The 71,446-nt window shown below is 37.9% G+C and overlaps 4 protein-coding genes and 2 long non-coding RNA genes across 12 annotated transcripts; 3 read left to right on the forward strand and 3 right to left on the reverse strand.

The window, feature by feature from the left end:
- The first annotated feature begins 2,424 nt into the window (after positions 1–2,424).
- Positions 2,425–12,984, forward strand: LOC131323195 (uncharacterized). 2 transcript variants are annotated; one of them, XM_058354886.1, is made up of 8 exons: positions 2,425–2,564; positions 2,654–2,961; positions 3,675–3,744; positions 10,521–10,576; positions 10,727–10,802; positions 11,444–11,480; positions 12,127–12,241; positions 12,394–12,984. In XM_058354886.1, the coding sequence occupies exons 2-8, from the start codon at positions 2,669–2,671 to the stop codon at positions 12,632–12,634; spliced, it is 888 nt and encodes a 295-aa protein (XP_058210869.1). In that variant the 5' UTR covers positions 2,425–2,564; positions 2,654–2,668; the 3' UTR covers positions 12,635–12,984. The 2 variants fall into 2 exon arrangements, with proteins under 2 accessions (XP_058210869.1, XP_058210877.1); XM_058354894.1 differs by having other exon boundaries at positions 2,426–2,564; positions 2,657–2,961.
- Positions 12,985–16,640: 3,656 nt separating this feature from the next.
- On the forward strand, positions 16,641–20,627 carry LOC131323210 (uncharacterized). 4 transcript variants are annotated; one of them, XR_009199116.1, is made up of 7 exons: positions 16,641–16,968; positions 17,182–17,276; positions 17,874–17,933; positions 18,494–18,608; positions 18,694–18,902; positions 19,626–19,770; positions 19,894–20,627. It is a non-coding gene; the product is annotated as an uncharacterized LOC131323210 (long non-coding RNA). The 4 variants fall into 4 exon arrangements; XR_009199114.1 differs by having other exon boundaries at positions 18,508–18,608; XR_009199120.1 differs by lacking the exon at positions 17,874–17,933.
- On the reverse strand, positions 17,184–17,445 carry LOC131323226 (uncharacterized). Its single transcript, XR_009199124.1, has 2 exons — positions 17,407–17,445; positions 17,184–17,365 (listed from the first exon to the last, which is right to left on the reverse strand). It is a non-coding gene; the product is annotated as an uncharacterized LOC131323226 (long non-coding RNA).
- Positions 20,628–31,402: 10,775 nt separating the features above from the next.
- Positions 31,403–40,129, forward strand: LOC131323231 (phospholipase D gamma 1-like). 2 transcript variants are annotated; one of them, XM_058354925.1, is made up of 10 exons: positions 31,403–33,497; positions 34,244–34,360; positions 35,214–35,408; positions 35,675–35,923; positions 36,513–36,581; positions 36,661–36,808; positions 37,570–37,718; positions 38,223–38,396; positions 39,015–39,212; positions 39,576–40,129. In XM_058354925.1, the coding sequence occupies exons 1-10, from the start codon at positions 31,845–31,847 to the stop codon at positions 39,867–39,869; spliced, it is 3,246 nt and encodes a 1,081-aa protein (XP_058210908.1). In that variant the 5' UTR covers positions 31,403–31,844; the 3' UTR covers positions 39,870–40,129. The 2 variants fall into 2 exon arrangements, with proteins under 2 accessions (XP_058210908.1, XP_058210912.1); XM_058354929.1 differs by lacking the exons at positions 39,015–39,212; positions 39,576–40,129 and having other exon boundaries at positions 37,570–37,686.
- Positions 40,130–45,596: 5,467 nt separating this feature from the next.
- On the reverse strand, positions 45,597–54,799 carry LOC131323247 (ATPase GET3A). 2 transcript variants are annotated; one of them, XM_058354949.1, is made up of 8 exons: positions 54,592–54,772; positions 54,216–54,506; positions 52,295–52,419; positions 51,375–51,525; positions 50,745–50,855; positions 47,473–47,611; positions 47,269–47,384; positions 45,597–46,257 (listed from the first exon to the last, which is right to left on the reverse strand). In XM_058354949.1, exons 2-8 carry the CDS (start codon positions 54,474–54,476, stop codon positions 46,081–46,083), a joined length of 1,080 nt encoding a protein of 359 aa, XP_058210932.1. In that variant the 5' UTR covers positions 54,477–54,506; positions 54,592–54,772; the 3' UTR covers positions 45,597–46,080. The 2 variants fall into 2 exon arrangements, with proteins under 2 accessions (XP_058210932.1, XP_058210921.1); XM_058354938.1 differs by having other exon boundaries at positions 54,216–54,799.
- Positions 54,800–56,784: 1,985 nt separating this feature from the next.
- LOC131329672 (secreted RxLR effector protein 161-like) lies at positions 56,785–57,273 on the reverse strand. The gene has a single exon (XM_058362966.1). It carries the CDS (start codon positions 57,271–57,273, stop codon positions 56,785–56,787), a length of 489 nt encoding a protein of 162 aa, XP_058218949.1.
- Positions 57,274–71,446: the final 14,173 nt, after the last annotated feature.

Raw genomic sequence — 71,446 nt, forward strand, 5'->3', positions numbered from 1 at the left:
AAGAAAATGGCAACCCTCTCCTCAAGACATACGTACCATGAATCCCCTAATCCAACACCTCAGACTAAAAAAACAACCTCAAGAATGTATGTCTGTTCACCCTCAACTGATCGTGGCAATCAACTTCATTACCCCTCATAAGCCTATTGATCCTATCTACTTGAGTCTGGTAAAAGATCGGATTCGGAGACAAGTGTGGACAAGGACATCGTATTGTGGAGGTGAAGAAGAAGGAGATGCAAAACACAGTCAATGCAGAAGTAACAAAGGCGTATAATGCCACGACTGCCTCTTTATTTCTTCTTCTCCTTATTTGGGTTTTGTTTAATCTTGCCATCCTATCAACCCTACAAAAATTAAATTTCAAGTCTTCAATTGCTACTTTGTTAGAAAATTACTCAGCATTCAAATATGTTAATACTATGTTATAAATTTACTCTACATTCAACTACATTATCAATTTTTTTCCATTTCTAACAACCCATCGAATCAATATTGTAATCAAAATAATTTCTTGAGGACAATTTCACCGTTTCTTTTACAAATACAGTCCATAAGCATAATATTGAAACCCTAACCATATATCGGGAAATCCTAACAAAAAAAATGGCATTAATCTTCTGTTTTCTAGTTTGCATGTTATTTTCTGGGTTACAGTTGCTCTTTTCTGGGTTTGACAGAAGTTTACCAAAAAATTGAACTCAAATCAACTAAAACAAAACCATAATCCAATCCATAAGATAGAAATCAAACTCAAAATGAAACCCTAACCACAAATCGTAATCGAAATCAAAACCCTAACTAGAAATCACAAATAACATATCGCACTAGATGCTAGTGTAAATCGAAATCAAGACTATGTGTAAATCATACTAGAATTGCACAAGGATTCGTGCAACATATCGCACAAAAAATGCACCAGAACTGCACCACAAAACCCAGGGTTTTTTGCCTTTTTGTAAAGTGAAGAGGAGATAAAGTGAAGAGGAGATGAAAAGGGGGGGATTAGGGAGGGCAGAAAAGGTCAAAATCGCACATGTATTATATCGGATTAGCTATTGCTCGCTCCAAAGGTAGCAATCGTTTAACACATCTTCCACCATTTGGCCTGTATACGCAAAGAAGGGGATAATCTAATACAGGTGGATATAGGGATGCCAAACCCAGCAAAACCAGTCCCATCAACCCCTCATCCAGGTGTATTGTGGAATACACCCAATGAAAAACACCATCCAAACGCTGGTGATTAACTTCTACAGTGATCTAAAGATATAAAAAGTAACACTCCAATAAATCGACTTTTCAAATATTGAAGTTTGGTACCAAAGGGCTTGTAATCCAATAGTAGTTCCTGGTACTTCCCTGAGAGGTCAGGGTTCGAGTCCCGTCAGGACGTTTGTGGTTTAGGGTTATGGACAGTTTTTGAACCCCCTTGTAGACTAACTTACTAACTAACCCGACTGAGGTATACTGCTAAAAAAAAACAAAAAATAAATAACTTCAAGATGTTGAAGATTGGTAGCAAGAGATATACTGTACTTATTTACGGAACAGTGTTAAACAAGTGTTTTGGACGATCCGTAATTTTTCCCAAAATAGTTTTATTAACATCTAGACCATCCAAAACACTTTTGAACGGGAAGATTGAGTGTTGTAAATAAATCTTTCTGGAACAGCCATAAATAAAGGGCTTGTTCTGTTGAGAATTTTGGATTTGGGAGGAGAGAGATAGAAAGAGAAATGAGAGTAATAATTAGATAGAAAAGTTTTTGGAGACCGTGTGCGGAAAGAAGGTTTGGGTCTAGAGAACCAAACTGAACATGCCCAAAGTTATTCTCTTGGTAGCAAATCTCCTGGCCGAACCCCCAAAATTTTATTTCCCCCTCCATTTCTCATGGGTAAAGCTAAGGACACCGATCAAAGAGTGTGCAGATTTTGCACCGACCACTGTGTGGTCCATATTGGGTTCTCTATGGATGATCCGAGCCATTTGATAATTTTAAAACAAAAAAACGAGTGGGTTTGTGAAAAATCAGCTCAATCTAATATGTGTAGGCGCTCGATCCAATCTTCCTATTTTTCATCCAATTTTCTCATTTTTTTGATTTTTATAAAAAAATGAGAAGATCAAAAAAATGAGAAGATTGGATCGAGTATCTACACATATCGAATTGACCTGAATTTTACTTACAAAACATTTTGATATTTTTTATAAAATTATTAAACGACTCGGATCATCCGTACGAGATCTAATGTGGGCCCACGGCCGTCGGTGCAAAATCTGGACACCCTTGGTTGGTGTCCCTAGGAAGGTCCATTTATTTTTGCATTTCTCATTTACCCCTGCATTTTCTCTCTCCCGAACAAATAGAAACGCATAATACAGGGTCCCCTGATCCAAGTCCCTTCGCTGTTAGAAAAAAAAACACCCCCATAGTGTATACTACTTGAGTCCCATCCAATTGGATCTCGTCCGAATCGAATCCACAGTCCAACATCAGGAGGGTTTCTCTGGAGCTTTCCCATCTTCCACTATCAGATTACTGTACATTACAGCCTTTACAGTAAGCAATTTGATCAAACTGGTGCGGATGATTTTTACTACTTACTAGAACCTACCTCTAAACTGGTGCCGTGGTTTTGGTGTAAACAGTAGATTCGTTGTGAAATGGAGGACAAGGTTGTGGAGGCAGTCGACAAGGCAAAGAAGGAGTGGGACGAAGCGTACAAACGAACCAAACACACCATCGACTCAATCCAACGATACGGTGTTAAAAAATCTACCGGCGCAGATCAGGTTAACAATTCGTTGCCCCGATTGAACGGAATTGCGCAAGACGGCTTGGCTCTGCTCTCGTCGTTGCAGTTCAATCTCGACCTCCTTGCCCCTCAACTACCCATGGATGATGATGTTCTGGCCGCCCAGTCGTTGCTCGATTCATGGAAACAACAAATCCAAAGGCACTCTCTCTCTCTCTCTCTCTCTCTCTCTCTCTCTCTCTCATGTATACCAATGTTAGGAACGCAACTTTATAATACAACTCCCGACAAAACTGCATTTGGAGAGTTGTTCGATGTTCCGGACACACAGCTGTGTTGAGAGTCGTGTTCCTTGAGTTTTTTGTATCCGTATATATGTGAGTGTGTGGAGGGGGACGTAGATATTAAAATTTAAGATTTTTGGCATATTTATGTAGGTGTCCTACTATATTGTGGCGTACAAACTTATATCTCTTGAAGATGAGCTCTGATTATGCTTCAACTTTCGTTGTATGGTTGATTTATGATTATTGTTGTTATAAACGATTTGTCTATTAGAGATGCTGTAGGAATTTATATAAGATTTTACACTCAATAAGTTTTCACGGTTGTGATTAATAAGGTGCCCCCACTGGGTTAAATTCCAGTGTCCAACACTGTTTGTGTGTGATTTTTTCATGTATTGGTCGTTCAGAAAATGTTGAAAGAGGAACTCATGAGATTTTGGGGACTGCAACTTTGCCAGACCTAATGGAGTGGACTTTGATGGTTCTCTTGATTACGATTTATCAAGTCATAACTAACTCAATTGTGTATCTAGATTAAGTACATGATACAGCTTTTGGCTCAATTCTCGTGTCTGCATTTTGTCCATAACACTGCTTTTTCTTCGTTATTATTTCGCTTTTGTTCAGTTTACGGTCAAGTTTGAGAAGTGCTAATTTGCAAGCGAAGGCTAACATGAGAAAAGCAGCTCAAGAAGAGGTAATCGTTTATGTTTGAATATTTGCTAGTTTAGATGCTTAAGTCGGTTGTTCTGAAGTTCATTGCACCCAAGTTGATGTTCTGAAGTTGTATTCTGACAGTTATCTTCTGTTGTAAACAGGTTGTGTTTATTTAAAGCAATAAGCATGTGATATATTATAATTTATATTTATTTGTTTAGATCTCGAGACTTTTACGTTTGTTTTGGTAAGTTAAAAATTGACCAAACCAGAGACACATGACCACTGGGGCATACCTCTGAGAACAAGATACAAGCAAACACCTAATCTAACCTACCACCATACACTGGCAAAAACTCAACACAACAGACAACCTAGCATGTGTATGCTCTTGGAGAAATGTCCCAGGAACTGCAGAAAATGTGGCTTTGGGAAGGGTTTGGGGTATTCCTTTGAGTGTTTTTCGGCCTTCCTCATATTTGTAAAGTCATGCTGTTGCTTGTTTCTTTCTGGTTTCTGTTGTTGTTCTACAGTTTTTTGTATCTTGTTTTGGTCTGGTAGGCTGTGCACTGTTGGTTTTGTTCTGGTTTGATTGTATTTCAGGGCCATCCCCTTGAGTGTTTGTTTTGTCAAAAATATAATTTGTTCCAAAAAAAAAAAAAAAAAAACTAGCAACGCAAACAAAGGCAAAAAACATGGCCTCCCTCAAAAACAGCAGAGACCAAATAAGAGAGAATATTAGAAGATATGTTCCAGGCCAGACATATACTGATATACTCAGATTGGCGGGAGATCTCTTCACCTTCTTCCAAGCACTAATGCACCATCTTAGATCAGAGATGATGTTCTGCCCAACCCCTTCTGAATCTACCTACTTATTCTGGAAAAACTCTGCGATTTCGTTCCCTCCACACGACACATTGGCAGCAAGAGACTTGTACAGAGAGTGTTGCAGACCATCACCCCCTTATTCCGGGCAATCCATTCCACCTCCCGAAGTAGACAACCAGGAACTCTACACTCATTATTCCTACTCATCAACCGCTTTCCCACATTGAGAGAGAAAGGACAGGCAAAAAAGATATGGTCATGGCTCTCGAAGCCACCTTCACAAAGCACACATCAGTTATCTGCAACAACCCCCCAAGCTAGCTATCTATCTATCTTTGGTGGACAGTCTTCCCCACACTGCTATCAACTGAATTATGGCCTACCTGGGCACCTGATGTTCGAAACACATTGACTTCCACCACAGGACTTCAGAATGAGGATGCCTGGCTGACTTGCAGAAAAAACACCATGAGAAGTCAAGGTCCAAATAAAAGAATCTCTTTGAGCAACATTAGTAATGAGTGAACTAGGTATACTATTAATAATCTCATTAACCATCACATTCCTCCTTTGAGCCCAATACTAAGAACCATCCCATATAATAGAAGCAACCTTAGACTGAAAACTCCTTACCAAATTATCATCCAATCTTCCCTCAAACCTGTCCTTAAGAGGACCCAAGGGATGCCAGTTGTCAAGCCACAAAAAAGTGTCTTGACCATCCCCAATAATAGATCTAATTCAAGGATGAACCTGCTTCCTCAAACTGAAAACCTTACTGATTGTCCAAGAACCAGAGGTAGGAACAGAAATGGGCCACATGCATTGCTCTTTGATAACTCAAATATGAATCCACCTGATCCATAAGGTATTCGCCTTTTTTAGCAATGGCCCGTAAAAGCCTAGCCATTGCAGCCTTTTATTCCAGTCTTTAAGACCCCTGAAGCCAAGACCTCCTTCCTTTTTAGGCATGCCCTCAGAACTCCATTTTACCTTAGCACCGAACTTCTTCAACTCAGGCCCTGCCCAAAAAAAGGATCTCAACATAGCCTCAATGCTTTCTGAGGGAGAATAAAAAGGAACTCCAGTATACTTGAGTACCAAACAGAATAGAATTTATCAATTGAGGCCTACCCCATAGGAAAGTGACCTGTTCGTCCAAGACTGGATTCTCCAAAACTTGGGAAATTTTAAAAATACCCCCCAAACTTTGAGCTCAATGTCTAATAGACACCTAAACTTTGTTAAACTTCAATTGAACACCTAAACTATTGAGCTGTTAATCAATTTGGCCCCTCCATCTAAATCTGCCAAATTGGTGACGGACTTGGACTAACAGCGCTGCTAAATCAAACTTATGGTCCTGTTCTCCTCCTCCTTGTTATTTTGTTTGTAGCAACCACCACACACCTCCACCAAGCCCCTCCACTCCCACGACCCCTCTTTCAAGTCCAGTCTCTCTCTCTCTCTCTCACACGCGCGCACACACACACACACACACATACGGACACTTTAATCCATTGCCTTCATAGTCAAAAGCTCCTCTCTTCTCCCACCACACTCCCCAAACCCACAAGGCCACAATTAGTTCACTTTGGTGCTAATTTTTTCACACAATTTTATTCATGTTGAACCATGCCCACAAGAATCAAACACAAATCAAGTCCGAACCCACAAAACGTCAGACACAACTTACATCCTATTTTTCTGGTTTCCAAAACACTGATTTGTATGTACTCCCTCTGTCCCTTTTTATGCGTCCACCTTTGAAAGTCAAACTTTTAACAATGTTTTGAAACCCGGACCAGACCGGCCGGTTTAGCCGGGAACCTATCAAGGCAACGGTCCGGCCAACCCCTAAAACCGTTCTATTTTCAAAATCGCTCTAAAAACAAAAAACGGGATCAACCCAGCGGTTCAACCTTCGAACCGTTCACGGGGCACTTGAACTGGCCGGTTATTTCAACTTTGCTCCAAGCAACTCCATCGTGTCTGGTAGGAGAGAGCACTTCAACTTTTGATTCAATCTCAAGTCCTGGCGGTAGTTTTAACGTTGACGTTCGATCAACAGAAGTAGAAGGTCGATCTACTGATTAATCTCCTCGCGATTGACGATTCAACTTCAGTGCGTGTAAATATGCTTAAATTGAAGTATTTGAGGTTCTGGTGTTGAGGGTTTGAGATTATGTTTACTGTGTGTGTGTGTGTGTGAGAGAGAGAGAGAGAGAGAGAGAGAGAGAGGCACTGCAATGTTCTAAAAGTCGCTAGGCGCTAGTCGGGTGGTCGGCCACCTTCGAGCTATTAATTGGATTAATCGGGCAATTAATCGGTGCATATTCATTAGTAATCGGCGATTAATGGTTAGTCAGACCTAATCGGATGGGCCCCGCCCGCGATTAATCGCCAACTAATCGCCGATTAATTCCTTATTTTAGAACACTGTCAATTGGAGGAATTTAGATGTTAGGGGCGTAATTGATTAACGGCTTAATATTTTAGATGTTCGACATTGAGGTAAAAGTTTGGAGAGGGTGTTTTGAAAATCCCGCCCCCCCCCCCCGAATTTTATTAGTGTTTTGAAAATCCTCCCCCCCCCCCCCCCCCCCCCCCCCCCCCCGGGCCCGAATTTTATTAGTGAGCAGTTTACAATGATGCAGTAGGATTTAGGGGTAGGTATTGTTGTCATTTTAGTGTCTTTAGTGTGTGTAGGGTTTTGAGTCTATAAATAGGTGTCTTGTGCCCTCATTAGTGAGTTTTTTTTGATGTATTGATAAAAGAATATAGTGAGCTTTTGCTCCTTGTATCCCATTTTGGGATTTATCGCTTTTATGAATCTATCCCTTGATTTGGTTTGCATCATTTGGTATTAGAGCTTCTAAGCTCGATCCTAGCCCTCCATCTCGTCAGAAACTTCACCGGAAACCTAAAACGGCGCCGGTCCAACCTCGAAACCCTTCAGATCTGACCTGTTGGAACCTAAATCAACCATTTCGGCTCTGTTCAAGCTCCGATAAGAGCTGTTTTCCCCATTTCAAGCCATTTGGAAGCAGTTCACACGACCTCTCACCCTTTTCGGACCTGTTTGAGCACTCAAGCACTCATTTTGGTATTTCGAGCAAGACCCAGGCATTTTCGACTTGATTCAGAGCATTTCGAGCACCATACTGCACTCGTTTTGTGTTTTTGAGCTTGACCCGTCCATTTTTTCTGCTCGAAACAGTGATTCGGACCCAGATCTACCATTTTCGGCACTTGAAACAGTGATTTCAGGCTCATTTTCACTGTTTTGAGTCTTTTGACACTCAACAGTTGATTAAGGCTTGAGCAGCCTTCGTTTGGGCTCGAATCAGCTGATTAGCTCTCTTTCAGCCTTCGAAACAGTGGTAAGAGTCTTCAATCTGCTCTTTGGCACTCGAATCTGTGTTTTTAGGGTCGATTTCAGCTTGGTTTGTCTTGTTTGTTGCTATTTGCTTCAATTTCTTGCGGTTTGTTGTTGGGTTGTCACTATTTGTGTCGATTGATTGTGATTTGAGGCTGTTCGTGTACTGATTTGGCTGAGTTTTCATTATTTGGGGTGGATTTACTTGTTTGGAGTTGAATTTGGGTATTGTAATGGCTTATCAGGCTAGAGGTAGAAGAGGTACAGGCTTGGTGGTGAATAATGGTGATGGAATTGATAACTTTGGCAACCAAAATCGTTATAGGAATGAGATTGAAGAGTTGAGTACACAAATTGCTACTGTAAACGATAAGGTGCAATTGTTCATGTTGAAAAGACAAGTTGCTACCTTGATTACGAAGGTGCATCGTTTACTACCTCATGGAGGTATGGATAATTCTCATAGTCAATTTAAGTCTAGTTTTAACTACAAGGAGGAGAGCAACATTGATGTTGGCCTTGTTGAATCTTATGGAAAGTTTAATCCAAACAAGATTGAGGAGGATGTGAGCCTCAATTCGGATGAGTTTGAAGGGGGGATGGAACTCGGTTATTTCGATGATTTTCCTATCTTTGATCAATATCCTAGTGAGGACCTTGAAGGTGTTCTTCAAGATGATTGCGCCTTTGAGATTGAAGATTTCTCCATCTTTGATGAGCCTCCAAATGAAGATGTTGGAGGTGAATTTGAAAGAGTTCTCATGTTTGACGAGTCTTCAAAGGGGGGATATTGATGTGGAAGACGTTCCCATCTATGATGAGTATCCAAGTGAGGATATTGATGGTTATGAAGATGGACTTGAGAACGTTGGAAGCTCCAATGAAGAACAAGAAATGCCCATTCTTATTAGCGATGAACCTCTCTTCTTGCAATGGGACGATAGCAAATCAGTTCAAGAAGAAGGGCATGGAGCGAATGTTGCATTGTGTGTGCTACCCAAGACAAATGAGATTGCTTTCGAAGTCCCAGCGGATCTAGAGGACTTCATAGAGCCAAAATTTGATGATTGTTCTCCAAACATGTCTCTCGGATTGTCTTTTGTCCTAGATGTGCAAGTTTGTGGTGATGTGGTGACCGGACAACTTCTAAAGTGGCTGAGAGAGAGAAGAAACGACTTGGGACATCTTGAAGATCCTTTGGGAATGGTGTTCACTCGAGAAAGTCTTGGGTATGATCTTGGACATGTGGTGAAGTTGAATTTTCTCTATGCGAAGGTTGATGATTCTTTTGATGTTTTGGAACCAAGTGTAGTCACCTATGTTGAGGAACTGTTGAGCCTTAAGAGGTATGGCAAATGGGTGATTTCTTGGCACATAAGCAAGGACGCGGTGTAAGTACACAAACAAAAGCTCGTATTGAAAATGGGTTATTGCATGAGGGTGACGTGAATTAAGGAAATGCAGTCACATGCTACTTCTGAGCTGCATAATAAATAGTTCTGTAGTTCTATGTTTTCTTTATTTAGTTGTCTTGTGTCCAACTTGAGGACAAGTTGTTTTCTTTAGAGGGGGTGTATGATGCAGTAGGATTTAGGGGTATTGTGTTGTCATTTTAGTGTGCGTAGGGTTTGAGTCTATAAATAGGTGTCTTGTGCCCTCATCAGTGAGTTTTTTTGATGTATTGATAAAAGAATATAGAGTGCTTTTGCTCCTTTTATCTCATTTTGGGATTTATCACTTTTATGAATCTATCCCTTGATTTGGTTTGCATCATGCAATCAGCAGATTGTAATCTAGTAGTGATCAAGGGAACGCCTAGACACCTTACTGGCAAAACTAACTCCATCTGGAATGGCCAAAATATCATGAACTCACATGAAGATAGACTTATCTTACCACCCCAACAAAAAAGATAGTACTCTTCTCTAGGTTAGGCCTAAGCCTTGGAATATAGGAAAAAATCATCTAACAAACTATTAACCAAAGACTGCCTGTCAGCCCCACAAAGAATAAACAAATCGTCTGCAAAAATCAGATGTGACATCTAGAGGTCAGCACACTTAGGGGTGGAGAGTCAAGTTTCCCCTGTTAATTCTATGCTGAAGCAGAGCTGAAAACCCCTCCATTATAATAAGAAAAAAGGTAAGGAGAGAGAGGGTCTCCTTGCCTAAGCCCCCATTCACCTGAGAAGTAACCTTTCAACTCAACATTGGTAACTACTGAGTGTTTTGTAGAAGTCACACATTGCTTAACCCAATAAATGAAAGTCACAGGGAAGTTCATCACACCCATTGCATCAAACAAAAATTGCCAAGCCACCGAATCGAACGTGCTTTCATGAGATCTAGTTTCATGGCACACCTAGGCGACCCGTGATCCTTATGGTAATCCTTCACGAAGTCTTGCATTAGTAAGAAGTTGTCCACAATGGATTTTCCTTTTATAAAAGCAGACTGCCCTGGACTGATTAGAGAAGGAAGAATGGGGTGAAGTTTTACTCCATATGACACTTGTTAAAGTTTCTCTACTGTATATGATATCCTTATCACTACATGATGCATCTTCTAATGATGTTTTGCATTTTTATATGGTTGTATTAATTGTAGAGAGAACTTCTTTTGGGAGGAGGAGAAGAGTCCACAATTCGCAGGCGCAATTTACAGTATGTATTACTTGGTTGTCTTAAGCAATATACCATGGATACTTCTTGTTTTTATTGTGGCATATGATAGTGGTGCTACAATGGAATATCGATGGGGTTAATCAACATTTATGTGTTAAGAGAAATGTATGATTTCTAATGGACTGCTAGGACAAAAGCCGGAATGACATCTGCTGCAGAAAGCATCACAGAGAGCCTTCGGCGAACTCGTCAGCTGATGGTTCAGGTTATTACTTGCATGTGCGTGTTTGGTTGTTTTGGTAAATGGAAAAGAAGGGCAGTAATGGAATGCCACTTGTATACCTAAACTGACCTCGAGTGTCAAAAAACTCTACAAACTCGAGAAATTTATACTTAAGAGGGAGAACCATCTTTAGAATTCCAGCATACAAAATAATACCAAATGCACTTTTGAGCCCATAGAATGAGCTCTCTCTCTTTGATGTTGAGGTGCCGCTGATTTCTTTCCTTCAATATAGCCCCATCAAGCTGAAGTTCCTCCTTTTGCTATCTGTATCCCTTCCCAACCGCAAAGAAGCTCCCTCACCCCTGCAGGTTGCTATCAACTGATACCGAACCAAGAGAGGATAGAGCTCTAGAACTCCCACCCCAACAGAACAATGTAATAACAAGTGTGCTTTTTAAACAAAACAAGTTAGCTATATACAACATGAGTATATCTTTTTCCATCCAAATAAAATTATCAATAGCAAGGATCTCTTCATGTTATGAAACTCCATCAAAGCAACCTCCTTCCTCCACATGTTAAGAAGGGGTGGGATGAGTTTATATGACTTGTGCAAATCTTATTACTATTTATTGATGTTATGGTTGGAATTCTTACTGTTGGTTCGGTATCTCTTGTAGGAGGTTGAAAGAAGTTCAAGCACACTTATGGCTTTTGGTACGTTCTTTCATTGCTCTAGTGCTTATTACTTGTTATAATGGGACTTTGCTGCATTTTTTAATGGTTTCTCTTTCACTTTTAGTGGGAACCATTTAGGATTCTTCTGCAATTTGTTGTGATGAATTGATTTGATGCTATATGTTTTAATTTTTGGGTGAGTAAAGGTACTTTAGAACAACATGAGAAGCCTGAAACCTGCCTTCTTGTGATCATTGACTCAAATAAACCACTTTGGTTCAGTTCTTTACAAACTCGATTGCTCCTTGATCAACTATTGTCCAAATTTGGCTAGAGGGACTATTGTAGAGCAAACTAAAGAGCACAAATTGTTTTTCTGATCAAGTTATTTTCTGATCAAGTTAATGATGACATAACCATCCATGTTCGCTTCGCGGGTTTCTTTTTGTCCATTGTGTGTCTGTTTTCATATGTGTTGGTTACGATATTTTTTTAAGCGTGTTATACCCCACATGTTTCTGAGGAATCCTAAAGCCTCGGTTGTAATAAATGATTGTGATTACCGCGCCATCATGATTGTGATTACCCCGCCACCATGATTGTGAGCGTGTCCGTACTATGCTGCATAATGTGTGGTTGTTAAGTGAATTGCTCAAGACAACAATGTATGCTTGAAATTTTGCAGAGGAATCCACAGGAGTTTTAAGGAAAGCTGAAGGTGAATACAAAGGCCACCGCTCATTGCTAAGCCGAACCCGAAACCTACTTTCAACAATGCAGCGTCAAGATGTACTGGACAGGTATATATTTAGATACAGTACACCGATCCATAGGCTTCATTAGTTTCCATGTCTTTCCAGCTTTATTAGTATATGGAGTTTACATGGCCAAGCAATTTTACCTTCGAAAAGTCAATAAGCAAGTTTCAAAAGGCTGAGTTTTATCTGGACAGGGTGATACTTGTCGTCGGATTTCTGTTATTCTCCTGTGCTGTTCTTTACGTTGTTTCAAAGCGTATGGGGATACTCAAGTTGCAGAGGACAGTTACTGCTGCCATAAAAGCAGGTATGGCTGGAAAAAAGGATATTGGACTCAGGACTGCCGGAGATGTAATAAACCTTGCTCGGGGCCATGGAAATGCAGTTCCTAGGATGGAAATTCCATTAGAACAGCCCATGCACGATGAACTTTGAAGTTTCTGATGATCTCCTTCGTTCAGTCTGTAAATTGCAGCGGCAAGGAACAAAGTTTCCATTTGATTCCATAGAAACGGCCAAGTTCTTTCCGTTTCCAAAGGGACTGAATTGAAACACTAGCGGGATAACGAAATTTGAGTGTTTCCACGAAAGACGGCATGATATAGCAGAACACATCAAAGTTGTCACCATGGATTTGAAAGTTATTTGGTAGTACATGTCAATTTTCGTTCTGTAACAGCCTTTACTTTTTGATTTTATACTTTGTTACTTTTAACGAATTAGTAAACCAATCTGTAAATCTAAATATGTTATTAATCATAGTAGGCTCTTATAGTTAAGTTTTATGTGACCTCCTGAACATTTCTTGTATTTTTTATTTCAGCTTTTTCTCCTTTGAAATCTTTCGGAAACGTTTATCCTTGTGTAGTGGTCTTAATTACTTAGTTCATCATGTTCAGCTACTACCAACGTCATGGCAAAAATAGGTAAAAATATGTTGCACACTATGTACCTTCTCTCCTTTGACTCTCAAGTGGCAGTAGTAATGTTTCCTTCTGATGAATGGCTTGGAATTTTCTGGTGATATTTTCTCCCAGAAAGTTCACTTGAAAGATTTACAACTCTCTAGTGTTGATATTATGGAGCACTTAAAAATCACCAAATTGAAAGCAGCGATTCCAACTCTCTGTAGCTGCCACTACAGAGAATTGCATTATTTTCAGAGGGAATGTCAGAAATCGTCTGCAATAGTGAAAAATATGAAACTGTGATGAAGCTCAAGTAATTTTGAGGAGCAAATGACTGAATCCAAGTGCTTTCTATTTCTTTTGCCCTTTTGTATTGGGAAAAGCCTGTTGAGAACAAATGCATTGTGGCCTTGTTCTGCACTCCAATGGTTGGGTTATTGTTCTAAATTAAAACACTTTCTATTGTATCTGGAGAAAGGTATATATTTTTTGTTGAATCGGCGGCATCTGGCGAAAGGTTAAAGATCCCACGCCAGATGAAAGGTTAAAGACAGAAAGTAGACAAAAATCAAGTGAATTCGCTGACTCGTTTTTTGATTTTTTTTTTTTTTAACTTAGGGTGTCCGGGCAAGTTTACGAGCACTAACTAATCTTTGGAGGACTAATCCCAAAGTCCACTAGGAGGGGGAAGATGCATAGCATAAATTCAATGAGTGTTTCGTTGATATATGTGCAATGATGTTTTTGTGTGTGTGTGTGTGTGGATCAATATGTGAGGTGAGTGCATGATCCATTTTCCTCTGGATTGCAGGACGAGTAGTGCTTGGGATGGTTCCACTATTGCAGGATGAGTAGTGCTTGTGGATGGTTCCCCTTTTGTTTCCTTAAAATGGTTTCCCTTTCTCTAAACAAGGAAAAAAATAAAAGCAAGGATTATCCTAACCCTCTATAATAAGAACCAGTTGGGGAATTGGAATCACTAGCCAAGTTTGGCTGATTTGGACGATTTTACCCTAGGATTGCTGGGCTTGTGTATTGTCTCTGCTGTCCAGAATTGTAATTTGACTCTTACCCACGTGGCGCGAACAGGTGCCTCACTCACATGTACATCATCTCCCCACCACGCATAACACACCCATCGATCCTCTCTCTAAATCTCTCAAAACACACCCATTCTCTCTCTCTCTCTCTCCACGGCCAAATGCCCCTGTTGCTTGCCACACTGTAGAGACCCGAGAATATATATATATTTTTTTAATTTTTGAAATGTATATTAAATGCCTATTGGGAGAATATTGTTTATTAAGTGATTGTTTGAATTAAGGATTGAAGTGAAAGAATAGAAACTAGAGGGAGTGTGAGTGTGATATAAAGATATAGGGGTATAAAAGGGATGTGTATGTGGTGTAGGAGATCATTTTATCTCCTTGTATCTCTCTCTCTATCGTCCCCCTCTCTCTCTCTAGCCGAAAATCTCTCTCTCTTGCTCTCTCACAAAACTTCACTCCATCTCACAAAATCCTCAAGAATCAACCTCCATTCGACCTTCCATTCGCGCTTTTGAACTTGGGTTTCGCCGGGTGAAGCTTGGAACGAAGCTTTGGAGTTCAAGGAGGCTAGGGCTTGCTCAAATCTCATAAATCTTGGTTTTTGTCGCGAGGTAGAGACTTCTTTACTTCTTTCATGTGTTTGTATATTGATTTGGTGTGGAAATCGAACCTTGATCATCCTTCTTCACTCTCTTTGAAGTGTGTCGAAAATTGCAGAAATCACCCAGGGATCGATTCCCAAGCATGAGGGATCGATCCCTCACTTCAAAACTAGATTTTTCCCTATGGGGATCGATCCCCATGAGAGGAGGGATCGATCTCTCCCCTCTCTGGAAATTCTGCCTCCGTCTTTTTGGGTTTCAGTTTAACTTCAAACGGCCATAACTTCTTCGTCCAATATTTAATTCATGCAAACTTTATATCAATTCGAAGGTCTTGAAGTCAGCTTTCCATTGCCACTAGAATCACCTTAAGACTCTAAGTACACAAAAAGTTATGATCATTTGAGTAGAGGTGTGTCAGTCTGCCGGTGTCTATGGCTATTCCTAAAGTTGTTCTCGTTCCGTGTTATGACTCCCTATATAATTAGAACATGTTTAAGTCACTCTTGAGTATGATTACTTGTGTCCTATTGACTTGTTTGATCTTGTCTCTTGGCAATCGTTAGAGTATAGTATTAGTGATTCGATGGATAGGATTATGACTCGTATCCTCGTGCATCGTCTTGTTGATCTTCCTAGGTCCTTTGGCACTCTTTCGGTAAGATTCTCGTTTAGAACCTAGCGGATGGTGTGTCGTGGAGTCATTTGTGGGTACGGCACGTGACAGAGGGCGTCGTGATAGACTCAGAAGATTAATGTGATCATACGGTATTTATTAATGTACAATGTGACAACTTGATAATTGGTGTCATATTATACGAGGGGTGAGTTGAGATAAAGAGTTCGGGAACAAAACAGAAATACGAGTTAATATGTGAACTACCTACTTAATATCAATATCTCTCTCCTATCAATATTCTTGAAATTAGAGTCTTGGAAATACGTGGTATGAAATGTGAAATGGATGTACGGGGTCACGAGTACCTGGAATGTATTGTGGGTATATGGGGCCCCAAGACCCGGAATGCAAAATGGATGTACGGGGTCACGAGTACCCGGAATATATTGTGGGTATATGGGGCCCTAAGACCCTGAAAGTTCCTTAAGTTCACGATTTGATGAGTCAATGAACAATGAGCTACTTGGACACATGTCAGAGATCTCTGGGAGATGTATGGGGTTCTCAAGACCCGGAATGTAAGTCTATTAATGCGGTAACCCTCATGGTGTTATACTGTAATGTAAGGGGTGGAAATATAGATGGTGGAGATTGGCGATAGTGAGTTGTGTCGAGATTACTAGAGTTGTCAATGTCTTGTGAGCTGGTCGGCATATTGTGATAATGGCAAGTCTTAGAATGATCGTATTGAATGTTGGCATACTCATGAATTGATTGCTATCCATTGATTGAGTTGTATCTCTTGTCTTAATCCTTATGCACTTGTCATTATATTTACACATTGTATTGATAAAGATTTTCCTACTGGGCTAGTGTAGCTCAACCTAATCATTCTTTTCAGGTTCAAATACTGGACAGTAGCTGCATGCATCTTGTGCTTGGACACTGAAGACTTTTGGAAGCTAAATATTGTTTGGTTAACTTATCATCTTTCTAAAGAGTTTCTTTTGATAAAGATGAGTTTGTAATTAATTACTTTGAAATTTCTTTTGACTAAATCATCTGTAACTTGATAACTTTATTGTACCAGAACTTAAGCTTAATTTGGGCCGGAGTGCCAAAGTTGTACAACTTTTGACTTGGAGACTTATTTTATAAATTGAACAGATAGGAACTCCTTTGGGTATTATTAATGTTATGTGAGGATCTTTAATTGAAATGGATTATATATTTATGTTGAAAATCGAGGGCGTGACAGCCACCGTCCGATTTGCTCGTCGTAACTGTGAGGCCCAAGGTTTCGATTTCCAAACGGTATCCAAAGGATTGGCTTCTAGAACCATTTCTAGGTCTAGCCGATTCAACATCGATGCTCTCTTTAGATCTCTCCTTCGACCGCCTACTCGAGTCTGGGCCTTGTGATTCAGACCAAAACGATATGATTGAGCGAGCGATGAAGATGAGATATGTGCTCCTCGAAGCCGATAAGAGATCTACCAGAAAGCGTGCCACAATGCACAATGCCATCGTTTGGGCCCCGCCTCTTGATCTCACTACCAAAATACGTGTGGATTGATTTATTTTTTTTGGAGTAAGTGGATTTTTTTTTGGTAATTGGAAAGATTTGCGTGTTGCATGTGGGGTTTTGAGTTGATTCAGATTAGGAAAATTTTCAGAAAGAACATCTCTGTGTTGTAATGGGATCAGACTTCTCTGCGTTTTGGGTGCTTTGGATTTTGTGCCCTGAGCATGCATGTCTCTCTTATCCCTAATTATTGAACTATTTCTCGTTCATTGATTTTAGGGTTTGGGTTTCGGTTATTTGTTCGGTTGGAGTACACAAAACTCTTTGATGGTTTACCTGGAATGCTGGATATGGAGTCTACTATTGTGATCAAGGTTTGATCTTCCACAGCCATAATTGATTCTGTTTCTTTTTGTTATGATTCGCAGTTTTAGTGGCGATCTGTGTGTTTTTCGGTTTATGACTTTGTGTGTGTGGTTTCTGTGTTATTGGGTTTGGTGTTACTTTTGTGTTGAATGTTTGTAGTCATGTTAGCTTATTTAAGTGGCTACTTTGAACCCCTTTTGTAATTATATTTGTAGAAATTTTATGTGTATGAAATTAGTAACAGTTGGAAAGAGGATAGGTGTAATAAGAAAGACATTTCATGCTAACAAAGACTGTTCATAGTTTCGGGCATGTTTTCGAAAACTGCGATACGTTAGATAGGAAAGAGGATACATGCTAGACTCTTTAGGATTTTGGTTGTCCTAATGAAGAATGTTTGTTGTTTGTCGCATATTTTTGAACCAACTGCAACAAGTTTCAACTTCAAATAGTGATTTTTCATTCAGCTGGAAGCTTGTAGTGCATTGATTATGTGGTTGAATTCATTAAACACAACTGATATAGCTTGTGGTTTATACATGATTGTTCCTTTGCTTCTATTCTGTTTGGTTAGTTGGTAACTTACAAGTTTCTGATGCTTTCAGATTCCAAGGATCCTTTTGTTCATCTTCTTCTTTTACCACATGTTTACCCATTTTTTTTAGGTAAATTGATGGCCACTACAAAAGTTGAGTGACAAATATGAAATATTAGATTTAAAACAAGACCTTGCCAGTTTTTCTAATAAACTTTTAAAATGTCCAAAAGATGCATCATGTCATTTTTTTTGATATTGACTTGTGGGTAGAATCTTGATTTTTGAACCATGAGTTGTAGAAGCATACCCTGAGAACTTCTGAATCATTCACTGCGTGTCATCATGAGATAGTAGTTACTTTTCAGCTGATAAATCCTTTTAGTTCATGGATTTCGGAGGGAAAGGATATGGGAAGGGATGTGAGATAGGAAAAGATGATGAAATCTTCTCTTCTTTGGTTCAGTTGGGAAAAATAGAAGAAAAGGGCTTTAGATTTCGTTTTTCCCCCCTTCGTCAGCCCTTGTCTTTTTGCCAATTCCAGGGTGTATCTTCTGTTAAAAGAAATTCCATGTAAGGCTTAAATATCAAAACTACTTATAATTCGAATTACAATTTTACTTGTGTTTGTTTGGAGAATTTGTTGTGTGTTAAAGATGAGTGTTTTTGTTCATGCGAATTGAGATTCAGTTAATCTTATCAAGGTATGACGGGGGAGGTACGCTGAAGAAATTGAGAAAAGCACTTGGAGCTATTAAGGATAGCACCACTGTCAACTTGGCAAAAGTAAATAATGAAGTACAAGGTATGATTTTTTGAGGACTACCATGATGGTTTTTTGGAATGATGTATGGTTTTGATCTTTTACTGAATGGCTTTTGGAATTCTAGGAGCTTGATATTGCAATTGTTAGGGCCACATATCATGTTGAGCGCCCAGTGCAACAAAAGCACATAAATGGGAGTGTTCTCTCAAGATGGAGATGGCTTGTTCTTTTGATAGCTGCCCACTTTGTGCTTCAGCTACAAGCCCTCGAGCTGATGTTGCCAATTGCATTCATGCTTTGGCTAGACGATTGTCAAAGACACACAATTGAGTGGTATGTGTGTAATCAAATCATATGCCATTAGGGAAGCAATTATCCTAAGGTCCACTCTTTTATTTGCTAAAGACCAAAACTAGGATTTAAAAGAAGTTCAATCATTTAACTTGAGAAGTGTATAGACTTATCATAAGATATTTATGTGGATCATGCAATCCTGAGTATTCTTTCTTTTTCTGCCCATTTTGTTAGCCTTTGAAAATTTTATTAGATGTTTTACTAATTAAGTAACAATCTGGTATGTTTTCTCATTGTACTGAATCTTTTTAATTTTAATCTGCCAAAGGCCCAAAAGTATCCATCCTTTTAGAGCTATTGTTTTCTATTGGCAATTGTGGGTCTTCTTAGTCCTCACTCCTCATTAAGTGGCTAATTGATATTTTCTCTGGAGGCCCTATGTGAAATCAAACTCCGTTCTTTATTTAGTAAGATCGTGCTTTCTTCATTCAAGAAGAAAAACCTTATATTGTATGGTTGTATGTTCACCGTAGCCCGTAAGGTCTACTCTCAGCTTCCATTTCATTTTTTTACTTCATTTACTGTTTGCTTGGTTGCTCAATATTTCTATGTGACATGCTGTCATGGCAGATGTTTGAACAACAATGGTCCAAATTTGTGATGGTTGTTATTTGCTTTAAAATAACTAATAATTCCATTATCCTAGATGGTTACTCTTGTCATGCTCAAGCTTTCTGTAACTGACGACTTCTCTATGTTTAGGTTGCACTGAAAACCTTAATTATTATTCATCATGCTCTGAGGGAAGTGGACCCCACTTTTTCAAGAAGAGCTAATCCATTATGGAAGAAGAAGAACCCATATGTGCACAATATGGCCCATCTCAAAGATGATTCCAATCCAAATGGTATGTTCCTTCTTCTCTTTATTTAATTTTTCCCTTCTTACAGTTATGTAGTTATTAGTATCCACATTCGAACTTACAGAAAAGCAATTCGTTTGTTGATTACAATTATTTTGTGTTGTTCAGCATGGGATTACATTGCTTAGGTCTCCACATATGCCTTATTTTTAGTGGAGAGGTTGGAATGTTTTCGTGTATTGAAGTATGATGTCGAGATCGACCGCCTGTAAGGAAGCTTTTCTATTCATTTGGCTGTTTTATTGTATTTAAATTATCTCTGGCAAAACATGCTGTGAATCTGTATTTAGTATTTTTACTGAGCTATGTCACCTTTGCAATTTAGAAAAGGACAATATGTTTTAAGGGGTTGTGTTTGTGTTGCAGCCGGAAAAGTATGGCATGAATGCTCGCAGCATTACATTTTGAAATTGTCAAATTTTTGTAGGTTGATACTTTCTTTTGATTCTAGCATTTTTTGATCGATAAAAGTACTAACAGTACTTTTTGTAGTCTACTTGAGTTCATAATTCACTTGCCTAACTATCATAAGATGTTCATCAAGCACTCTGACACCTTCGCATACACAAAATCTGTAGCAATGAAAATCTGTCTTTAAGTTTTATCTTTGTTGCTTAATGCTTTTTCTTAGCCGATTCAGTGCTGCCCTTGGAATATATGCATGTGGGATGTAAATTGACCATGCTGTTAAGTGACTAAGTTGGGAGATCAAACGTTAATTAGTAGATGATTACAAGTGAAAATTGTGGTGCAGAAAAGTAAAGATTTGGACACTCCAGAATTGCTTGAGCATTTACCAGCTTTGTAGCAGCTTTTATTTCGTATTGTGCTACTTGCTTTTCTCTTAGTTTCATAATTGATCTTTCTTTTTTTCTTTCTTTCAGGAAACTATCTTGCGTTGGCAGAGAATTGATGGGTTATCTTTCTTTTTCTTTCTTATATATATATTTATATATGGGGAGCGTTCCGCTCATAAAAACAAATAATACAACAATTGACACTCAATCTCAGCCCTTGCTTTGGACGGCTGAGATTAGATCTCACAACACAAGTATCTCATCTCAGCTCACGTGCTCACTCCCTCTACAAATAGAACGACGCCTCTACTCCCCCCCCTCCCCCTCTCTCTCTACCCAAGCAAAACCTTTCCTGGTGTTGTCCAATTTCCAACCCATAGTGTGCTTCTTCTTTCTCTAGTTTGCAATCCATACCGTGCAAAATATTTTCCCCCAAAACTGGTATTGTGGAACATCACCATATTCCTCGAGCAAATCCCCAGAAATTCAAAGGTATGTCACTGTATTAAAAATTAACCAATAATTTGAGTTACAAAATTAATAGCTCTAGAACTGTCAAAGTATTAATTAACAAGAAAAAAATAAATCGAAGCCCTTAGGTAACCAGAAAATCTTAAAAAGGATCTTGAACACGGTAGCTTCGTTCGTTCACCGGTGCAAAGTGAGGGCGGTGATTGGTCGTAGGTGTTTAGGGCTTCAATTTCTCGCCAGAGAGAGAGAGAGAGGCGTCGTTCTGTTTGTGGAGGAAGAGAGCACGTGAGCTGAGATGAGAGGAGATACTTGTGTTGGGGGATCTAGTCTCAGTCGTCCAAAGCAAGGGTTGAGATTGAGTGTCAATTGTTGTGTTATTAATTTTGTGAGCAGAACGTTGAAATCATATCAACTGGTGACGTGATCTTTGATATAGTACTGATGAAACGAGCTCTAGTATGTGAGTGGATAGGATCATTAAAATTAGCTCAAAAAGAACCCCATAAATGAGTTCTTTTTATAAAATATAATCAATTAAAAAATGGCACGCACTCCCGAACCAAGAATTTGGTAACAGAGGGGATATATAAAATAAGTTCTCTTGTTCTGGGCTTTATCATTCCTAAAAAAAATGCCTCTCTCGCATTTATTTATCGAGAATAACGTTATGACTTTTTGATGGTCTTTGCTATTTTTTTTGATATAAAAATATTTTTAGTATAATTTTTTTTAAATATTTCTTAACAATTTAGCTATATTACAATTGCTTTTGTTTCTTTGATTTTTTATATATTCGGTAAACGGACTTCTCTCTTGCATATTTCTATCACGAATAACGTTATCACATGCCGATGATTTTAAGCCTCTTATTTGATATAATATATTTTCAATTTTACAAATTTATTTTGTTGTTTCTTGACAATTTAGTGATTTTACAATTGCTTTTGCTTTTTTAATTTTCTCAATCATGTGAGCTAATTTCGTACTTGTACTCTTTTTGTGTATATAAAAAGTCATTGATTATATAGCTTTCTCTGCTATTTTGATTTTTCAAAGAAGACATAATAAATATTTTCCTTCACCATTCGTTAAACGGACTTCTCTCGCGCATATCTCTATCAAGAATAAAGTTATCATGTGCAGATAACTTTAGCCCTTTTCTTTTAAATAAATATATTTTTTATTTTGTATATTTTTTATTTTTTAAATATTTAGTGATTTTACAATTGTTTTTGCTTTTTTGATCTTCTATATAATTTTGTACTTGTACCCTTTTTTGTGTATATAAGTCATTGATTATACAAATACTATTTTGATTTCAAATGAGTTATAAAATAAATAATCTCCTGTTTTGCTTCACCATTCGTTAAATGGACTTCTTTCTCGCATAAGGAGATCAAGAATAATGTTATCACGTTCTGATGATTTTAGTCATCTTTTTTCATATAAATATGTTTTCTATGTTATAATTTATTTTTTTGTGTTTTCTGGACAAGTTACTAATTTTACAATTGATTTTGCTTTTTTGATTTTGGTATATTCTCTAGTTTTGTGGGCTGATTTCGTACTTGTACTCTTTTTGTCTATATACTCACATGTCTGGTTGTATGTTTATAAAAGAAATTAAGAAATGAGAATGTAAAATAATCTATTTTTTCCTCAATCAAATTAAAATTATTAGGTGTTGTAATGACCCTGATTTTCGGTAAATAAAATTTTTGTTAAATATTTAAATTTTATTTTAATTACTTGGATTTCTTTTAAAATTCCATTTTTATTTCTGATAATCTGTCATAATTAGATTTGAGATTTATAAAATTATATATTTTCGTCCCGGATAATTTAGTTATTTTCTAAAGACAAGTATGCTTGTAGAAGCACTTGTATATTTTCTTAGCAAGTTAAATAAAATCCTAAAATTATATTTCTTGGCTATAAATCCTATATGGCAAGTAGGATTAGCTTCCAGCCGATTAGTTAGGAAAACTTAACTACAATTTCACTTAGTTACTTTCCCTTAACCTTAGGTGAACCTTATAAACCTTTCCAACCCTGCTTGAACCTTTTAGACCTAGTGAGGTAATCATTATACCTCATGACTAGTCATTTCAACCTTACTTATCTTCATTATTTCTCTACCCATTGGATAATAATTGTTAGGGAAATTTTTATCCCTTAGATAATGGACATTAGAATTTGCCAATGAATATGTGATTTGACAAAGACAAATCATGGACTATAGGAAGCCATCATTTTGCTTCCAAAAAAAGCAAACTTAGCCTTGTCATGCATTCAGCCATAAGACTAATAGCCCTAAACCTAATAATTACCCTCCAAGACTTACTTTCCTAGATTTTCTCTAGTACGAGAGAGAGAGAGAGAGAGAGAGAGAGAGAGAGAGAGAGAGAGAAAGAGAGAGAGAGGGAGAGGGAAGGGGGGGGGGAGAGAGAGAGAGAGTGAGTGTGTGCATGTGTTTGGTCACTCCCATAAGCTATCTCATAGCCAACTTCACACTCAAGCCTAACATGACAACCCATTTCTAGTCTACTTTAAACACAATCGTAGCCTTTTATTTTGTTCTTTCTTGTAAGCAATCCCTTCTAGGACAAGACAAGGCCATACCTATCATAATTGCCCCTTTACCCATTGGACAATAATTGTTAGGAAAAATTTTATTCCTTGGGTAATAGAAGTTAGTCTTGCCAATGAAAGCCAAGATTTTTGCTATAAATAGTACCCCCCCCCCCCCCCCAATTCAACTCACACCTTCCATTCTCCAACTTATTTCTTAAGAAATTCTAGTGTTCTTACTTTGTTCTTCTTGATCTTAAGATCTTCAAGAAACTCATCGTAAACCACCCTTTCGATCCAAAAAGTTTAGTAGTATAGTCAAGATCTAGTTTCGAGAGAAACCTTTCTCTTTCGAAACTACCGGAAGCTTACCGTAGGAAGTCACTCCGTCCGATAGCCGACTTATTTTTCCGTAGTCGCCCTACCGCCAAGAAGAACGGTAGATTTTCCCTTACTTATTAATCCTAAATATAGACATGTGCATATAGTTTGTATGTGAAAATGCATGAGAACTTGAAAGGTGTTTATTAAGTTTTGAAAAGGAAGGGGAGTATGTTGAATATATCGACTTTATTTTCCGGAAAAACATATGTTGTTTTGAACTTCTCTAAAAGAAAGAAAGAACGGATTTCGAAAGTGTGAACTTGATTGGAAGCATTCGTATTTTGATCTTAATGATGGTTATGCGCATGTATATGTGATTACTTGGATTGTTTGTCTTAAGGTGTGATAAAGCGTAAGTGGTCTCCACTCCAAAGGCATCCCGTACATGTGACGTTATGCTTTAAGTGGTAAATTTGAACTTGATAGATCATATAGAGTTGGATGATCTTGCTAGTTTAGTTTCAAGATTATAATGAATAATTTATGATCACTTACGTGAAAAGTCCTACTGCGGAGTCTATGCGTGAAAACGAAACATAAAAATTGAGAAAGTTAGAGACATGACACCTAGGGTGTGTTAATGACAAGACATGTTTTGAAACCGCAATGTGGTCGGACTTGGTAGCCCATTGTGTGTATGGAAACCGCGATGTGGCCAGACTTGGTAGCCCATCGTGTGGATTGCGAAAATCGCAATGTGGCCGGACTTGGTAGCGCATTGTGAAGGTTGCCAATGGGGCCGGACGTGGTAGCCTCATTGGTAATATGGCTTGGTTATCCGCGGAGAGGAGCCAATGCAGATTTTGTGTGCCAATGGAAACCTGGGACAACTGAACCATTGTGAGGATACTCGGGAGATCGGAACGGCAGAACCGAGGTTGGGTGTGTTAAAAATAATTTTGGAAATGTTGATTTGGTAAATGATAAATGGAGACAAGGTTCACGACGAGTCGCATAGGAGAAACTCAGATATCACAGACACCAACGTTAGTTGAATAGTGAATATGGATGTGTCATTGTTAACTGTTTTGTTAAATATGCTTGTACTATTTGAAAATCATGAGTTAGTATACTATTTCTATGACCTGTTGTTTGTAAGCTAAGGGCTAGTGGGTATGAGATTATTCTGCTGAGCTCTTGTAGCTCATGGTGTTATCTTTGGTGACCCTGACATATTATACTAGTGGCGACGCTGGTATAATGTGTCAGACCTTGTAGATGACCAGGGAGAGCGGTACACTTTGGAGGCTTTTGGAGCCGAAGAGCTGGCAAGGATGGAGGAACAGGCGGAGCTGTAGTTAGGAACCTTAGTTTTCCTCCCTTATTTAATAAAAGTACTCTTGTGAGAGTTATGATGTAATAATGAGCCAGACTCTATTTACGTTTTCAATGAAAATTGTCTATTTAACGTTTCCAAAATTCGGGGCTTTACAGGTGTGTTCCACTAACTACAATAAATTCTTATTTTTTAAATAAGTGCTTAATTTTTAAATTAAAGGTGGTGTATTGTGAGAGAATGGTCTGTCTCGTAAACTGGAATAAGTACTTACAAAATAAAAACCTTAGCGAAACACAGCCTCATATTATAAGAAGTTGTTACATTAATAATATTTATAATAGTCTAAAATTAGATCTAATTTTCAAGAATATTTTAAAATCGGGGCCCCTCCCACCCCCAAGGTAGCTCCGCCCAATGAAAACGTTCAATCATGAACCAAATAATGATCTTGCGGGCGATGATGAATTTTTAAATACTATTTTAGTTAGTTTCTTCGTGGCCTTACAATGTCCGCTTTGGGTCTCTCTGATCGCGGTCCCCAATAAGTGTTCTTCCTAGTTATTACTCTCATTTCTCTTTTATTTCTCTCTACTCATAATCTTGTAAATCTCTCTCAAAATCCAAACCGAACAAAGCTTGTCCACGGGCCATGTGCATGAGAGCGTGCAAACTCCGTTATATTTTTTGAAAGTTGCTATACGTACAAGATTCTAGAAACAGACAGCGTGCACAGATGGGATTTGGACCTGTCTCGGGTCTCATAAAGATGATCGGAGCCGCTCATTTTGTTCAAAACGTCTCGTTTAAGGTCTCTATAAAAAATTAGTTCAGAAAAGGCCTATTTTTTAAGCAAAGTTTGGGTATTTCATAAACCCCCTTAGCGATATCCAAATGAACTGATTTTTTACAGAAATCTTAAACAAGACAATTTTAATAAAATGGGGGGCTCCGATCATTTTTGTGGGACCTGAGATAGGTTCAAATCCCATCTGTGCATGCTGTCTATTCTTTGAAATCTATACTGGTAGACTTTCCGATATATTTTTTAGCTTTATGTTAGGGGATGATGTGGTTAGATCGATGATGGGAAAGGGTAAGAGTAAGACAAGTGGAAGAATAAAAAAGAGAGACATGGGGAGGTTTTTTTGGGACATGTGAAAAGAGGGAAGAGGATGAGACATTTGAGAAACTTTTTAAAATTAAAAAACTTAGAGGATTTGAGGGTGAGAATTTGGAGGGAGATGCTAAATTAAAACACATCTGAACACACTTAAAAATTAACTTCTTTTTTTAAAAAAAAATATTGTCTAAAGACAAAAAATGTGCAACCCTATGCAACTTTTTTATTTCAGAAACCTATTTCATTCATACGTCTAATTTTTTTTTTCCTTTTCTTGCCATAAGTTGTGTGCTAAGCAGGTAAGCGAGTTAACTTACTATAAGCAATATCATATCAACACCCTCATCCAAGTGACATATATCCGGAAGCATATTTTATCCATTTAAAAACTTGGGAAATCAATTTTGTGGAACACCTCAATTTTTTTGCTACGAATTAGATGCTATCACTTGAGTTGAATTGGTAAAAGTTTTATAAAAGAAATGAGTTGAATTGTCCACTTCAGTTTGGAACGTTGGTTGCAATAAAGACATCTTTTTTACTCGTTCGCTCATTCCAAAAGCAAGGAAAAGACGAAAAGTAGGATTTGAAAAGGAAAATCGCGCCGTCGGTCCTCTAGCTTAACTGGTTTTATACTTTAGGTTCCTATAGTTCCAACTTCGTTAATTTGATCTTACAGTTCCTATTTGGTTTGATGTGGTATTACTTCCATTTACATCATTATTCTTCTACGAAATCGAACCAAATAACACAGATTTTAGCTAACATTTTTAAGTTTTGAGGGCTTTTTTTTTCTAGACATTGGAACGCCAACCTATCTAATTGAATAGCCAAACGATATGAGCTAATAACCAAATAATTTACTGGCCAATTTAACTAATTACCCAAATAACCCCATAATAGCTTTTCCTCCCTCCCCTCCAGGGACTACTCCACAGGTATTCGAATCCCCTTGATTCAAAAAATGTACTAATTCTTTATTTTTTACACATAATTTCAATTTTTTTTTTTTTTTGTAACATTGTTTCCATTGAATCATTGATGTGAAGCCAAAGTAAATGATAATTTACCTAAATTTGTAAATAAGTAGATAATCCAATTCAACAAATAAATAAATAAATCTCAGGCCCTACAAAATTTCGACCAAAATAAATATCTTTAGTTTATATATAGTGCTTGTTCTAAACAAAATTTTGATACTCCATCCGTCCCCATTCTTTTGTCCCTCGTCCTATTCCAACCGGATAAAAAACTAGTTATGACTTTTAATTGGTAATACTACTTATATTCAATATTGATCTTGTTTGATAGATCTCAATGAGATGTTTTCAAAATCACCTAAAAAATTATAGATTGCAAGATATAATCAATTGAAAAGTGGCACGAACTCCCAAAAGGGCCGAAAGAATGGGGACATAGGGAGTATATTTTTGTCATCTCTGAACTAAAATTTTAACGCCCCGATTTTCAAAACATTTAAAAGACAATTTTCCCAAAAGGAATTTCATAGATTTACTACATCATCCTTCCAAAAGCATATGTCACCATATTACGACTATATCAAATTTAATTTAAGTTCTCAAATTTGTCAAAATATTACAATTAAAAAATAAACTTTGAAGCTTCCAAAATAAAGTCAACTTAAATTAGTTAGAGCGACTAAACGTATGACAACCAAGGTTCTTCACCTTCGTCCACAGCAGGGTTGAACTCGGTCTGGTCGTACGGTTCTTCTGTTTCGTCTTCCGTACCTAGCGTTTGAATAGTAGAGCAACGTAGTACCGTGAGCGATTGACGCTCAATAGCTAAAACCTACTCAAAACCCATAACTTACAAATAATAGAATAAAATGCAATATAAATGACAACGCTGGGTTCCTGTTACTATTCTTCAACCTATGTGAAATCTAGGATCTCTACCTTGAGATCCGTCCTACCCTTAACCACCAAGCTATGGCCATGGCATGATTAAACTCCCTCCTTACTTGACCGTCCAGGAGCCCGGATGAAAGACCCTAAGCTATTTGCTTAGTAGAAATATTCATCCACGACTAACACAAGGAGAACAAACACGGTAAATTCCACCCCTTGCGCTTCAATCCCGTTTCTCAAAAGTTAATCATATAACCATGCCATACCCAGGATTCCGTAATCTCAGTAACCAAATCCAAATCAATCACCATGATCACCCATCCAGATATCTACCGGGACTATCCTCTAGAGCCCAGACTCAACCTGACTATGGGGCATGCACATCATATTTCATCTCATCATCAATTCACACATTAATTTTCTTTTTTCATTATTCTCGATCTAATCATCGTATCTATGGTGAATTCCTCACAACTTGGAACCAACCCGTGTCCTGATGTTCGATCATAATTGGTTCTCGGAATAATGTAAACTAACAATAAGCCATTAATTGTCTTTTCAGAGAATTGAAATCACATCTATGCAAGGTTAAATTAAGCTAACATATAAAAACATATCTCAGTAAAATGTCAACATTCATCATAAATCCTCGAATCACTACCTTAAACAAGTAAAAATATTCATGCATTTAGGAAGAGAAGGTTTACTACAGCTTGTAAGAAATTCTCATTTATAAAATAAACGCCATTCTGCTTGACCTTATCCATATAAATATTATGCAATCCTCTTCTTTTTAATATCACATTTCCTTACAGGCATATATATTCCCACTTTTCTAGGAAACTTAATTAATTAGTGTACATGTAACATTAACTTAAACACTTGACATTTTAAGTTACAAATGCCGAACTATACTCCCGCGCTGTTCTAAGTCATTTAATCCAGTAAAATCACATACATAGAGCACTTAAAATCTACATTAACCTACTATAAATATATTTAGGGAGATAAGTTTTAACTACGTACCTCGGTCGGATAGTTCTATCGGCAAGCGACGGATATGGCTGTGAAGTTGGTGGGTTGAACGTACAGTGACAGGACTCCGTTGGTGGCCGGTTCGGGGCTGTTATGAGGTGGAAACAGGGCTGGTTTGCAGGTGATTCTTCAGATTGTTTCGGAGCTAAAACGGGGCGGAATGGTGCATGTTTGGAACTAGTTTACTAGCTAGGCTGCTTTCGAAATAGTTTTCGGGGCTGGTTAATTTGGACCTGTTTTTCGGGGGTGTTGTGTGGCGGGAACGACTGTTTTTCGGAGCTGTTTAGCAGCTGGTCTAGCGGTGGTTTGTGGAGGTTTAAATGGTGGAGTGCGACGGAGGTGCCAGATAGAAATGGAAAGGAAAGGGGAAATGCTGGTGGTGGAGTTTGTAGTGTAGGAGATGAAGAAGAAAGTATATATATATATATATATATATATATATATATATATATATATATATATATATATATATATATATATATATATGTGTGAGCATGCATTTAAGAGTGTTTTAGCCTTTTCTCTCTCTCCTTCTAAGCCGAAAAGTGGAATGCAATGGGATGGAGTTGCTTTGGGTTTCAAAGGAGTTTTGGGTTGGTGATAAGGGTAGCCACGTGCGGGAGACAAAGCAATTGAAAGAGAGGGTTTCCGGGGAAGTGCAGGTACGTACTAGGGTACGTGGCTTAGGAATTATATTAAGTATTATGTTTTGTTCATAGATTTTAGATATATCTAGCTTGTTGACTTAAGAAAATAATACGATAGGTTACTATATATACATATGTATGTAACGTGCACATACATATATATATATATGTAATGTATCCAAACCCTCTTATATATGTACACACATTACAACATGTTATATAAATAATTGCACAACCACACAAAATAAAACTTTATTTATTTTTTAATAGAAATGTAATTCTAAAATTTGGACCGTACGTTACAAAAATTTTGGAGATGCCCTTACTCCCCTCCATCCTGTTACAAACTCTTAATTTCTTCCCCCAGTTGACATTCTCATATTTTTTTTGTCGATCGTGACTCTAAAAATTCTCACTAGGGTCATTAATTTACAAGCTTTAATTGTCTTTATTTTGAAACAAGAGTAACTTTACATGCTGGAAGGTTTTATAATAGTAACAATATATAACACTACCAATCTATAAAAAGAAACTAATTCCAACCATATAAATATTTCTACAAAATATCCTACTCCTTTTACAGAAGAACCACTTTGGCTGATTGAATCGCTAGTCATTTTTTAATTTGGGACAATTGTGCCCCTCAATTGCTGGCCAGCATTACTACCATAGTGAAAGTATAACATCTTAGTTTTTAATTGAATGAAATCCTAAATAAGTATTCTACTAAAAAGGTTTTGAAGTTGAAATGATTTTTGGAGGGAGAGGGAGGAAAGCTCATCGACATAAACCGTCAAAAGTTTGGACACTATACAAATAACATTATTTTGTGCTCTTGCCTCATTTTTGGAATCAAAGAGCATTTTGATGGTGTCAACCAAAGGCTGATTCAAAACTCATACAACAACATTATTACTCTGTCTGGAATGGGATCAACTTACCCCACATATTTACATATTGGCATTGGCCTTGGTTGTCGTTGTTACTTGTACGTTGTTCGGCTATATGTGAGTAGCTTTGAATATGAAATAGAGGTGTTTTCCATCACAAACAATATTTCTAATCACCATCCGATATGAATTTGTTCCATCCTCAAAAGGTTATATCTTTTTATACTCCCTATTGTCGTACTATTGATGAATGTACAAGAGAGAATAAAATATACTACCTCTCATGCGATTCATGTATATATTCATATATTTATGCATAAAAGAAAATTGTGATATCTTACGTGTGTGTAGATTGAGCATGTGAGTTTACATATTATCCTATACCTAGGTTTTGTAGGAGACGTGTTTCTAGAATTTTAATAGAGGGACTGCATTGAAAAAAGTGGAAGTGGGTGAGGCATTGATGATGATGAGCTTAAAATACTAGGGACCGAAATGATATAACGTTTTAATATTTTCACCAATGGGAAATTTCACTCAACCGTTTTCTCTCCTCCCTCCCTCTCTCTCTCTCTCTCTCTCGCTTTCTTCTTTGTCTTTTTGTCGATTCGGAATTTCACATCTGTTCCATTTAAACATCCATGTGAAGGTACTTTTTCTTTGCCTCCAATTTTCTCTTTCTGTCTGCTGGCCTTTCTGTGTAAATCTCTATCTTGTTAGCTTGGTTTTTGAAACTCAAGAATGAGTTGTATTATTTGTGATATTGGATCAACTGATTAACAAAAACATTTCTTCTTCTTCTTCTTGTTCTCTCTCTCTGGGTTTTGTTGTGGATCTTTATAGAATTGAATCCAACAAGAATCTTAAATAGGTGTAAAGAATCAAACCCTTTTGATATACTATCCTTGTGGTATTTGTGTTAATTGTTCACTTTTCAAGTTTGTTCTCACACATGTACAGAAAACCTCAATAGAACACCATACATATACATCAAATGGACAATTACAACAATCCTTCTTCTTCATACCCTTACAATAATCCTGCCCCTGGATACTCTCATGTTCCACCTTCATACCCACCTCCCAATTCTGGTCCATACCCTCCTCTCAATTCTGGCCCATACCCTCCTCCTGCCTATCCCCCTGCTCCTTATTACCCTCATGCTGGCCCTCTTCCCTATCTCTACCCCCGTCCGGTTTCCAATCCCTTCCCTCCGGAATACCCGTACCCTCCTCCCTCGCATTCCGGCCCCCTTCACTATCCATCAAACCAAACATACACAACCCCGCCCATTTCCACTCCCCCACCTCAGCCAACCCTAACTCACCAGAGTAGTTTCCCATATGGTTCATCTCATCACCATTATCAACCCTCCGCGCCCTTGTCCTATCCGCCTCCAGAAACTTACTCCAATGCCCCATCTTGGGTTGGTAGTTTTTCCGATAATAGCCCCATTTACCCACCACCTTATCCACCCATAGATGATCTCTTATCTAAGGCTCGCATATCCGATAATTCTGCGTCCCCACCAGCGCCTTCAGCACCACCGGTGTCAAGTTCTCCCCTTACATTGCACGCTTCTAGTACAAAGTATGACACCCAAGGGGACATTTATGGGTACTCTAATTCGTCGTTTTCTCATTCGGGTGATTTGTCGTTTTCTCATTCGGGTTCAATTGATTCGTCTGCTCATCCTGCTTTAACCCATTCAACCTCATTTCTTGACTCCCCCCATAGTCAGAGTTTGCAAATTGTGCCGTTTCCAACTTCTAAAGGGTCCTTGAAAGTTTTGCTCTTACATGGGAACTTAGATATTTTGGTTGACAAGGCCGAAAACCTTCCAAACATGGACATGTTTCATAAAACATTAGGAGATGTCTTTAACAAGCTACCCGGGAATATGAGTACCAAGATTGAAGGCAGTGTTCATAAAATCACCAGTGATCCATATGTCTCCATTTCGGTGACGAGTGCAGTGATTGGGAGGACTTACGTCATTAGTAACAGCGAAAACCCTATTTGGATGCAACGGTTTTATGTTCCTGTAGCACATTATGCTGCTGAAGTGCACTTTCTTGTTAAGGACAGTGATGTTGTGGGATCCCAACTCATGGGAGTTGTGGCAATTCCAGTAGAACAAATATACTCGGGGCAAAAAGTCCAGGGTGTCTATCCAATTCTGGGCACTAATGGAAAACCCTGCAAACCGGGAGCTGTTTTGAGCCTCTCGATTCAATACACACCGATGGAGAGATTGAGTATTTATCACCATGGAGTTGGAGCGGGTCCCAATTATTTTGGGGTTCCTGGGCCTTATTTTCCTCTTCGGAGAGGTGGAATAGTGACTCTTTATCAAGACGCCCACGTACCTGATGATTTCCTTCCTAATTTGAAGCTTGATAATGGGATGCAATATGTGCAAGGGAAGTGCTGGCATGACATCTTTGTTGCAATTCGTCAAGCGCAACGTTTGATTTATATTACTGGGTGGTCTGTATGGCACAAAGTTAAACTGGTCAGGGATGGTGGTCATGCATCAGATTTCACATTGGGAGATCTTTTGAAGTCAAAGTCACAGGAAGGAGTGAGAGTGTTGTTGCTTGTTTGGGATGATCCAACTTCAAGGAGCATCTTAGGTTACAAAACAGTGAGTAATCTACCCTGTATGACATAATGAGATACTTTGATTGCAATTACATATTTGAGTGTCTTTTAGGAGTGATGTGTGATCTGTTCTTTGTATCTAGTTCACTGCTAGGGCTCCATATGCATGGAGTTTACTTTTGATCCCTGAACTGCAAACACGCACACTGAATGTCTCCACTTTTTGACATTGTGCAAACTCAGTAACGCTTAATCGCCACATTATGACAATCAAGTACATTTCCCCACTTGCTGACATTAAAGTAATCTCCATTATTAGATGTCTTTGTGCAAAATCTCATGAAAAAATCTCCATGTTGTGGTGTGATCTTATCCATGTGGAACCAAAGTTACACTTACAAGCATCACTAGTTGTCTTATTTTACGATCACACAAGATAATGGGACTGGTATTCGCAGCAGCTAAATTTGGAAATTGATCAGTTTACCAGCCTCAGACATGTGTTGATAGTTTGAGTTTCCATTACATACATAGCATGTCTTGTCAATATTCATTCTTGTCCACATGATTATTCTTTATTTAAAGATGTTGACTTTGACTGCATATGCATTATGTTCCTGTATCTACATGTGGATCCTCATATTTGTGTCTTATATAAGAACAATTGAGATTTGCTCAAGTTAAACCTTTTCCCAACATATCCTGTCAAAATAATGGGTTTCGTGTCTATGGTCCAAAAGTGTTCGGAGATTTATCTTTTCTTCAGACACTAATTCTTGAAAAATGCAGGATGGAATCATGCAAACACATGACGAAGAAACTCGCCGATTTTTCAAGCATTCTTCAGTTCAGGTGCTACTTTGTCCCCGCACTGCTGGAAAGAAGCACAGCTGGGTCAAGCAGCGGGTATGATAGAATAAGTAATCTTCTTTTTTATGCCTATTGCTTTACACTTTCCCGCCTAAGCGATTGTTTTATGTTATGAGCTATGAGTCTTATGACAGTGGGAAACCAGACACTAACAATGAGAAAGCATAACTTAGCCATGTTTGTTTCCACTTGAAAAAGTAAACTTTCTAAAAGTTATCTTTTCGTGCGTATTTGGAGAATTTTTAACTCACAAAGCAATAAACTAGTGACCTTAGAAGTAAACCAAATAGCTTACCCTTTTGAAGTCAACCATAGCATGTGCATGAAAATTTTCAGCCGCATAAGCTGAAAATAATTGGAAAGAACAGGCCTGGACGTTTTCTTTTCTTTTCTTTCCTGCTAATAACAGGCCTGGACTTAGTGGAGCTTAATTCTTAGTCCAATCTCGATCAGAGGAGGACATGGTGGTTGCATTTTGCAGCCGCCATTAGGTCAGAAGGACACTGGTGCTGTGTAGTTACCGAAAATGGATATAATGGGTTTAACTTCAATTCTGAATTAGTTTCTCTCCTGACTTAGCATTCAGGAGGATCCCCTTACATCACTTAATTATTATTTTTCTACTACTTTGCTTATTGTTCTGTGGTAGCTTGGTACTTGTTAGTTATTCTCCTGCTGGACCAGAAGTACCACATGATGTGAACAATGTCTGTAGCTTTTCCCATCCTTACCCTGATCTATAAACTCCTTTTGATCTAGAACTCCTGAACTGCTAATTATCCTCATAATAAGACTGCTGGAGGTTTGCTTTGCCTGTATGCTTCTTCAGTCTGTAGTATCTGGTGAGTATGAGGACAATTGAATTACATTTTCTCTTTTTTATTATCAGGAAGTTGAAACAATCTATACACATCATCAGAAAACTGTTATTGTGGATGCTGACGCTGGCAATAATAGAAGAAGAATCACAGCTTTTGTTGGGGGACTTGATTTGTGCAACGGGCGATATGATACTCCACAGCATCCTATACTTAGGACCCTACAATCTGTGCATAAAGATGACTTTCACAACCCTACCTACACGGTACTTTTGCACTTTTTATATTTGCCATTGCAGATTTGCAGTAGCTAAACAGTTAAAATTTTTACTTTTTTTCAAGTTTTCTTTCTTTATGTGATTTTGACACAACCTTAAGGAGCAATGTCCTGGTTGTTAGCCTTCGCTACATAGGTTTCATAGTACTAGCCACTTTTCAACAAAAAAGAACAACTTGCACTTCTCAGTTAAACAGCGGCTTTCTTGTTTTAAAACTTTTTCTGTGTAAGCATTTGTGTGTTGTTACGGAACAGGGGAGTGTTGCTGGTTGTCCAAGAGAACCATGGCATGACTTGCACTCTAAGATTGATGGTCCAGCAGCGTATGATGTTCTGACCAACTTTGAGGAGCGCTGGTGTAGGGCTTCTAAACCCTCCGGTATCAAGAAACTTAAGATGTCTGACGATGATGCTTTACTAAGAATAGAAAGGATTCCTGACATAATCGGGGTCGCTGATGCTCCTTGCTGTAGTGAGAGTGATCCTGAGGGTTGGCATGTTCAGGTAGATTATTCACATATAACTAATGGAATGGCCAGTTTGTATGTTTAAATTGAAGCATAGGATTGGACTATAAATCAAAGGGGGCCACATGCCTGTCCAGTTTGACTTTTGCTGCTGGGATTAAATATCCATCACATATTACATCGCACAAAACGTCGATACATGTAACCTGGGATGGGATATTATTGGCCCCTGATTGTTGATCTGAGATCAGTTACCTAGATTTTCCTCCCTCCGTCCCAAAGTGCTTGCCCCCTACGAAAAGTAGAGCGATTTTGAGATAAAAAATTAAAGAACTTTCATGCAAAAAAAACCAAAATAAAATTCTTCACGAGTTCTTTAATTTAATGCTAAAAGAAATATAAAATATTACATAGGAAAGTACTTTATCTTATCCTAAAATTGCACGACTTGTCGTAGGGGGGCAGGCAGCCAGCAATTTGAGTTGGAGGGAGCATATCTTTTCACTATTAGTCCAATCAAACAAACAATGCCACATTGTATTCAGAGTGAACGAGTCAGAATTGAAATGGTTTAGTGGTGACGATGTACTTACATTCCTCTCATTTTGTGACTTCCGTAAAAGCAGATTTTTCGATCCATTGATTCAAATTCTGTTAAAGGGTTTCCAAAGGATCCAAAAGAAGCTATCCACAAGGTGGGCGTTAACTGTGTTTCATAATTGTTTTATTATTGCCTTGATTTTTTTGGAATTTAATTGGTTGCTTTCTCTCCAGAACCTGATATGTGGGAAGAATGTACTTATTGATATGAGCATACATACAGCGTATGTTAAGGCTATTCGTGCTGCTCAGCAGTTTATCTATATTGAAAATCAGTATTTCATAGGGTCTTCTTTCAACTGGAACTCCTCCAAAGATTTGGGTAAGGAGCTATTCTTTACATGTAAAAATCATTTCTCAGTCCTGAAGCTAACCTACACCAGATTAAACTGTTTGATTTACCTGTTTTTCGCTGTATCGATGGAATATGAGTTGACCAACTTAAACAGGGTACCTGGTTTTTCCACAGTGATTCGTAGACAATATTCTGGCACTACTCGTTAGGTGCCACAAATTGATGCAATTTAAGCACCATTTGTGTACTTGAGAGTGGTTGATGTGCGGTAGATGTTAGGGAAATGCTCAAATGATGATTTCTCTAATTTGGTTTACCAGAGTTAGTCGATCTTATCTGTGGTGATTTGGATTATGAACATAGAAGTTATCCTCTCAACATGTCTCTTCTTTTTACACTGTTCTGCTTCATATGACTATGGAAGCTCCTTATTTGATCTCATTGAGGGGTTGACTCTTCATTGTCTATGTGAGTTTGTTTATATTTTGGTTGAGTACAAACACATACTTCAGTAACCAATGGGCAGGAAAACAGCCAGAAATGACGAAACTAGTCCCTCCTGGCCACTTACTATTAGGCAGAAATAAACAAGCATATGAAGAAATGACAAATCAACCGTCCTTGAAATTGTTAGTCATGTGTTCATGGTGTGGTCTATATGTTCTCTTTTTTCTGTGGTACATATGTTTGTAGTGAAAGGGTGATATGACAATAATAGTTTCTTTCCTGAGCTTTATGGTCAAAATTTTGTTACCGATACAGATTCTGAGCATATCGCATTGCTACAGGTGCAAACAATTTGATTCCCATGGAAATTGCCCTTAAAATTGCTAGTAAAATCAGAGCACATGAGAGGTTTGCAGTTTACATTATTATCCCAATGTGGCCAGAAGGCAATCCAACAGGTGCTGCTACACAAAGGATTTTATTTTGGCAGGTAGGGAGCACTTATGACCTCAACTCATATATCATAGTTTGTGACACTTTTTTTTTCTTCTTAAGGGAAGCTATGGAGATGGATGACTTTTTTTGGGTGCTAGAATAATTGCTACTTCTGTTTTCATTGGTTTTGTTCACGTTGCAGTGCAAAAGTAAGGTTGTGTTTGGATTATGGATTTGGTAATCAAAAGAATCTGAATTCATTTCTTTGGGCCCCTATCATTTTCCTTTTCCCTGGAAATTCCTTCACAAATCCGCGATCCAGACACAGCCTTTATGTTCGTGATGCTTTGATTTATTGAGTTCAGATTTTAATAAATGTATTCGGAACCTAGTGAAAGAAGGAGAGAAGGAAGAATGGATTTTTATTTAGAAAGGAGGGAAATTCAAATGAAAAGAGATGGAAAATTTAGATGAAGAGATGAAATTCATTTCTCCAGTATTGCACTTAAGAAGGGCCATTTTGCCCTTATTTGGCATTAACATGGAGTATCATGTACAGAACAAAACAATGCAAATGATGTACGAAACCATTTACAAGGCTTTAGCGGAGGTTGGGCTGGAGGATGCGTTCACCCCTCTAGATTATTTGAACTTCTTCTGTCTTGGCAACCGTGAAGTCGCAGGCAGAGATAATTCATTTGTGGAAAATTCTGCTCCGGCAAACACCCCTCAGGTCTCCTTTTCTTTATTCTCCAAACAACATATTGTGTAGCATATGATTTTGATCTCTTGTTCTAGTATTAGAAGATGCCAGGTCGGTAACAGTGAGCTCTTTCAAATTGAACAATGTCTTAGAAATTTTGTCTGTGATGCTTTAGTTTAGTGAGTTCAGATATTTATGAATGTGTTTGGAACCCGGGGAGAGAACAAAAACGAAAGAAAGAATAGTAATTTTCCTTCTTCTGTGTTCAGTTTCTGATTTAGAAATGAGGGAAATTTCAAAGAAAAAGCAATAATACTAATGTTCCTTCTCACTTTCTTTTCCTCCATTTTCTTTGTTCAGTTATTATTTTCTTTCCTCTTTTCTTCAGAACCAAACAAGGGAAAGTTAAATTTTCTCATCTTCCCTTTCCCTTTTTTTTGCAAAATCAAACAAAATAAAGTAGTATTTTGTTAATGATTTCTCCTTCACTGTAGTTCCTTTCCTTTCTCTTCTTTTCTCTTTCTTTCCACAATTTCCAAACACAGTGTTAGTCGCTGGGTCCAAATTGGTGACTTAATTTTTATGGTCATCTATATCTCAGTGGTTCCGCTCCTTGTCTATGGTGTAAATTCTGTAAGGTGATTTCAGGCACTGAGCCAGAAGAGCCGAAGGTTCATGATTTATGTTCATTCGAAAGGAATGATAGTGGACGATGAGTATGTAATCTTGGGGTCTGCAAACATCAATCAGCGATCAATGGAGGGCACCAGAGACACTGAGATTGCAATGGGAGCGTACCAACCTCATCATACTTGGGCAAAAAAACTACGTAGTCCACAGGGACAGGTTAGCATTTGTATTGGAAGAATACTTACTTCTTTGATGTTCATCTTTTGGTTTTGAATCTTTTGATCAACCTTTCCACAAATGATCAACTCTAGAAAGCACTAAGTGCTATCTGAATGAGTTTGACATGAGAATGGCATTTGCATTATGTTTGTGATAATTGAAAATGGACGAATTACACGATTAAGTATTGAGCACAATTGTGATAAATGAATGGAATGCGTAATTGATCACTTCTTGGACTTCTGAAAAGCAACAGATTCAGAAATCCATCTTCATTATGACGGGTGGCATGAACTCATTTCAGATTCCTATGGAACCTACCTTCAATTTTTTTTTCGTGTGGGAATGTATGTTTTGCAGATATATGGATACAGGATGTCACTGTGGGCAGAGCATCTTGGAACAATAGAGAACTGCTTTATGCAACCCGAGAGTCTTGAGTGTGTGAGAAAGGTTAGATCAATGGGTGAGATGAACTGGCAACAATTTGCGGCTGATGAGGTGACAGAGATGAGGGCCCACCTCCTAAAGTACCCAGTTGACGTTGATCATAAGGGCAAGGTGAGCCCCCTTCCTGGATGTGAAAATTTTCCAGATGTGGGTGGGCGCATCGTTGGATCGTTTCTTGCCATTCAAGAAAATTTAACTATTTGATCTCTACTCATCAGTTCATATTCCTCTTGTAAACTAATGTGAAGTTGATAGTGATTGAAATGGAGATGAATGCAAACAGAATCAGGAGCAGGAAGATTAGTGTTGTTCCACTTTCTTCTTTTATGCTTTTTCTGGTTTCTGGGTTGCCACCCCCTTTGAAAGTGGGACTAATTTCCACATGTACAAGATTATTGTAACATTATAGAATTACCTGAACCTGACCCAGTTTTGTGAGATAATGTGATGTTTTGTTGTTTGTACTGCTATGTCTATAACTACAGTGTCAAAACAAATATTCTGGTGGTACCCCCAGCAGGAAAAGAATTATATATGTACATACTTACATATCTTGTACCAGTGATAAGAGTATATGTGATTGGTTTGGTATTTTGGTGTAAGATGAAACTGGCAAGCATATGCACTCTTGGAGGTGGAAGGTTGCTTCCATTCAACATCTTTTGAACAATTTGAGGTGAAATAGGAACATTATCTTATCCGATGTGAATGATTAAAAAAAAGACCCAAAATGTAAGTGGTAAGATTATAAATGCGGACATCATAGCATTGCTCTTGTTTTACCGTAATGTAACACACCTTAGAAACATTTCTCTTGTATTTTATCCCCCATTCAATTCCCAGGAAATAAAAGTAAACTAACGAAACATACAAGTTTTCCTTTGTTTATTGTTGAGTCAATTACATAGTAGCGTTGAATTGGAGGTTGAATCTATGGTACATATCCCTTTCAAAAGATGAAGATACAATTAGGTCATAATTAGGTATTAGAAGACAAGTACGCCCATGACAGTATATTTGTAACGACCCTGATTTTTGGTAAATAAAAATTTTATTAAATATTTTAATTTTATTTTAATTACTTAGAATTTGCTTTTTAAGATTTCTTTTAATTTCTAATAATCCGTCATAATTAGATTTGAGATTTATAAAATTATATCTTTTCGCATCGGATAATTTAGTCCTTTTCATAAAGACAAGTATGCTTATAGAAGCACTTGTATATTTTTCTAATGAGTAAAATAAAATCTTTAAATTATATTTATTGGCTAGAAATCCTACTTGGCAAGTAGAATTAGCTTCCAACCGATTAGTTAGAGAAACCTAAGTACCAATTCAACCTAGTTACATTTCCCTAATCCTAGATGAACCTTTTTACCATCCTTGAATCTTATGAACCTTTTCAAACCCTAATTAAAGTAATCATTATACTTCATGACTAGTCATTTCAAGACCTTACTTATTATCATTACCTTCTACCCATTGGATAATAGTTCTTGGGGTAATTTTTATCCTTTGAGTAATCGAAATAAGACTTCCTATTATCTAGAAAATAGTGCTACCATGGACTTGTCTAATCAAGACCAAGACCAAGTTTATTCTTCCAAACAACTATGATTATATATTGTAACATCAAGTAGCCCATAATTCATCATTACTTCATTTCTCCTTCCTACAAGTAACCTTGAGATACATATACATATATACATATATGTATGTATATCACCCTAAAAATTTCCTAGAAAGGCTACTTGGAAGCTTTATTCATTCTTTTCCATTCACTTGTCATTTTCCCCACTCATCATTGTGTTTTCTTAATCAAATCACTTTCCTAGAAAGTGCATTGCTCTTTCTCTCCATTGAAATGTCACTTTCAAAAAGATATTTTTTTCAAAGAATATTCCTTCTCATCATTTCCTCTTTAACCATTGGGCAATAGTTTGTAGGGTAATTTTTATCCTTCGAGTAAAATGAATAAGACTTGCTAATGAATACATAGATTTGACAAGACCTAGACTTGACATGCATGCAAGCCTTACCATAATCATAAACCTAGCTAATCATTTTCTCTTTCCTTGCAAGTAAACCCTCCAAGGACAAGACAAGACAAGACCAAAACCCTTCATGATAACCTAGATTTTGAACCTAGAATTGGATTGACAAGTGAGGGAAGGCTATGGCTTGATAAAAGGTGAGATTAGACAACACATGAAACAAAAAAATCAAGAGAGAGAGAGAGAGAGAGAGAGAGAGAGAGAGAGAGAGGAGCTTCATTTTCCTATAAATAGGACCCTTGTCCAAGCATTCAACTCACATCTTCAAGCCTTTCAACTTCTCTCTCTAGAAATCCTTGTGTTCTTGCTTTGTTCTTACTTGTTCTTCCTTTGTTCTGAGTTCTTCAAGAAACTCATCCAAGGTCGCCACTAAACCATCACTCGACCACCCCCTCGATCCAAAAAAAAGTTTAGTGGTTTAGTCAAGAACTAGTTTCGAGAGAAACCTTTTCTCTTTCGAAACTACCGGAAGTTTACCATAGGAAGTCACTCAGTCCGATAGCCGACTTACTTTTCCGTAGCCGCCCTACCGCCAAGAAGAACGGTAGAATCTTCTTATCCCCTATCTCTAAGTATAAATAGAAAAGTGTATATCGCTTGTATGTTTGAAATGCATGAGAATTTGAGAAGTGTTTTTTCTAAAAGCTTGAAAAGAGATGCGACTATTTTGAATGACTCGACTTTATTTTTCCGAAAAAACATATGTTGTTTTGAACTTCCCAAAAAGGAAGATAGAACGGATTTTGGAAACATAGACTTGAATGAAAGTATTTGTATTTTGATCTTAAGGATGGTTATGAGCATGTAAATGTGATTACTTGGATTACTTGTTTGATGTGTGATAAAGCATAAGTGGTATCTACTCAAAAGGTGTCCGTCCATGTGACACTATGCTTTATATTGTGTGCTAAATATTTGAACATGACTACATGATAATATGAGCATGATAAGTAATATAGAGTTGAATGATCTTGCTAGTTTAGTTTCAAGATTACAATGAATGATTTTATGTGTACATACGTAAAAAGTCCTACCGCGGAGTCTATGCATGTAACGAGACACAAAAATTGAGAAAGTAGAAACATGACACCTAGGGTGTGTTAAAGACAAGGTGTGGTTTTGAAACCCCAATGTGGCCAGACTTGCCCATTGTGTGGTGTGTGTGTGTGTGTTTTCGAAAACCCAATGAGAACCCGGAGCGGTGAAACCATTGTGGTATACTCGGGAACCCGGAGCGGCGGAACCGAGGGATGAATTGTGGTTTGGTTATCCGTGGAGAGGAGCCAACGCAATTGTTTTAATGATTTTCGAAAAGCCCAAATGGGAACCCGGATCGGTGGAACCATTGTGGGATACTCTGGAATGCGGAGCGGCGGAACCGAGAGTTTTGAATTGCGGATTGGTTATCTGTGGAGAGGAGCCAATGCCAAATTCTATGATTTGTGTGCCAATGGGAACGGGGGCGGAGCCAGGATTTTCGATAAGTGGGGTCGAAAATTTGAACTATGTATGATTCACTTTTTCTAAGTTGCTATTTGAAAGGAACAATCAAATTAACAAGTTAATCAAAAAGTAGATATATATTAATAACAATAACAATGAAACGCTATTCACGTTTTGGGGATTTTTGTGAGTGGAAATTCTATTTTATCTCCTCTTTTTCCTAAATACAAAACCCTTATATATGGGTTGGGGCAAAAATAAATTTTAAAGGGGGGTCAAATGAGTAAAAATTGGGTGAAAATTATACCGATCTCTAAAAAAATTTGGGAGGCAACGGGGTCAGCTGCCCCCCCTTGATTCTTAATCCCTCCGCCCCTGAATGGAAACCCGGAGCGGCGAAACCATTGTGAGGATACTCGGGAACCCGTAGCGGCGGAACCGAGGTTGGGTGTGTAAAAACGATTTTGGAAATGTTGATTTGGTATATGAAAAATGGAGACACGGTCTACGACAAGTCGCGTAGAAGAAACTCAGAAAATCATGGACACCAACGTTAGAATAGTGAATATGGATGTGTCATTGTTAACTGTTTTGTTAAATATGCATGTACTATGTGGAAATCGTTAATTTTATGATATATTGTTTGTAAGTTAAGGGTTAATGGGTATGGATTATTCTATTGAGCTCTTATAGCTCATGGTGTTACCTTTGGTGACCCTGATATATTATACTGGGGGCGACGCTGGTATAATGTATCAGACTTTGTAGATGATCAGGGTGAGCTATACACCTTGGAGGCTTTCGGAGCCGAAGAGCTGGCAAGAATAGAGGAGCAGACAGAGCTGTAGTTAGAAACCTTAGTTTCCCTTCCCTTGTGTAATAAAAGTACTCTCATGGGAGTTATGATGTAATAATGAGCCAGACCCTATTTAAGTTTTTAATAAAAATATTTATTTAACGTTCCCAAAATTAGGGGCGTTACAATATTGTTTATTTCAATTAAATGTTAAAGTCAAATACGATAGGCATGATTTAAGGGATTTGTGTACTATTCAAAATCCTCTCAAAAAAATTTGTGGAAAGGATTAGCATGGACTAGAAAAGTTAAACATTAGTATTTGGTAATCACATTCGGCGATCATTTTGGATACCATGTGATGTATTATCAATGTATTGGTAGAATTTGTCTCATTTGCCATATGTAATGGAGCACATTCTACCTATATAATGGTGACATGTGATTGCCAAAATGTGATGAACAAATATGATCACCGTAGCATTGCTCAAATTTAATGTTTGGCATGTAGCTTTCGTAAAGTAGGAGTAGGTGTAAACTTCTGATATGTTGCAGCAATCATACAAAAGGAAGGGACAGTAAAGATGGTAATCACTAAATCCTGGAAATATTCTAGGGTGTATTATTAGGGAGTCGGACAAGTGATTTTGGGCTGTTTTTGCTACTTGCAACCATGCATGAATCATGATATGTTCCTTCACTACACTGGGCATGTTAGTTTGGCGGGATTTTATTACTAAAGTAACTTAAGTTAGACAGGATATCTACTGCCATTGGACTATTCGTGAGCGATTAATAATATCACCAGTGGCGGACACATAATTCATATAATTCATACATAGTAAGGACTCGAACAAGTGTATGTCTATAGAAGTAACAAAAAAATACATTTAATGGTTAAATATTGCTACTTGGTTGATCTAAGTTTGTGTATTTATACACGCGAAACTAAAAAATTGTTGATAACTTGGAATTCTATGGAGTGTTTCCACAAATATGTACTTAATTTAAGAATTTTTTTTCTTCAAGGGCCAATCTTATAGAACTTCTGTAAATTAACCCGAAAAACTAACACGATAAAAGAGAATATTTGGTAACAACCAATTCTGAAGGAGATTGAATATTTATGATCAAACATGACTCAAAGGTACACCCCATGGTGACTTAATCCCCATTCCCTTCCATGCACTTTTAGCTTTTATTACCGTGACATTTTCTTCGTAAATAAACAGTTGTGAAATCCAATCCATGAAATAATATGACCTATGGATAGCATCGTTGTGGTAAAGGTCATATCCCCGAAGGAATCTTGTGCCACAAACTCATTGGCACGGAGTTCTCTTCCAGGATCTGCTTTCTGAAGAACCAAATGGGAAAAACTGATCAACTAGCATGCACAGATTTTTATTTATTTTTTCCTGATCCGCACCAGCATGCAAGGAAATATATGAACAGAAACTGAACCAGCCAATTCTCCAGCTGAAGTTGGGCACAATTCCAGCAAGGCTTGAATCATTGCTTCTGAATGAATTTAACATAATATGAAAGGTAATTTGCACTGCTACCTTACAGAAACAGACATCCATCGAAATGCTTCAGTTCCCTAAATGACAAAGTTACAAGAAATTGCAATGCCCCTGGAGTCGAAACCAAAGCCAACTAAATTATTATTTAATTTCCAAGAATGAGCTCGTTCATGGTTGAAGCAGTGAATGTTTCAAGTGTACAATCATTTAACACATTATTCAAGAATTACTATCACTTCCTAATAACACAAACCAATGTCAAATTACGCCATTTATCTCACCACCCTTCCGCCCAAAAAGAAAAGAAAAGAAGCACAACGGGGAGAAACTATAAAACAAAATAATGAATGAGGTTTCCAACCATTAAGCTTTGTAGGACGGTTGATTTGCACAGGGATTTTAGGAGGGAAGTACAAAATGAAGGAAAGATAACAATGGGGAGTAAAAAAGCTAGGTTTACCCTACCATTTATCTTTTCCTTCATAAATCCCTTCACCAATGCACGATCCAAATACAATCCCATGGAACAGAGTATGAAATGTAGCTAAACCAAAGCAGCTACTGAGAGTATGGTTGGACCTGTACTTTCACTCGTATTAGGCCTTTTGCTTTCCTTTTCTGAGTCTTTCTAGCTCTGCTTCTGCATCTTTCAACTGTTCCCTAAGTGTTGATACTCTCTTCTCCAGCTCTTCCACCGTACCTTCATGTGTTGAAGGTTGATATGGTGATACAAAATTTCGGGAAAATGATTTGAGCGATTCTACACCACAAACCTGTAAAATCCAGATCTTTTTGTCAGAGGGTTGACAAAGCAGTGAAATCCCTTCAACTGTACATAGTAAGAAAATTCAGGATCCCAAACATAATCAAGATCTTGGATACGCTGAATTATAATTTGTTGATACTATGAGTCTATGACAGAATAACTTTTCTATGTGTGCTTATGACGACTTCACTAATTACTCTATTAGACAATGTAAATGATAAGGAGGGATTCCATAAGAATAAAGTAGACAGCTAAGGTATAACTAAAGCATATTGATTTAATCCAGATTTTTTTTGTTAGGGAGAACACTAAAATTGAAAGGGAAAATTTTTAAGAACTGTTATACGACCAACAATGCTATACGGGCGGAGTGTTGGCCTATCAAAAAGCAACAAGTGAGTAAGATGAATGTTGCTGAAATGAGGATGTTGAGGTAGATGTGTGGTAAGACTAGGAGAGAGAATTAGAAACGAAACTATTCATGAGACAGTGAGGAGTGGTACCTATACATGATAAGTTCAAAGAAAATAGATTAAGGTGGTTTGGACATATTTACCACAGACCTGCAGACGCAGTAGTCAAGAAAAAAAAGGAAGAGTGACATGATAGTAGTTGATAGTAAGGCTAGGGGGAGAGGAAGACCTAAACTGACTCTGGATGTCGTGGTACAGAAGGATTTGGGCTTACTAAATCTAAGAATCTAAGTGAACAGGTAGCCCCCTGGACAAAGCTCAATGAAAAAATGGGATTCATTCAGCCGATCCCAAATTGATCGGGACACAGGGCTTGGTTTGGTTTGGTTAGGGATTAACACTAAAATTCATATGTTCAGCAGAGTAAGAAAATTTGAAATCCCAGACATCGCGGGATCTTGGATAATATATCCACACTATAAAAAGCAACTTGTAATTATCGTGTTACTTTTGCTCATAAAGAACACATAAATTACCAAATTGTAAATGGTAAGAACAGATTTCATAAACTTAAAATGTAAAAAATCTGGACATTGTGATTTTACCTCTTCTGGCAGCAATGGCAGCTTAGTGATGTTAAAATCATCATAGAGCATATAAAACTGATCAAGGTACTTCTGTTGCATACGCATTCTAGCTTTGAGTAACTTAGATTCAACAGCTACAATAACAGAAAGACCAATAAATAGTTTGCTTTTCCATTTAAAACAGTATATAGGTGAACAGAACAGCTGTATTAAAAAGTGTACCGTCTTCTTCAAAAAGCACTTGGTTAATAATGATGTTGTGAGTGTCTATCTCAAATTTTGTGAGTTCCTGCACTAGTCTCTCCGTTTCGTATAAAGAGAGGAACTCTGGGATGCAAACACAGACAAAGGTTGTCAAGTCCTGTCAACAGAAATGTGAAGCATTAGAAAAATGTCTCTAACATGCCGAGAATAAGAAAGATTGCACTCTTCTATATAATAGCGGCTATGTTACATGGACCTGGGTACAGATATCGTGTGTGGACATGTGTCTAAGTATCAAGTATATCTAATTTCTATTTCATGGATACGGGCCGAGGCCAGAATATTTAAAATCCGTCCAATATAATTTCTATTCTTTAACTTGAATGGTGTTTGCTAGTTGTCTTAAACCTTTCATGCATATTATAGGAGAATTATGCGTATCTTGTGATGCTATGCTATTGTCCAACTGTAGACACAGATCTCATACCCTTATCCGAGTCTTATTCTTATTAAGAATCTAAGCAGAAGTCCTTGATCTACTATTACCACGCATTAGTCAGACTAATTTACAGGTATCTCTTCCCCGTCTTGCTTTTCTTGACTTTATGAAGGAAATTGTAATGTAGGTAACAGGAGAAAAGGACAAAGAAAGATCTGGGAATTTTGCTTGCTCACCAAGCCATCCTAACAAACCCTCCGGCTACACTAGTAAAAAATAGAATAGTGGTCATTCTAAAAAGAAGAAGGACATTATATAACTTATTATGGCACTGTATTCCACAGTACAGAACAAGTCACAAAGTAAAAATACCGGAAAATTCACCAGAACCAGCATTACTTAAGTTACTTGACAACTCTTAGTAATGCTCATATGAAAACAAGACAAAAAGAAAAGGAAACAACAATATTGTTTTCCAGGAAGCAGCCTATTTCAGTTTTTTAAACTGAACTTTGAAAACTGGAGAAAGAGGAAAAAAAGAAAAAGCTAAACATCAAGGAACATTAGATGTCTATCTCAAATCACCAAAAAATTGACTCATGTATCACGCCCTCGTGAGAAAACAAAGCACCTATTACAATTCCAATTTCTTGAGAAACTTATACTATTCCATATGATGCTCCCAATCTCAAATGCATGATTCCGAACCTGGAGGAGTGGTAGTACCATTTACGATTTCATTTTCTTTCTTCTACTCCCAATTTCCACGGTTTTGACCATATTTGGGAACTCAAATTAAATTTAGAGAATCAAATTTATGAAATTTATGTAAATGATTTTAATATAATAAACTTAAAACAATCATTGCTTTTTATTGAGACTAACAAGACAATAGTAAAAGGGTTAAATACCTAGACACCCCTTGAAGTTTACCTCTTTGTCTCGCTCACCCCTTCTTTCATTTGGAGGACCTAACTCCGTTGGACGGAATGCATAAAAAGACTATTTTGCCCTTATGTATATATACCTACCCACACTCTCCATCTCCTTTCCTACTCCTCTCTCTTCCTAACCCTAACACTAATTAACCTAAGAATCACCACCACGTCCTCCACTGCCACCCATCACCACCACCATGTCCTCCACTGCCGCCCATCACCACCACCACGTTCTCCATCGCCTTAGCCACCCAGAACCACCACATCCACCATCGTAAGAATCAAAACCTAGCCAGATGCCACCGCCGCCGCTATCGATACCCTATTCAGAAAGCCTTAGCCGCCGACACCGAAGAAACCCACCTCTGTTCTGAACCCCATCTCAGCCCCTCAAACGCAGCAAAACTGCTGCTGCCCTCAAGTACTCCTTAAATCGCCCCTGCCGCACAACCCCATTTGTTCACGAACACCTCACATCACCGCTACCAGACCGCAGTAAAACTCTCTCTCTCTCTCTCTCTCTCTCTCTCTCTACATGTTCATCCCTTGCTGCCGCTGCTGGCGATTGATTATGCGGTAGTGTATTCCAGTTTGATTTACCGTTTTACTTTACCAGATTTGAGGTAAATAGTTTGCCTTTATTTGCTAAATCCATTCATCAAGTCCAAATCAAAGATCTGTGGTAAATTCACCTCATTAGGTGTTACAGTGTTGATTAGTGTTGATCGAATTGTAGTTCGTTTTTGTTGGGATCTGGATTGAGCGTATCAAATGCTTTTTTTTTTTGCAGAAAATTATGTGTGGTGGTGATTGGGGTGGCTGGTGGTGGTAATTTCGGAGATGTTGAAGGAAATAGATAAGGGCAATATTGGAATATTTTCTCACTTTTAACAGAATTTAGGTGAAATTTTTAACGGTTCTAGACAGAACCCCAACGGAAGGGGTGTACGGGATAATAAAACTTTAATGAGGGGGTCTCTCCATAGGCGAAATTCTAAGAGGGGGTGAGCGAGACAGAGGTTAACTTCGAGGGGTGTCTAGGTATTTAACCCATAGTAAAAAGTAGACAGATCTTCAGTATTATTTCCCAAAAATTTAGATTTGCATACACCCCTTCCCCAACAACCCCCCCCCCCCCCCCCCCCCCCCAAAAAAAAAAAACAAAAACAAAAAATGAAATCCAAAACCAAAAAAAAGTTCCAAAAACAAACAACCAGAAGAAACAGAAAGCTTTTGTATACCTTCACACAGATGGTGGATAGGATACTGTGCCCACACCAAATCCTTCCCTCATCCATACAGTTTTCTTTTTAAAACCGAACTCATTCATATATATTAACATAAAAGAAATGGGAAGCTCGAAAGAGGACATCTCAATAGTGGTAAGGAATTTCCTATTAGAACCCTAACTATGCCACCTTGGCATCCAAACAGAGCTTAAGAGTTATGGGTTCATCCTAGGGAAAGAAGCCTTTCCAAGTCCTAGAAAAGCTGCACCAAACACATGATATACTTGCTATGCTTTTCTACGACCACACGTTCAGATCCTACTGCAACGTCAAGGGCAACATAAAGGCCAAGCCGTCTATTAAGCATGGTTTTTTACCTAAAAACTAAACCAAATTCATTTCAAATCAAATTTCCTAGCATTATCTTAACATAGGTTGTGATAAAGCCTACCTTTTAAAATAGCCACTAACTACCCCACAACATTTGTGTGACTGTAAAGGCTGGATAATAATGAGTTCTTTCAGGAGTTTGACTCTCTGTTTCTCTCTTGTTGAGTTCATTTTTCTATATTAAGTGCATTTCTCTGTTTATTGTTCAGTCTTTCTTCTGTTATGTCCTACAACAAACGGCAACACATATACAACGCATTCTAATTAAAGGAAAACTTGAATGTAAGATCTTACTGGATCCTTGAACTGTTTGTTGACTTGTTCAATCACATCTTTCATGCCCTCAAGCTTTCCCAAGATTGCATCCTCACCGAATTCATCACCAACACCAAAAAGGCTTGTCATCTGACATAATATTATGATTATTACCAAATCTAATCAGCCACATAATCAAGTTACCAACAACATTTAAAACAAAAATACAAGCCTTAGCTTAAGAGTTTAAGTTCATAAAAAAATTGAGCATTATCTACCAAAAAAGATGCAGAAATCAAGAAATGTCAAATCATATAGGAAAAAGACTACAGGTCCATGTCTAACATCACTATTACCTAATACAAATAAATTTCAGCATCATGCATTTTTAACTGACTGGAACCGGAGAAGGCATGCGAAATTGTTTTCCAATGGAAAAAAAGGGTCTAGTCAATGCACAGGTCAGCAAGTGAATCACGCATGTATCATTTTTGCATGTGAAGTTCTTTTACCCTCCCTCTGAGAGAATCTTCATTCCAGTGAACAAAAAATGTGACTTCATTAAGGTAAAACAGATAAAAATTGATTGGATACATACACAATTATGTCTTTGGGTTTCAAAACAAGGGAAACAATACCCGACTTCGCCATTAAAAAAAATAAATTTACCTGACTTAACAAGCCACCAAATTTGTTCTTTAAGGTCATCACTTTGGCAAGCCCCTTCTCCAATGTTGATGGAAATTGCAAGAGCCGCAAAGTATGGCCAGTGGGAGCTGTATCAAATACAATTACAGAATAATCCATTGTTTGGACCAATCTGCAGCAACAAAATGAAAGCATTTGTAAAAACAAAGAAAGAAAAGGATTGACAACTAACATGCCAAGCACAGGACAATCCACAGACTCAAAGGATGCATGCATGACACGCATGCATGACACGCACACGCACACGCACACACATACACCAAATGTCTCAGTATCATGTAGGGAATAGATAGTTATAAATTCAGACTGATTGAATAAAGCAACACATTCAAGCGGATACACCAACAGGCTCACAGCACCAAAACTTCGAAACTGGAGATATCATTGGATATGTGAGTGCCACCATTACGAATTGTTAAGAAAACTTGCCATAACTGGGATACGGTAGCCGAATCGAGAGAGAGAGAGAGAGGGAGAGAGAGAGCAACTAAAGCAGCAAAAGGCTGTTTTATACACTGCACATATCCAATCATTTAAGAGCCACCAGTTAGAATTTCAGTCATTAATCAGCTTGGTGGGACAAAACAAGTGGTTAATTTTTATTTTTAATTTTTGCTTTCTTTACGGAGGCAGAATTGCTTTCCATTGGAACTTCTGCCCTTCACATTATATTTTCTTTTCCTCTGGACACAGAATTGTTTAATACGTTATAACTAGATAAAGAGAATCATTTAACTTAGCTTGTGGAGTACAAATTGGTTGAGCATTTCCTATCTCAATCCAACATACAATATCAATCAAATGCTCGTGACTCAAGAATCAAGATATTGTATGTTTATATAACTACCGTGTCATATCTTAACATCCAACATGAAGCTTACTTAAGCATTTCAGCAAAGCTCATAGCCTCATCAATGCCGGGAATTGCATTTGCTAGATCAGACAAAAAACCATCCATTCCATCTGAACCAGGTGCCTCTTCATGCTCCACATTTGGATCCACCTCCTATAAGTCCCAAACCAAACCATAGAAACTTGAAACTAAATAATATGAAACAGAAGTGCGACAACAAAAAGATCACGTTGCACAGGAAAAACCAAATAACTGGAGCATTGTCAAGTACTTGCAGATGAAACTGATGAAAAAAAGTCCTAACACCCATGCAACTTTATCGTTCTACACTTCTAGTAAATGAGAAAAGCCACAAATTCCCAACTAAGGGCCAACCCTTTCGTTGACAATGGAAACCAGGTCACTGAACCTTGGGCCATTATTATCTGCACACAGAAATGTACTACCTGAACATTAACAAAACCAATATTGTGAACGAGAGACAGAGAGAGAGCAAACAGGGCACCGTAACTGTGTTTGAAGCACTAAACTGCGTGCACCGAAAAATACACAAGAAAACCACGTTGCTCCACCCCAAAATTACACATGCATGAGTAATGTGCTACTAATCAAATCAACAAAAGCCCCAAATTTCTACATGAACACATGACAATGATATGAAAAACGATAATCATGACCTGATGTCATCTTAAGTTACTGAAGGCCCAAAATGTAGTGGCCCGAATTATGTGGCTCGGACCACGCCCGAACCACACTCCTCAAGTGTGACCATGTTGCTCCGCTAGGATGGGTCTTGCAGCTCGGGGTCACTTCACTCGGCCGGTAGGTTTGCCCAGTGGCATGTTCAAGACTCTTCGAGTACACATAGCTCGGTGTCACTACGAATCGGCTCGGATCCCATAACAACGGGGATGCCTTGTCCATGTGCACCTAACCACTTAGCCATGTGTGTCATCATGACGCAGGCCGAGGTGGTTACAGCACGTGTGTCATCATTGCGGTCAAGTGCTCTGTAAATGCCTTATCAGGTGTGCACATGTGAGGCCTCCACGCGCTTACTTGGTGAGCAAGTCAAGTGAGGCCTATATAAGGAAAGGGAAGTAAACCTAAAGAGGTATGCCATTTCACTCTAACTCAGACTTACTTTCTCCTTCCCATACTGACTTGATTGTCGGAAGGTCGACCAGCTGTCCACAGCCACTCAACTTCTTGCAGGTCACGCGGAAGGCGAACGGAGGACCAGAGACCAAACCAAAGGACAAGCCTAACCCTACCGATCAAACCCGAACACCATACAAAATTTGCTCCAAAAATGAGGGTATGAAACATTGAAGGTCCTCAAAGTTAATCGATCCAACACGCATGCACAAAGTAACAACCACCAAATCAACAAATGGCCCCAAAAATTTCCATATGTCCACGCGACAATGATGTATAAACCTATAATCATGAACCGGGTATTGGCCTATTTGGTAATACCTTAAGTTACCCAAGGCCCACAATTTGCTCCAAAAAAGAGAAATATACTTATCACCCTTAAAATTCATCAAAACCAGGACTGCAAATGGACCAAGAAAATGAACCACAACAACCCAGAGGGGTTGACCTGGTAGTCAAGGTTAAAAACCTCCAACAATGAGGTTAGTCCATACGGGGCTTCCCCTTTTAATTAATACCCTGCTAGTGGACGTTGGGATTTTGCTCGCTTCTAGGTCTCATGTTAAAAAACTCCTAAAATGAGGTCAGTCCATATATGTTCAAGCTTGGTTTATTTATGTAACAAACCAATCTTGAACAAGCTTTCATCGAACGAACAGGAGCTCAGACTCGCATAGCTTGGTACGTTTAGCAGCCCTGTAGAAGACCCTCAAAATTCATGAGCTATTGGAAAGAAAAATAAGCCAACAAAGCAAATAAAGTAAGAGTGAAAAAGCAACAGAGAGCAATACCATGGCGTACAAATTGTTGAAGCCATTAACGAGAGTGGGGGTTTTGGTGAATCGCTGTTGGAAGGCGTCGCTGAGATTGTGGGCGGGGTCGGTGGAGATGATGAGGACGGAGGATCGAACCCTAGCGAGGAGGATGGAGAGGATTGAGCTGCACGTGGTCTTTCCCACGCCGCCTTTCCCACCGACGAAGACCCACTTGAGAGTCTCCTGATCCAGCACGTTCTGTACCGTCCCTTCTGGTATTTCCTGATTTGAAGCCATCTATCTATCTATCCACAGCTCTCTCGCGCTCTGGAATGGGGTGTGTAGATGTATCAAAAGTATAGAAGTTTTTGGAACACAGTTGGATCCAGAAGAAAGTTAGGAATCCAATTACCCCAAACAAAAAAAAGGTTTGGATTCGAATTCTGATTTGTTGCGTGGGTCTGTCCGGGAGAAAATTTCTGATGCAGCTACGGCAGAGAGAGAGAGAGAGAGAGAGAGAGGTGTTTGGAAGCGATGTGCCACGGTTGGTTCGGGTTTGGCAAAGGACCTTGTCCGACTGCAAACCACCTGTCGTAAATCGTCACAACAAAAATATTCGATTACCACCGCCTATGTTATGTGCCCCGTATTTTTTTATTTTTTTAACGGCGAAATTTTTTTTTATTAACTTTTGAAGATGTTAACAGATAGATCCAAGGGCTGGGAGCAAATGGGACTCTACAGGGACAACATAACCGGATCCTTGCAGAATAGATGACAAAGAATAGGAAAATTAATTTTTTGTAATTTTGTTTGTGTTCATTTATCAAGAAGTTTTAGGACTTAGTTTTGATTTTTCATTAAAAAACACTTTCATGCAATAGTTTGTTTTTTTTTCTTTTTCTACGAAATTGTTTGTCAGGCAAACATGCGCAAGAAAGCGGTTCTTCTTTTCTCTACTTTTTTTAAGAATTTTTTTCAGTGCAATATTCTCGACATCAACATTTACGATTCTATTTCTTATCTCCTTCATACTATATGGACCGCTCTATGTGCGACTAATGAAAGAAGCATTTATCTTACGTATTTTTCTAAATAAAAAATATGCTAACAAATTAGTGAGGTCAAAGCATCAATAAAAAAAATTAAATTAATAATTCTAAAAATTATTTATAGCTAAAAAGGGTAATTTACACAAAGAGTAAACACTCACATATAATATCTTTTCAAAGAATACTTTTAAAGATAATATGTTCAAATCAAAACTGATAATCTAGCACTGAAAACTATATTTTTATATTAATTAGTTCCGTCATAGAGGCACTCATGTTTTCATCCTGGTCACTTTTGGTGGTTAAGTTTTCATTCCAATAATTAAATAAGTCCAAAATTTTGCTTCTCTCTCCTAATCTTCCTAATTTTTCTCTATTCCAACCTTCCATCCCTAATATTCTCTTTCTTAAAATTTTAGGTCACTCTTAAAATTTTAGGTCACTTATTATTCAAATTCTTCTATATCTTAATCTTCTTTCTGCGATATTTCATATCCTAAAAACTCAAATCAAAATTTAAAATAAATGCAAAAAATATTAATTTAATTTTCAAAAAATGTAAATTAAAATTTCTAAATTTTAATCGTGATAAATATGATAAATTTATCGTATGGAAATTTGTCTCCATATATACGTATATACGGCTTTATATGATAAATTGATCATAACTATGACTATTGTAAAACTAAGGGTATGTTATAAAACTAATGCAATATAAATAAAGATTGCATAAACTAAATTAAAAGTGGACACAACTATATAGAAAGATAGTTACTTCAAGAACCATCAAGAGCAAAATAGGTCTTCTGGACCTATTATATTATATGAGCGTTTCTCACCTTTCTGCTCTTTTCTTTTCTTTCTCTCTTTCTCAGTTACAATTTCGATTGTCTATATACAGCCTTATATAGACAATGAAATGAGACAACCTAATAAATAAAAATACTCTTACAACTACTATGTTATCTGTAATACTATTGAAGTAAACACTGTTTCCTGCTAAATTTTCAATACTCTCCTTTGAATGACCATCGATGAAGAATATACCTCGTTAGAAGCTTGCCAAAGAAAACCCTGTGGGAAAAACCTTTGACGAAGGAAACAGAATGCAGTATTCTTGTGTCTCTTGTAATATGGCTTCAGTCTTCAGATTGCCTCATTAAAACCTTGCTAAGAAAAACCCAGTGGGACAAAATCTTAGACTAAAGAAAAAGAGTGCAATCATCTTCAAGTTGTTGACTCCCCCTCAACACTGCAAAATAAATCTTTGAGTTGACGCATTCCAATATCGTTAACGAACTTCTTGAATGTTGTGGTTGGTAACGCCTTGGTGAATAAGTCTGCCAGACTGTCACTAGACTGTATCTGCTGAACATTAATGTCATCATTTTTTTGGAGGTCATGAGTGCAAAAGAAAATTTGGTGATATGTGCTTAGTTCTGTCTCCTTTGATATAACCTCCTTTGATCTAAGTGATACATGTGGCTTTATCTTCATATAATATTGTCCAATGATCTTTGATCGACAACAAACCACATTTTTTTCCGAATGTGCTAAATTATAGATCTCAACCAAATACATTCGCGACTTGTTTCATGAATCGCGATAATCTCAGAATGATTAGAAGAAGTAGCAGTCAATATTTTTTTTATAGAACGCCACAAAATAGAAGTACCACCACAAGTGAACACATATCTTGTTTGTGATCGGGCTTTATGTGGATTTGATAAATAACCAGCATCTGCATATCCGATTAATTGTGATGTTGATTCATTTGAATAGAATAAGCCCAAGTTAGTCATTTCTTGAAGATAATGTAATTTGTGTTTAACTCCTTTCCAATGATTCAAAGTTGGAGCAGAACTATATTGAGCCAATAAATGGACCAAGGATGCAATATCTGGTCTCATACAATTTGCTAGGTACATAAGTGCATCGATTGCACTCATATATGATACTTCGGGACCAAGTATATCTTCTCCCTCTTCTAGAGGACGAAATGGATCTTTGTTCACATCAAGTGATCTAACAATCATAGGCATACTTAAAAGATGTGTCATATCCATGTAAAATTATTTCATGACTTTTTTAGTGTATGTCACTGATTTACTAGAATACCATTTGGCAAATGCTCGATCTGCAGGGCGAGACAAAACTTTGTTTTGCCAATGTCTTTCATTTCAAACTCTTTCTTTAAATATTTTGCGGTTTTTATAAGCTCTTTAGAAGTTCTAATGAGATTTAAATCATCAACATAAACCGCAGTAATTGCAAATCCAGAGTTTGATTTCTTAGTAAAAATACATGGACAAATAGGATCATTTTCATATCATTCCTTTAGCAAATAATCACAAAGCCATTTATACCACATACGACCAGATTGTTTCAAACTATATAAAGATTTTTGTCGCTTAAGAGAATAAACACTTCGAGGTTTTGATTTGTGTGTTTCAGGCATAGTATATCCTTCAGGGACCTTCATGTACATGTCAGCATCCAATGATCCGTCAGGTGCATATTTAGACATTCCATGACTACTAAGCTAATCAAAAATTTGAATGTGATTCCATCCATTACAAGAGAGTATGTCTCCTCATAATCATTTTCAGGTCTCTGCGAAAAACTTTGTACAATAAGTTGTGCTTTATAGCGTACAACTTCATTCTTCTCATTGCGCTTTTGCACAAATACCCACTTGTATCCTACATGTTGTATCCCTTCAGGGGTTAGGACTACAGGTCCAAATACTTTTTTTTTTGCTAGAGAATTTAGTTCTGCTTGAATTGCTCATTTCCACATTGGCCAATCATTCCTATATCGACATTCTTTTGATAGTTTGTGGTTTACTTTCTTCATTACTTTCAATAATTTTCTCATTACTTTTGGTAATGTCAAGAGCAACTTTAAACGAAAATACGTTGTCAACAATGATTTTGTTTCTATTTAATATTTCACCCGTATTCATATAATGTATTGAGATCTCATTACTTTCAGGTACCTGTTCCTTTTCAGGAAATAACTCTTTGGGAGACTTCTCTTCAACAGATTCATACTTACGGGAGAATATTGATAGATTCATTCTTTCATTAGGCTATTCTGTGGGTTTAGTAGCCTCTTCAAGAGCGCTTGAATTTGTTAGCTTGGTCTCTTCGAGAGTTACAACTACTTCAACCTTTTTGCCTAGATTTTTCCTCTTCCGAGGAAATTTATCTCTTTGTAGACACCCCAATCTGGGCTTCCCAAATTAGTTTACTTACGATATTTGATTCCCCAATATGATAAAAAAGATCAAGAGCCCCCGGGAATGTTAGTGTGTTTAAGCTTCGAGCGTTTTAACCTAACCCTAAAAGCCTCAGCCAAAACCCTATCTGCGCATGCCCCTCCAAAACCAGCTTGCGCTAGTCCATTTGCCACGTGTCAGTCATCGGCCAGCTTTGACCGTTGACGTTGATAGGGCAATTTGGACAAGCGCACGCAGGTCAACTACTTGCGCGCGCTGGTCAAACCTCGTCTCGTCACCTTTATTCAGCCATGATCATAGGACTTTTGGGGCATTCCCAGGCTCTATTTATTCATCTGAGAGAGATCCTCGGATAGGGGGATGTTCCCTCCCTCTCTCACGCACCTCCCATCACCTTTCCCTCTTATTTAATGAGAGGAAGACTTTCCCTCCAAGCCAACCAGCCATTACTTGGTTGGTTACACCCCTCCTTCACTCCACCTCCTCCTATAAATACCCCCACCATTACTCTTCCAAGGGGTTACCAAGTTTTATCTTCCAAAAAACTTACAAAACTCAACAACTTTCAAGGTTTCCTAGCTACAAAATCCTAGTCATTTTGTTTCTTCACTCAAAAACACACAACCACTCAACAAGCTTTCATCATCCATCCAACAAACCTCAAGCTCAAGCTCAAACATCCTTTCAAACCTAAAAAACCAAAGGTATAACACCTTTGTATTATTTTTTGTTCTGATCCCTGAGGAGAGCTGGCAGGGTCAAGGCTGGTAATCAATACCAGTCCTGGCCTTAAAGCTGGCAAGGTTTCAAAATCGTTGTGGTAAGAACTGGCGCACGCTGATCGACAGTATGCATGCGCCACTCTGTGGCTGCGTGCGCAGCTTCACGTAGGGACTGGTGTCTTACTTGTTTTATGCTCTCTTTTTCATATTCATCACTGCAAGCATGTTAATAACTAGTCTATTGCTTTCCTTAGTTAAAACTGCTAATTTTATTTCAATATGTGTATCTGTTGATTTGGAATACCCCTGGGGTCTTTCTGAACATGTCTCAGAACCCAGAAACATGTAAAACCAAGCACTGGTCAGATGACTCAAACCTGCGTACTACAGTGGTTTACCCGCGTACGCAGGTCCCATTCTGACCAGTGGCTGGCCTTTGCATAAGTAACTAGGCCTTGGTTTCTATTTTATTCCCACACTGTTTATGGGGTGTTCCTTTCATTTTATGGCTTTTGTTGCCCATTTAAACTGCTTATAACTGTATTTAAACTGTCTATAAATTGCTTGGTTTGTCCTGAGTGTGCACTAGTCGCTTCCAAAGCCCAAAGGATTGTGGGCTTTAAGCTTATTGGCTCGCGCATGTTTGGGGGTGGCGCACACAGGTTTGATTAGCATGCAGTGACTTGGTCAGTGCATGCTGATTTCTTCCTGTGCACGTTATCTTCAAAATAGTTGATTTCCAGTCTGTTTAAACTCCCACAGGAGTCTGTTTTCATCATATATTAATTGTTTCAATAAGCGAGCATGTCATCTATCACATCCTGCCAACATATTACAGTTTTAAATACCTTTAAACTATTCCCCCGCCCTAACTAGCTAAAAATTGATTAATGAGAAGGAAACACGAAGGATTTACAAATGCCCGAGTAGAGATCGATCTCCGGATTGAGCGAGAGGTGTGTCTTAAAATCCTTCTCCTCTCGTAACCTGGCTTCCGAACCTCAGATTTCGAGGTGGCGATGTACCAGTCTACGCCTTTTTCAAAATCAAACAACATAGCAAACGTTTCAAGTTCGATTCCTTGGGTGTCATCCTTCAAAACCCAAGTGACGACTCTGAATTGAGCATTTCACTGTGCTTTAAAAAGGGGTGCACCTGCATTATTGCGATACGATTTTCGGGGCATGTGCCCACACTCTTGCACCCATAGGTCTTCCACACTTCTGGTGTGTCTTAGACTCATCACCTGTTATGCTAGTGGTTTATTCTGCAAGAACTTCAATCCGCGCTGGAATGTTAGCAGCTGGTATATGAGACTTAGTTACCTTCTTTGTGTCAGTGAATGCATCTGGTAGTTGATTTGCAATACCTTGCAAATGAATATTCCTCTAAACTTTTAGTTCACATCAATTAGTACACGGATCAAGATGTGATAACGTCGAAGCATTCCAAGTAATTTCACCTTGAGCTTCTGGCTATGATTTATCTCACCCTAATGCTGAGAATACTGATTCATCAAAATGACAATCATCAAAACGTGCCTTAAAAACATCACATGTTAAAGGTTCAAGATATCTAAAGATAGATGGAGAGTCAAAACTTACATAGATACCAAGTATACATTGAGAACCCATGTTAGTGCATTGTGGAGGCGCAATGGGTACATACACAGGACCATCAAAAATCCTTAAATGAGAGATATTCAATTGTCGACCAAGTACAAGTTGTGTTGGTGAGTATTTATGATATGCGTTTGGCCTAACATGAAGTAGATATGCAGCATGTAAAATAGCATGACCCCAAGCAGAAACCGGTAATTTTATTTTCATGAGTAATGGATGAGCAATCAGTTGAAGTCTTTTAATAAAAGATTCAACTAAACTATTCTGGGTATGAGTATGTGCAATAGGATGCTCAACATCAATATCAATTGACATACAATAATCATTGAATGCCTGTGACGTGAATTCTCTAGCATTGTCAAGACAAATTGTCTTGATTGGGTGGTCTGAAAACTGTGATCGTAATCTAATTATTTGGGTAAGAAATTTTGCTAATGCAATATTTCGTGTAGACAATAAACAAGTATGTGACCATCTGGTTGAGGCATTAACTAAAATCATGAAATAGCGAAATGGTCCACATGGTGGGTGTATTGGACCACAAGTATCCCCTTGAACTCTTTGTAAAAATGATGGAGACTCAACAATAACTTTGGAGAGAGATGGTCTAGTTATCAATTTCCCTTGTGAACAAGAAATACAGGGATAATTATTTGGCAAAAGAATCTTCTGCTTCTTTAACAGATGCCCATGTGAATTTTCAATAATACGACGCATCATTATTGAACCTAGATGCCCAAGGCGATCATGCTAGAGCATTAAAAGTTCTGGATTAGAGCACTTCTGGTGCATAACCGCTAGTAGGGGTGTTATCTGTTCGAGGTCGATCGGTTTGGTCTAATGGTGTTGAAGACCAATAGGGTTCGGGGAGGAAAATGCCAGGACCGATCCCAACCGGAATTACGATCGGCCCAATTTGGTTCAGGGTGGATTCGGTCCAGTCGAGGAATTTAGTCTGACCGAATTGGGCCTAGTTGGGCCCAAGATAAACAAAATTGAAAATGGGCCAATGAAAAAAAAACTTGATATTGGGCCGAAAATTGGCCCATTCCACCTGTTTTTTTTTATTTTTTATAAATGCATTTCTTTGATAGTGGCCCAATTTCACCTATTTTTTTTAACGGCAAAAGAAGATTTTTGGCCCACATGGCCCAATCTATTGAGCAGTCATCCACAAATACAAAAAAGCCTTCATTTCAGTAGATTATTGGCCTAATCTCTTTGTGTTTTTTTTATCCGCACCCAATCTCTTTGTTCACATGTCACAGTCACAACCACACCCAGAATTTAAAAAAAAAATCTTCTTGAAACCAAATTTTAATTTACAACAAACATCACAAAAGTATAACGTCAACTGCTTTACCAAATACCAGTAACATCTAAATTACAATCACAATCACAATATAGTAACGGTAGCATACTAGCATGAAAAACACAAAAGTTACACCAAGAATCCCAGATCACACCCATCTTCTTGAAACCAAATTTCAAAAAATAGTAGCAAGCTAGCAGCCATCACAAAAACACAAAATACCCGAATTACACTCAGATTACACAAAATACCCGAATAACAAATTGTCAAATTAAAGAACCAGAACCATCTAAGAGAGTTTACAACCATCACAAAGCCAACACAATGTCTCAATATCAACCCAGCCTCCACCAGCTTCAGTAGCATCCATCCAACACCGCACTTGTACAAGACCTAAAATCGATAGGCAAAACAACTTAAAATTTTCAGAAAACGAAAACAGATTATCTAATTTCACAAGAAAAATTACAGAAAACAAAAACAGATTGTGTATCCATCATAAAACTCCTCAGTCCAAGTTGAAACCCCTAACTCCTTAGTCTTTATCAGTTGATTCCATGACAACTAAAAACATAGAAGGAAAAAAATAAAGAAAAACATACAAGTAAGACATTCAACATGAAAGGAATTTAAGAACCATAAAATAAAGAAAACAAAAACTAAAAAGTAAGAGTAGTACCCGAATCTAATTTCTCCAACTCATCAAGTTGTTCTCTAATACTGATTTTTGTTGGTTTTCTTATCCATTGTTGTGTGCAAATAAGAGCCTCCACGGTCTTCGGAGAGAGAGAACTTCGATAGGGATCAGTTACACGTCCGCTCGTGCTAAAAGCGATTTCGGAGGTGACCATGGACACAGGGATAGCTAGCACATCTCGTGCCATTTGAGAGACAATTGGATACTTAGAGGGGTTTAACTTCTACCAACGCAATACATCATAGTTGCCACTATCATTCTCACTAGCTTCCGCAAGATACTTTTCCAATTCCGATTTGCTTGCCATGTTGGTTTCCTTTCGCATGTGCATCTTAAATTGAGATTTCAAAGATTTATGATTACCAATGTCCATTTCAACTCCATCCAAATCTACTTTGTCCGATGATCCCTCAACCTCTTGGCTACGCACATTCAAGCTCGCATTATTCTTCACATACTATCCAAATAAACGGGTAATTTCATGTGTTATCTTATTCGTCAACTTACCAACCAACGTCTTATCATAGCCCAAAGTATTTCGAAAGCAATATTCAAGGAATCCAATTTTGCATCAAGGGTCAAGAACAACCGTAAACATCAATATTTGATTAATCTTATCAAAATCTCCCCAATACTTGTCAAACTTATCACTCATATCACGTGCCAAATCATGCTAATTATTATCATTGGTTGCACACAACTTCACAATATCTTGTTGAATCAATACCATTTCATCAAAAAAAGCATTGCAAGTGACATACAAAGAACCCGAAAATTTCAAAGTTGTAAGGTAAAACACTCGAAAAAACTTTACGTACAACTTGAACTTTTCCCAATCACTTGAAGTTGGAGGCTCAACATTTTCCATCCGCTATGTCCCTTTCCTTTCCTTTTCTTTCTCTTCTCAATTTCAATTATCCTACCCATACCCTCAAAACTATCAACATCATCAAATTCCTCATCAATCTCCTTCTCTCTTACATTTAATTTGAAGGAGGGTCATCACATAATCGATCAAAAGTCTTTTAATAAGTTATAGCCCTTTCCAACATAAAATACATATAGTTCTAACGAGTAGACACATTCAAAAAAGGTTTAAGCCTACATGTAATGCCCTCCTTTTCAACACATGACCAAAACTCTGCCATTCTAGAAGGGGAAGACCTCACATATCTAACAATATTTCGCATCCTTCCAATTGGGACATCAATTTCTTGCAATCCCTCACGTATGATTAGATTTAAGATATGTGCCGAACATTTCACATGCAAGAACTTGTGATTTAAAATGGTAGTCTTCCTATCTTTATTATTTTGTTCAGTGAGTAGGTGATAGGAAATTAAATCTGAGTATTTCTCAAACCCACGCTTTCTGTATTGCTGCTGCATGAGCAAATTGTTGGCTTGAAAAATAGAATTTTTTTTTCTAACATATCTTTTCAATGATAGTTTCACCACATAATTTCAAGATCGAAACAATCTTGAACAGAGTAGAGTTATACTCGCTAACAGATTTATAATCTTGCACCCTTAAATTTAACTATTGATAACGAGCTCTTGGCAGTAGCACTGCTTTTTGGTGCCTGTACCTTTCTTTCAAATTATTCCATAGGGTTAGTGGGTCCTTAATCGTAAGGTACTTAGACTTCGGGTCTTCGTGGAGGTGATGGCGGATAAAGATCGTTGCTTTGGCTTGATCCTTCGGGGAGGCATTATTACTAGTTGTAATATGTCTCCAATTTCTATAGCATCTAGGTGGATCTCAATATCAAGGATCCATGATAAATAGGGCTATAAATAAACTGAGCCGTTCATGAACTGTTCGAGGTTCAACTCGGTAAAGGCTTGTTCGAATTTGATTCGTCTACTAAATGAACTAAACCTGAACCTCAATTTTAGACTCGTTTCATAAATGAGCCGAACATGAACATAGTAGTATTCGGCTCGATTAGGTTTGCGAACCTGGAGTATTAGTGTCTCATGGGGATTTTATATAATTACATAATGAAATTTTTTGAAACTTGTACAAGTCTAAATGTTTACAATTACTAAAAATTTACTTATGATTATCATTTTATATGTATATGAACGTATTTATGTACATATTAAAAAATTTATTTGTAGTTTTAGACCTGTATGAGAGCATAAATATATGATATTATTGGGTCGTTAAGGCTCGTGAACAAGCACAAGTTCGACCCAAACCTAGGCAAGCTCGGTTCAAGTTCGGCTCGTCATAATTTTTATTGAGTTCGGCTAGAGTTCGAGTTCGCGAAAAAACTTAATGAACGAATTTGAACATTCTAATATTCAGCTCGATTCGGCTCGTTTACGACCCTATTGATAAATAATTTCTTCCAAAAATATCAAGTGCCGTGAATTCCAGTTTCGTATAGTTCAACATTGTCTATAAAACAAGAGATTCTAGTTTAGATAAACATTCAAATTAAGGGTGGGCACGGGACGGGGCGGGGTGGGGCGGTTTTGACCCGAACCCAAACCGAACCGACCCAACCATGTCGGGTAAGAATATTTAGGCCCACAACTGAACCGCACAGGTGGTAAGAACCGTCTGCGAGCCTGATTCTTTACTTCGGGTCGGGCGGGTCTGACGAGTTGCACGAAAACAGAATTGGGCTTTTTGGATTGGGCTTCTGTTATTAGAATTTTATTATTTGAATCCTTTTTTTTTTGGGAGAAAATGACAGCCCAGGATGTGTTTTGATAATTAGTACCCGCAAAGGACATGCTAAGAACATTTGTTAATGCTGAAAATGTCCCTAACGGGTATTAATTATCAAAACACGTCCTTGACCGTCATTTTCCTTTTCTTTTTTTTTAATATTCTGAGCCCAATGACCACATAATCACATGTAGCCCATTCTTGTTTGGGCTTCCACTAGTTTTAAATAGTAGATCTAGCCCAACAACATTCAGGATGCTTCAGGACCCAATGAAGCAGACGCTAGGGCAGCAACTCGTGAATCCGCAAACGCGAAAGTCTCAGCCGAACGAAACAAAGGCAGTAGATACCACAGGAGAATCAACCGAACCTTAGCAACAAGTTCACAAGTTTCACATGATAGATACAAATACAACCATCAAACATAAAAAAAAAATAGTACACCAACTACAATTTAAATGCAGTTTTCGTCCACAATACCACAAAAGGAGCAAACACTTTACCTCATTCAAACTTCAAAGAAATCAAGTCCACTTCAAGTTAAATACACTTACTTAGTTACTTCTGTCTAATGTCAACCAATAGCAAAGAGTATCAAAAGTCAAGCTTTGCACATCCACAAAAAATATACCCCATCCAGAGTATACCCCATTCAAAGTAAATTAAGTCCACTTCAAAAACTATACCTCATTCAAACTTCAACAAGACTATACCCCATGTTGATTTTGTACCACTTTAAAAACTATACCCATTCATACTATACCACTTCAAACCCACAAAAAATAGCCATAAAATTAGAGTGTTGGCTGCAAAATATCCACAAAAAGCACTATGCTTGCAAAAAAATAAAGCAAGTTCGATTAGAAGGTTAAAAAGATAAAGAGAATGTAGTGAAGCAATGCAAATGAGGTTTGAGGTAGAAATTTTATACCAAAATCCATTGCTGATGATAGTTAATCAACCTGATTCGAGGCTTGAGTTTGAGGTTGATCTTGATCTGGTAAAACTAACAAGAAAAAAAATTAAGATAACTAGAAGTTTGAAAAAGTAAGTAATATTGGTGAATGTAATTAAAGTAAATTAACAAAACAACAGCCTACATTTTAAAGTAATTACTAACTCGTAGGATTCATATTGCTCAATGTCATCCATTGCCTTACGAAGAGAAATGGGGACATCCTTTCGAAGCCAATTTTGTCCACATACAAGCATCTCTACTCTACCATCATGGGAGAAAGTCAGCTGCGAAAAGGATCAAGTATCCATCCTCCGGTGCTAAAAGCCGACTCGGATGCAACTGTAGAGACAGGAAATGCTAACACATCACGAGCCACTTGCGACAACATCAAAATGTCAAACTTTGAATCATCATCTTCTGCTTCACAACTTTCAGCTAAGTACTTATCCACCTCAAACTTGGACGAAATGGAATATTACTGCTCCATGTAGGAAGAAAATTGACTGGCTAAAGCTTTATGGGGATCATCGAAATCATCATCAATAGTCATAGCCGAAGCCAATGTAATACCCCGACTTTTAATTGTGTTTAGAATTTAAATATGTGTTGAACTTGATGTTAATTATGTGATTTTGGCTTTGTTTTGCTAGTAATTAGGAAATGGAACATAGGTGGTTATAGGTCTCACTCACACATGATAATTTTTCTTGTAATCTGTTAAAATGAAGGAAACGTGTAACATTTCCCCTCATCCTCATCACACGTAGAGAGAGAGAGAGAGAGAGAGAGAGAGAGAGAGAGAGAGAGAGAGAGAGAGAGAGAGGAAAAGAAGAAGAAGAAGAAGAAAATCTTGGAGATTTCTTCCTAGACTTGGATTGAAGCCTAATTTGGTAAGTACATGCCTAGAGGAGTAAGATTTCTTGTTCTTGATGTTCAGTTTTTGCTAGAAGTGCTGAATCTAAGTGGGTTTAGGGTAGAGATTGAAGTTTGTGTTGGAAACCCATGAACCTCCTTTAAATTCCTGAAAAATTGACATGTTTAAAGTTTGTGTACTTCATGAATTTGGTATATTTGAGGTAGCCCATGAGTATGTTCAAGTTTGCTTATGTTTTGAGAAGTTTCCATATGAGTTTTGATGTGAATTTTAGGGTTTTCCTTCAGAAATTCATACAGCTTGTGGGTAGGCAATTTAGAGCTTCCACAGGATTGAATCTGCCATGTTTTTAAGGAATTTTTCTCACCAACTTCCCAACCTTGATATTTTTTGATATTTTTATTGAAGATGCCTGTATGTATCTATTTTATTGTGTAAAATTTTCAGAACCTAACTCAAAATGTGGAAGGAGTTAAAAATCGTTAACCAACCTGCTGTTGTGTATTAGCAGTGCTGACAGCATTGTCGCACTTTACGGAAACAGTCATATTTTTCAGCTCGAGCGATGAAATCGCGATCCGTTTTCTGATTTTGAAACTAGATTCATAGACCTTAAAAAGTATGTGGAGTTTGTATCTTAGTTATTTCTGTGCAAAGTCAGATTTTAAGTTGAAGTTGATGAAATTACAGATTCTGAAATTATTTCTTGAGATTGGTTGTCTAACTTCATATCTTTCACTCTAGGACCTTATGTTCATTAAAAATAGGCTTGTTTGACATTCTCCAATCATGTTTTTATTGCTAAATTATCTAGAAGGTTCAGGTGACACGTGGATATGAGGTGAGGGATTAATACCCAAAACACATGGTTTGTTATGAGCTTTTCACTTCAATGATGTTATATATTTTGATATGAACTCCATGGAATATCAATGGAAGGTGGACATGTTTTATATCTATTAATGGCATCCTCCCACGTCCCAGCTTGCTAGGGGACACGTGCTAAAAGGCTAGCAAGGCATGGCTATTATCTCGGATAACGATAGACGTCTTAATTTATCCACTACCGGGGACGCCTGGTAGACATGAAATGAATAGAGGATGTGCATTACTATGCTATGTTGCTATAAGTTGTGATTCGTTTTTAAATGGTTTTATCATTGTCCATGGAAAGCATGTGAATTGCGTATTAATCATTCATACGAGCTTTGGCTTATGAATTTTCCCACCTTTCAGGCATCGGGACGTAGAGGGGTGGCGTATAGCCTTCTTTTGGACGTGCTATGTAGATATGGACTTGTAGATAGGGAGTTGCTCTTGGTGAACACTTTTGACATGTAAGTATGCACAGCTCTGGATGGTTGCAATGTAGAGATCCTTGTATAGACTTTTGGCTTTTAGCATATGTAATAAAATGGAATTTGCTTCCGCTTGTCGTTAATTGAGTCCCTTTAGTCATTTGCTAATGAGGTGTTTAACTTTGATATGGCCTTAGTGATGTGATCACTGGCGCTTTGTTGTGACTAGAGCCTTTAGGGGCGGGCTAGGGTCGTGACAGCCAAAGCCTCACACACATTAGGCACTTCCACACTATTCTTATCATGCTTAGCATAGTTCTCAAACAACTGTATCAAAAAATTCTTCACCTTTTCCTTCATTGCTTTGGCAATATCTTCACCATACAATCTTATGAAGCAAAACTCCACATAGTCTAGCTTCTTTCTAGGATCAAGAACCGCAGCAACATACAACAACAAATTCATTTTGTCTCCCTATCCCCAATACTTATCAAGCTTTTCTTTCATACTCAATGCCATTGAAGACAAAAGAATATCACTACTCTTAAGCAATTTCTCTACTTCCAATTGAATCACATACATGTCTTTAAAGAAAACATCGGAAGTGACATAAAGGGAACCTGAAAACCTCTTTGTTGCAATATAGAAAAGCCTTAAGAAATGGACAAACGTTCTACAATTGCCCCTATCCTTCTTGGTTGACTTCCTCTTTTCCCCACTCCCTCTATTTCCCCTAAATACCCCATTATTCTCATTTTCCTCTTCTCCCTTGCTAAACTCATCATCCTAAAAATTGCCTTGAAATTGGAGTCCTCTTCATGTAACTGGTTAAAAGCTTTCTCAAACTTTTGAGCAGCATCAAGCATTAAATAAGTGGAGTTCCACCTAGTCGGAATGTCGAGGCACAAATACTACTTGTATTCAATTTTCTCTTTCAAGACACATTTCTTAAAAGAATCAAGCCTAGTAGGGGAGGACCTTACATACCTCACAACCTCACGTAGTCACGTATGCAAGCAATAGATGGAGCACGCTCTTCCAAACCATCACTAACAATGAGATTGAGAATATGTGCACAACAATGAACATGTAAATAGTCATGACCTAAGACGGTTCCCTCCCAATCCTTTGTTTTCTTTACCAAATACCTGATAGCTATGGCATTTGAACTAGCATTGTCGGCTGTTATAGTAAAGACACCTCCAATGTTCCATTCAAGCAAACACGCCTCAATCTTTTTACCAATTGTATCACCCTTATGATCATCAACAATACAAATGTTCAAAATCCTCTTATGAAGTTTCCAATCGTCATCAATAAAGTGTGCAGTTAGACACATGTAATTTAGCTTTTGAATCGATGTCCATGTGTCTGTAGTGAGAGAAACCTATGACCTCGTAGTACATTCATCAACTTTGCCTTCTCTCTATTGACAATCTTGACGACATCTCTAGCAACAGTATACGAGATATAGGTTCAAACTTTGGTTGCAAAGCCTAGCAAAACTTTCAAACACCAACTGCTTCTATGAACGCAAATGATAATTCATCAAGCATATCCATCTCAACAAAAGCAGTTCTAGCAGATTCTGCAGAAAAACTTGTGGCAACAAGTTCAAAACCTTCTTTTCCATCTTCTTTAGGTTCAAAACTTAAAGTTTGTTGACCACCCTTTGGTTCTCTATTGTAAGGGCACTTCTTGCAGACTGTAATATGAGCCAACATGCTACTTGTTCCATGCATTTTAGGATCAGCCATATACTCGTTACGACAATACTTACAAATACCTCGTTGTATCCCATCCGCAAAGTTTTTAGCCTCAATTTTATCGAAGTGATCCCATGCTGCTGATTTTGGTTTGCCAGTTCCTTGTTTTTGTGCCTTGGGGGGCTTAGCCTTAGCCTTAGCCTTTCTCTTAGTAGATTTTCTTGGAATAGTAGGAGTATCACCACCATGGATAATAGCTTCAACTTCATCACCCGAAGCAGAATCCATAACCTGAACAGTGATCACAAAATAAATCAAAACTCAAAAATCTACACACGTTGCACAAACATGCAGAACACATAAATCAAAACTCAACTGAAAACCCATGACCCGAAGAAATCAAAACCCCCCAAAATTAAATGTCTGTTAGAATCAAAACCCCCCCAAAATTAAAACGCCTATTAAAAATTAGTTTTATTGAGAGAGAGAGAGAGAGAGAGAGAGAGAGAGAGAGAGAGAGAGAGAGAGAGAGAGAGAGAGAGAGAGAAATTTATCGATTAGGAAGGTCTGAAGTCTCTGGAGTTTGGACTGTGGATGATGGCAAAGTGTAGACACCTCAATCTGGTTTCCCAATTGTTTTACTTTGTTTTTCGGTTTCTTGTTTCCCCGATGATAAATCAGATCAAAAACAGTCTTGAGAGTGAAATGGTTTAAGCTTGGAGTAAGTGAAACCTATCCTAAACCCCAAAACCCTAAGTCAAAACCCTGACCTCAGGTTTGACCATCGCACATTGAAGTGGATCTTATACGCGATGATCCATCTGCCAGGTGTTGGTCAAAGTCAAAGCCTTGACTGTTGACCATCGTGTGGGTTGGTACAACCGTTGCGTGATAAAGTCACTCTCTCACACGATGGTCAACACCTGTCACTTTCACCGTTTTCCAGCTGGATTTCGTAATGGTCAGGGGGCTACTGACCTGTGGAACCCCATTTTCGTCGACTGAACAGAGTTTGCAGGTGCATGGGTTGCACCACCCTCACAACCACTCCCCACCTTGTTGGCCTCTTTCTCCACCAAGGGAAGCTGGCTAGCCTTGTTGGC

The sequence above is a fragment of the Rhododendron vialii genome, chromosome 1a, assembly GCF_030253575.1.
Source record: "Rhododendron vialii isolate Sample 1 chromosome 1a, ASM3025357v1".
Taxonomy (NCBI): Eukaryota; Viridiplantae; Streptophyta; class Magnoliopsida; order Ericales; family Ericaceae; genus Rhododendron; species Rhododendron vialii.

Bases quoted from the DNA above. Each gene is read 5' to 3' on its own strand.
- LOC131323231 (XM_058354925.1), top strand. From the start codon at position 31,845: ATGGACAATTACAACAATCCTTCTTCTTCATACCCTTACAATAATCCT. The intron at 33,498-34,243 runs GTGAGTAATCTA...TGAAAAATGCAG, and splicing joins GCATCTTAGGTTACAAAACA to GATGGAATCATGCAAACACA. The intron at 39,213-39,575 runs GTTAGCATTTGT...TATGTTTTGCAG, and splicing joins TACGTAGTCCACAGGGACAG to ATATATGGATACAGGATGTC.
- LOC131323195 (XM_058354886.1), top strand. From the start codon at position 2,669: ATGGAGGACAAGGTTGTGGAGGCAGTCGACAAGGCAAAGAAGGAGTGG. The intron at 10,577-10,726 runs GTATGTATTACT...ATGGACTGCTAG, and splicing joins ATTCGCAGGCGCAATTTACA to GACAAAAGCCGGAATGACAT. The intron at 11,481-12,126 runs GTACGTTCTTTC...GAAATTTTGCAG, and splicing joins AAGCACACTTATGGCTTTTG to AGGAATCCACAGGAGTTTTA.
- LOC131329672 (XM_058362966.1), bottom strand. From the start codon at position 57,273: ATGCCTATGATTGTTAGATCACTTGATGTGAACAAAGATCCATTTCGT.
- LOC131323247 (XM_058354938.1), bottom strand. From the start codon at position 54,476: ATGGCTTCAAATCAGGAAATACCAGAAGGGACGGTACAGAACGTGCTG. The intron at 47,385-47,472 runs GTACACTTTTTA...CTGTTATTGTAG, and splicing joins AGTGCTTTTTGAAGAAGACG to CTGTTGAATCTAAGTTACTC. The intron at 46,258-47,268 runs GTAAAATCACAA...TGGATTTTACAG, and splicing joins TGCCATTGCTGCCAGAAGAG to GTTTGTGGTGTAGAATCGCT.